This window comes from Arvicola amphibius, chromosome X (assembly GCF_903992535.2).
Source record: "Arvicola amphibius chromosome X, mArvAmp1.2, whole genome shotgun sequence".
In the NCBI taxonomy this organism is placed as follows: domain Eukaryota; kingdom Metazoa; phylum Chordata; class Mammalia; order Rodentia; family Cricetidae; genus Arvicola; species Arvicola amphibius.
The window spans coordinates 78,085,990-78,158,078 of NC_052065.1; positions in this window are offsets into that span (position 1 = coordinate 78,085,990).

Here is a 72,089-nt window from a genome sequence, read left to right on the forward strand (position 1 = left end):
CAAAATATTTAATATTACTGTAATATTTTTCTTGAAAATTAGTCCCTTTATAAGAATGATGACTCCTTTTGATGAGTTTTTGTTTGAATTATTTTTTCTCATAAAGTAGGATGTAAGCACGTGACTGCTTCCTGCTATCTTCTGGAATTTTTTTTTCCATGCTTTCACTCTAGGGTATTGCCTATCTCTAAAAAGTAGATGAGTTCCTTCTAGACAAAAGAAAGGTAGATTTTGTTTCCCAATTCATTCATCTATCCTGTATTTTTTGATTAGAAAGTTGAGGGCATTATTAAGACATATTATTGGAAGGTGTTTGTGGATTGCAGTCATTTCAAAATTTTTGCTAGTATGTGTTCTTAATTTGGGTTTGTTTTCAGTAACTTATAATTTCATTTGTTTTTCTTTCTAGAGTATCTTGTCTGTGCTTATTACTGTCATATTTTCAAAATATTGCTTCCAGTATTTGGGTTAATTTTTGTTGTTATTGTTGTTTGGTTTGGAGTGTGATTATTTTAGGTAGTTTGGATAATAAAAAAATTTTCTTTTTCCTTTTACTATGATCGATAATTATGCTGGCTACAATAGTCTACATTGGTAGTTGTGACTTTCTAGAACTTGAGAACATTGTTCCTGAATCATCTGGCTTTTAGAGTTTTCAGTGAGAAATCAGATATTATTGGTTTTTTTTTTAATATGTGATTTGTTTCTTTTTTCTTTCTTAGCACCCAACAATTTTATCCATTGTTCCATAGGTTTAGTATAATAATAATTATATGCCTTGGGGGAGTTTGTTTTCTGGTCTTGCCTGTTAATTGAATCTTGTATCTCTGTATGGAAATGTCTTTCTTTTGTTTGGGAAAGTTTTTATCTGTGATCTGTTTAGAGATCAAGTATGCCATTGATCTGGAATTCTTTTCTCTCATATAAGCTTGCAATTCAAAGTTTTTTTTCTTTGTGTCCCAAATTTCTTGCATTTTTATTTACTGTGGTTTTCAAAGTTCTTCAAGATATTTGCTTGCTTTTCTACCTCCTCTACATTAACTTCAAGTCCTGATATTATATCTTCTATTTGGTAATTTCTACTTGTAAGGATTCCTCTGAGTTTCTGAATTGGGATATTGAGTTTTTAATTATCATCACTTCAGCTTGTATAGTATATGGCAATTCTGTATTCTGTCAATTATGTTTCAAATAAATATTGGCTAGTCAGTAGCCAGGCAGGAAGTATAGGTGGGACAACCAGACAGGAAATAGAGGCAGGGAAATGAGAATGGAATTATTCTGGGAAGAAGGAAGTTTTTCCTGCAGTCCTGTCCAGACACCAAAGAAGCAGGATGTGACCTGCAGCACTGAAAAAGGTACCAAGCCATGTGGCTAATGTAGATAAGAATAATGGGCTAATGTTATAAGAGTTAACAAGAAGCCTGAGCTAATGGGCCAATCAGTTTATAATATAAACCTCTGTGTAATTTCTTTGGGGGTTACCCTCTGTGGAATCTGGGCAGGACAGAAACTCCAACAAGCAGGCCCTTCATGTTACACTTGTGTTTTTTTCAATGTTTCTCGTTATTGAACTAAGTTTCCAAAATCCCCAATTATATTTATCATATTATTAATCTACATACATACATTTTCTTGGATATTACTCGGACACTTTGTGTTATCTTCCTAGAGTTTAATGAACTGATGGAGGAGGGTCATCTGTCTATGTGTTACTTTCATTGGCTAATAAAGAAATTGCTTGGCCTGATAGGTCAGAACATAGGTAGGTGGGGAAGACAGAACAGAATACTGGGAGGAAGAAGGCAGTGAGGCAGTCGTCTTGATTCTTTGACTCAAGATGGATCTAGAGCTGGGTCTCTGGAAGCCAGAGAGAGCGAGCAGAAGAGCAGTTGCTGCTTTTTGAAAGAAAGAGAGATCACACCCCTATGGGCTGGTATCTCAGCAGCTATTGCCTGAAGGAGAGGAAGGTGCTCCTGCAACAATGAACTACATTTGTTTATATCTTTTTTATTAGACTTGGATTTTTTTTAATTTATTTTTTATTTATTTATTTATTTATTTATTTAAAATTTCTGCCTCCCCCTCCCCACCTCTACTTTCCCTCCCTCTCCTGTCTGAAGAGCAGTAAGGGTTCCTTGCCCTGTGGGAAGTCTAAGGTCCTCCCCCTCCAATCAGGTCTAGGAAAGTGAGCATCCAAACAGGCTAGGCCTCCCCAAAGCCAGTATATGTAGTAGGATCAAAATCCAGTGCCATTGTCCTTGGCTTCTCAGCTGCCCTCAATGTCTACCATGTTCAGGGAGTCCGGGTTTATCCCGTGTTTTTTCAGTCCCAGTCCAGCTGGCCTTGGTGAGCTCTGATTAGATAAGCCCCATCATCTCCGTGGGTGGATGCACCCCTCGTGGTCCTGACTTCCTTGCTCATGATCTCCCTCCTTTTGCTCCTCATTTGGACCTTGGGAGCTCAGTCTGGTGCTCCAATGTGGGGCTCTGTCTCCATCTCCATCCATTGCCAGATGAAGGTCCTATGGTGATTGTTTATGTCTTCTTTAAATATTTTAAACACTTTTATTTTTTTATTTATTTGTAATTAAAAATTTCCACCTCCTCCCATTTCCCTCTCCCTCTCCCCCTCCCCTCCCCCTCCCTCTACAGTCCAAAGAGCAGTCAAGGTTCCTGCCCTGTGGGAAGTCCAAGGTGCTCCCCCCTCCATCCAGGTCTAGGAAAGTGAGCATCCAAAGAGACTAGGCTCCCACAAAGCCAGTACATGCAGTAGGATCAAAACCCAGTGCCATTGCCCTTGGCTTCTCAGTCAGCCCTCCTTGTCAGCCACGTTCAGAGAGTCTGGTTTGATCACATGCTATATCAGTCTCAGTTTAGCTAGCCTTGGTGAGCTCCCAGAAAATCAGTCCCACTGTCTCAGTGGTGGGCGCACCCCTCACGGTCCTGACTTCCTTGCTCATGTTCTCGCTCCTTCTGCTCCTCATGCGGACCTTGGGAGCTCAGTCCAGTGCTCCATTATGGGTCTCTGTTTATAGTTTTATCCATCTCTAGATGAAGGTTTTATGGTGATATGCAAGATATTCATCAGTATGGCTATAGGATAGGGTCATTTCAGGCTCCCTTTCCTCAGCTGCCCAGGGATCTAGCTGGGGACATCTCCATGAACACCTGGGAACACCTCTAGAGTCAAGACTCTTGTCAACCCTAAAATGGTTCCCTTAATTAAGGTATATACTTCCCTGCTCCCATATCCACCATTTCTCCATACCAACCGTCCCATTGGGAATATACCCAAGAGATGCTCTATCGTACTACAAAAGCATTTGTTCAACTATGTTCATAGCAGCATTATTTGTAATAGCCACAACCTGGAAACAACCTAGATGCCCCTCAATGGAAGAATGGATAAAGAAAGTGTGGAATATGTACGTGTTAGAGTACTACTCAGTGGTGAAAAACAATGACATCTTGAATTTTGCATGCAAATGGATGGAAGTTGAAAACACTATTCTGAGTGAGGTAACCCAGACCCCAAAAGATGAATATGGTATGTACTCACTTATAAGTGGATTCTAGCCATAAATAAAGGAAATTGAGCCTATAAGTCCTGACCCAAGAGAAGCTAAATAAGAAGGTGAACCCAAAGAAAAACATATAGTTATCTTCCTGGATATTGGAAGGAGACAAGATTGCCAGGCAAAAATTGGAAACTGGGGGGTGGAGAAGGTGGGGAGATATTTAAACACTTTTATAAAGAAAATTTACGATTTTTGTTTAAAGTTTGTATCCTCAGATTCACCTCAATAGTTACTTTTAGACAACACTTTTACAGGGCCAGCATGTTTGATAGGAGCCACACTCTCTTTACAATTCATGTTATATATATATATATATATATATATATATATATATATATATATATATATACACACACACACATATGTGTGTGTGCGTGTGTGTGTGTGTGTTTATATTTTACTACTTAACCTGGGCATGTGTACTTCTTTTGTTGTATGTCTGATAAAAGAATCTAGCATCACTTAGATTGGGTGCATACAGGATCCATGAAAGCCAGGTAAAATGGCTTATTGCCACAGGTCTAGAGTTAGGCTTGTGTCTCTCTCTCTCTCTCTCTCTCTCTCTCTCTCTCTCTATATATATATATATATATATATATATATATATATATATATATATATATAAATTTTTGGAGTTAAAAATGAGACAGGTAAAAGGAAAAATGAGACTTACCAGGAAAATGTGATTATGGAACAAACCTGGTTCTTAGGCTATGGAGCTGAAACTAAGCCTATGATATAAAGCTGGCCACATATGACAGAAGTGGGGAAAAAAGGAAAAAGAAAGAAGATACTTACATTGCAAAGGTAAGTGTGGGTAGTGGATCTGAAACTATGCAGTGTTTGTCTAAGCTTTGTGTGTGTGTCTGTGTGTGTGTGTCTGTGTATTTGCATATGTGTTTGGGGTGTGCATGTGCCTAAGTATGCTACATGTGTGTGTAGCCACAGCAGCCAGAAGAGAGAGTAGAATTATGTAGAGCTGAAAGTACATGTGATTGTATGCTTGCTGAAATGGGTAAATGAACTCAGTTCTGATAGGTGATAACAAACTCTCTTAACCACTAACCCACTTGATCAGCTTCCAGTGGGCATTTCTAACATATATACAGTATAAGAGAAGACCTTAATTTTTATCAATTTACAAAAATTATTTAAACAAGAATAGGAACATATATACAATGTAACAAAATTAACTTTAACTTTGCATCATTATACCAAATTCATGCTAATGCAAAATATCTGAAATTAATAGTTGTCTTTTCCCTAAATTCCCATATTCCCCTAAAAAACCCAAACATCAACAAACCACCAAATAATAAAACACCATCCATATCCCCAACTCTTGGGAATGTAATGACATTTTCTCCAAATTGCTTCATTCTGTTTGTATGCCATGTATTTAGGTTCCATGAGAATATTTGAAATAATCACCAGGTCCTGGGAATTCAAAAGATCTATTTGTTTTAAAGTTAAGTTATTTTTAAAATATTTTGTTTTGTGTATTTTATTAGTCTCTCTTTCAACCCAATGTCTCTCAGTAGCTCTCTTTTGCCCATCAGCCATCAAAAAAACTCTAAATCAACACAGTAAAGTAGGGGATCCAGATGCTGTATGTATTGCCCATCTCCATGTGGCTTACTATTTCTTATTATCTTATTTCTATCTTAAAGACTTCAGTGTATTATTTTTTAAACTATTTATTTTTTATATAACTTCCAATACCCTTTTATTTATTTCTTTCTTTTTTTTTTTTTTTTGGTTTTTTGAGACAGGGTTTCCTTGTAGTTTCTAGAGCCTGTCCTGGAACTAGCTCTTGTAGATCAGGCTGGACTCGAACTCAGAGATCCTCCTGCCTCTGCCTCCCGAGTGTTGGGATTAAAGGCGTGCGCCACCACCGCCCGGCTCTTTTATTTCCTTCTTAATCTTTTGATATTGCAAAATACTTTGGATGCTGTTTAGAGGATTTTCTGTCTGGACCTCTTTTAACTGTGTATCTTTTAGCCTTTTTATGTCTGTATGAGCAAAAGCTAAATCATCCATATAGGATAAGGTTAATTATCCTGTCTGTAGCAAGGCCTGTGTGAAACTACAGGAACTCATCACACCACTTACCTCATGTGGCTGGTGGCTTGTTTCATCTTGCAGGCAGCTGTTGAAAGATATGTGCCTGTGCTGCTGCTGGCAAGAGACTGTGAGACCAGGAAGCCCCATGTGGCTCCATTTCTTTGGGTTTAGTAACATTTTAAGATTTCTCATGTCTTATGTGGATCTATGTCTGGCACCATTTATAACTGGAGGTTTCTTTCCTGCCCACCAGTTCCCAAATAACAACTCTGAGGCTTAATATCAATTACATTCTGTTTGGCTGATGGCTCAGGCTTCTTACTGGCTAGCTCTACATATTTAAATTAATCCATTTTTATTAGTCTATATGTTACTACAAGGTTTGTGATTTGTTTCCTCATATCTTGTCTCCCTGATACATGCTAGCATCTCCCTGTCTTCTTTTTCTCCAAATATCTGTTTGGAATTTCCATCTAGCTCTATTTCACCTGCCTATTGGCAAAAATCAGCTTCTTTATTAACCAAATGATAATAAAATATTTTCACAGCACACAAAGAGATGTCCCACATCAGTAATGATTTAATTTTTAGTTAATCTTATGTATATGTCTATATTTTCATCTTGGCAAATGTACATGTGAGTCCAGGTTTTATAAGCATCCAGAGGCTCCAAGTTTTAGTACCAGATCACAAAATGGATAGATTAAAAATGTCTATAACTCCAGCTTCAGCCTATCCATTTTGTGATCTGGTATTAAAATTCAGAGCCTCTGCAAGAGGAATACGGCAAGAGTAATAGTGCTCACTAACTTTTCAATCCAAATCCATAGCTTCATATAATATTTTTATAGATAATTGATTTACATATAATCAATTTAATTAATTTTTCAAAATTATGATCTATTAGGTATCAACAGCACTACAATTGTAGAACAAAATACTTAATGAAATATATAATATAATAAATCCTAAAACTTTTTTCATTAGATTTTGTGAAGATTATCAAATGTCAATAGATACCAATTCAGTAGGCATATCATATCCGCCAATAATATAAAAATAGAGACAATATCACTATATCAGTAAAAAAGTTGACTTATGGTCAAGAAATATGGTCAATTTATCACTAACATATTAGTATACTAAGATCATTTTTTGAAAGATAATATATCAATTCTATGCATACATGTATGTTGCCTTAATCTAATTTCTATTGCTGTGATGAAAAAGAGACCAAAAGCAACTTGGGGTAGAAAGGTTTTATTTGGTCATAGTCAATTGAGGAAATCCAAAGAAGTTCAAGGCAGGAAGTGAAGGAGAAGTCATGGAGGTATGTTGTGTCTTGGCTTGTTCCCCATAGCTTACTAAGTATACTTTCTTATTCCACTCAAGACTTTCAAGAGAAATCAACATGCATCTGCTTAAGAGGTATCAAGGATTTATTAAGAAATAAATGGGGGAAATACACTCATGAATACAGGATATGTTAAATTCAGTTGCAGAGTCCATGCAAAGCTGGAGACAGATCACATGTCATTTCACACCACCTGTCTCGTGTAAATGGAGACTGTGCTTTTGTTTCCTGGCCACCCATATCTGAATAATCACACAAACCTATATTAATTATAATACTGGCTGACTGCTCAGGCATATTTCTAACTAGCTCTTACATTTTAAATTAACCTATTTCTAATTTCAGTGTATCGCCATGAGTCTGTGACTTACTGGTAAGGTTCTGGCATCCTTCTCCTTCAGTAGTTATACAGTGTCTGCTTGACTTTGCCTTCTTTCTCTCTGCATTCAGTATAGTTTTTCCGTCTCACTATATTCTGCCCTGCCATATGCTAAAAAAGTTTCTTATTAACCAATGGAAAAATATATTCACTGTATACAGAGGAGAATCCCACATCAGTCTCAGTTTTCACCAGCCAAGAGAGAATGACCACACCCCTCCTTCCTTATAAGAGGTAACATAGGAAGACAAGAATACCATGTTTATCAGGCCAGATAGCCCAAAGTCATGGGTGGAGAGAATATCCACTACATAGAGTCACCTGTTCAAGAGTAGTATCATCAACAATGAGCTGGGCCCATCCACATCCATAATTAATTGAGAAATGTCCCATAGCCAGACTTTTCTATATTTAAATCTTATAGCAGCATTTTCTCAATTGAGGTTCCTCTTCTAAGAAGATGCTGAAATCTGTCAGGTTGGTAAAAAAAAGCAGAAATAGAACATACATCTAGTAATAGAGCTTCAAGAAATAAAACCAGTTGCATATACAAGAAATAATAAATATATACACAAATAAAGCTGAAGCATACATTATAAAGAAATCAATAGAACAAATAGAAAATAAGTCAACACAATTTGAACAAAGTTGATGTTAATAGAATACTTTTATAAGCATATTAGATACTATAGAACTTGTTCTAATTTACATGAATAATTATAAATTTAACAGCTAGAATAATATTTATGTATAAAATTCTGAATAATTCCTCCCTAAAATTTGATCTACAATATAGTTGATCTCTTTAACAACTATTCAGTGTAGTATTATATAATCTAGCTATGGCAATAAAGCATGAAAAGAAACAAAAGGAACAGAGATTCAAAAGAATGAAATAAAGCTGTCTACAGTCATAGAAATATTTGTCCATAAAACTAATGAAGAGTATGTGGTATCTGAGTGCTGAAAATAAAATCTTCATGAAATATATATATATATATATGCATATATATACACACACAGATACACATACATATACATATACATATACATATACATATACATATACATATATATATGAACTGAGACATATCATGCTCACTGCTAGGAAAAAAGAGAATCACTGTGATATCAGTGTCCCCAAATTTGATTTCTAAAATTGAATATTGCCTATACAGATTTTCTACAAAATTCTCAGATATAATGTCCACCAAAATTCTAGATTTTCTTTGTTCTATACAATCAAAACAGGTGTGTAATTTATATAGCAAGCAAACATTTTCAAATTACCAAAATACTCTTAAAAATGGAAAACAGTTATAGGGCTAATTTGACACAATTTCAACATTTACTGGAAAGTAGCACTAATCTTGGCAGTGTACGATTAGCACAATGATACATACATAGGTCAATACAAGACAATGAAGGAACTACTCAGGACAAAAATATACTGACATGATTTCTTTTTTACTAATTTCTAAGTTCAATGGAGAAAATATAGAGTTTTCAGTAAATAGCAATGAAACAACTAAAGGACCACAGGCAAAACTCAAATAAAAAAATTGATCCATGCCTTTCATCTTATAAAAGCATTAAGTCAGAATCAATTCACAGTTTAAGTTTAAAATGTGAAGCCATAAAACTGCTATTAAGGCAAGAGAATGGCTCAGAATTTGTTTGCTGTGCAAGCAAGAGGACCAAAGTTTTGATCTACAGAAACTATTTAAACATAAATTCTGAGAAGGTGTGGTGTCCATCCAGGAAATCCAGAGTGAAAAGCAACAACAGAAAAAGAGATACCTTCAAGGAAGTTGGGTCCAGAGACTAGTCATGTTGACAATAAACTGGGTTTAATTGAGAGACTGCAGAAAAAAGAATGAGGTGGAAAAGTGGCAAATACCTGCTCATACATTTATATTCATATATATGCAAGTGCACCCCACATACATGTGCACCTATGAACATGTGAATATATGTAAACACATATATTTTGCCAGAACCTACTAATTTTCCTAAAAAGAAAGAGAATATATATTGGAAAATGCTAGCAAAATGTTTGCCTTTGGAGCAGGACAATCTCTGAAAGCAAAGTATTTATAACTGAGATAAGTGAATAGTAAACATACTTTTGTAGTTAATTATTTCATTCATTGATAGCTGATAATCTGATATATTATTTCAATGAGAAAATTGGAGTATCCTAAATAGAAAGTTCACAATTTTATTCCACTAATTCCTGCTTCCAGATCCTTACATATTTTCATTTTTCCTGCTCATATCAATATTTGTTCCAATGTAAATTAAGGTCATTTCCTGAAATTGTGTGTGAGACCTACCTAATGCCTTTTTACCCTACTTTACTATAAACTTACATTACTATAAACTTACCCAGTTTATCTTGCATCACATAAGTCTTTTAATCAGTCACTCTATGATTGTCTTCAGCATAACAAATATCACTTTAAAAAAATTTTCGTAGAAGATTAAGTGGACATTTGTCCCTAGCCAAGAGAATATTTGCAGTAGATAGCTGTCAGGAGAAAGAAACATGAGTTTCTCCAATGTAGTAATACTGGGTATATCAACCACACTCCAGGGTAGGATGCCCAAGAGAATTTGACAAACACATAATGGATTCAATATATTTTTTTTTTATTTTAGTTTTCGTAAGAGATAGAAATATAGAGTTGGAGGATCAGGGAAGTAGATTTGTCAATAGGTATAGAGGGGGAAATAACATCATCAAAATATATTAAATGAAAATGTCAAAGAATAAGTAAAAACAGTTTTGTCATAGGACTAATCAAGTCTTATGATCCTGTAATAGGGAATGATCTTTTCTTCATATTTAGCCAGGACCAACATGACCAAAAAGAGTCCTCCTCCAAAAAGTTGGTGCCAATGTAGTAAACTAAAATCCATTTAAAAACTTGAAAGAGCTTAATTCCAGACACAAAAATACAGAGTTTAACAGAGTTTCTTGTTGTTTACTGGTGGTGTGCCACAGCTCCTTTAAGAGAGGTTTTTCTGACTCAGTTGTAGCAAAAAATAAAATCTATGCATTATTAAAATGAAGCTTTCTGGAGCATGCTGCCAGCATGAGCTCTGGCTCTTTTGGAAGACAGAGCTTTTGGATGGCATTTGTGAGCAGCATGCTGTAACTTGCTTGATGGCAATGTAGATGGGGTGTGTGCCTGAAAGAGTGGTGGTATGCAAGTCTCAGAGGCACAAGTGGCTTCATGATGTTTGCAAGCAAAAAGTATGGTATATACAATAGTAATGGTGCAGTTTAAGTTTTAAGAAGTGTGTAGCATTTTATAAAGTTCTCATGGACAATAAAAATTACAGATATGCAATAAAGACAAATCCAGATGAGTTATAGTGTTGGATAAATGCATGTAGGCTTGGAATAGAAAATAAAATGAGTATAGAGAATTAAATAAATGCTTTATAAAAATATAAAATAAGTGGAATATATATATTATTGAGTTATGTTTGAATTTTTGGACTGTAAAGGAACTAAGACCAGAGAGACATTTCATTCTATGGGCTGCAAAGATAAGCCAGCATATACAAATTTGGGTTTAAGGATACATTGCTTTTGGAAAGAGGTTCTTCTCTTTCTTCCACTGAGGATGAGAACCTGTGGATTGCTGCCAGACTGGTGTGGTTTGATGGAACAAAACTCCTAAAGGTCACCTTGAACAACACTCAAAATATTACATCACCCAATAAACAGCAGGATGCAGTTTGAAAAAAAAACTGTGCCCATATTCACAAATATTTTCTGTAAGTGTTTCTTTACATTTAAAGATTGATACGTTATAGATTTGGATACTTTGTATTGGTATGGATCTTGCTTTATTTATCCAAACTTAAGGTCAATTTTGTTATTTGTATATTTCTGCTCTTGATTAAGATATGGTGTTTGTGTAGCTCATTTAAAAATGTAATGTATAATTAAGAAATATAAGTTAAAAGATACTCATCTATAATAGTTAAGCTTATATTCATGTTAGTTAGATTTTCTAGATGTATAGAGACATATTTCAGTTAGGTATTTTTAAATCTTTCAGACACCTCCAGAATATGGCATTTAAAATGTTTTAGTAACATAGGACTTTTCATAACAATGAGACACATCTGCTCGTGGCAGTACAAACTACTTCAAGAGGAAGATGGGCATTGAAGAGGCTTCTTATGGAATGGTTAACCATTTGGGCAAGAAAATGCTCTTGCCTGGATTCTTTGACTGGACATGTAGGACCCACAGATAAATGACTACTGAAATTGACTAAAGGTGAGAAAGGGCCTTCAGGGTCCTGTTGACTGTGGTTTTTCTGCCCACCTGGTCTTGAAGCCTTTGAGTCCCAAAGAAATCAGACAGAGGTCAACATTAGTTATAAACTGATTGGCCCATTAGTGCAGGCTTCTTATTAACTCTTATAACTTGGTCACAACTGCAGAAAAAGCTTTCCTCTTCTCAGAAGTGTTTTGTTCTAATAATCCTGCTTGTACTTCCTGCCTCTGGCCAAAAAGCATTTTATTAAAATATAATTGACAAGATACAAACCATTGTCCCACACCAGGGTTCCTGCTTCATTAAGGTATCTGCCAGATACATTCCGGACACAGACAAAAGAGACTGATGAACTGACAATATAGGGAGAACTGTCTTTGAAATTTCCTGCTTTATAGACAAGTCTGCTGGATCCTATGGGCCTATTTGTAGAAGATTGAATACCCCAACAGTACAGAAGAACTTTGGATGACTGTCCAGGCATCAAGTTGTCTCTGTCAACTCTAAAGTTTTGGACATTGTTTACAATGTACCTTTTGTTTACTTAGGCAATATTATATCCTTCTGGAGACTTTGATGGAATTAAAGAATTTATAAGTATAATTACAGTTTTCCTTAGTTATAATAAATGATAAAATAGATATAAATATTGTAACTGTAATTCTTGATTGATAACTGTTTTTTTACATGTAATTTTTCTGTGTTAAAGTTAAAACCTACCTGTTTATTTAAACAGAAAAGGGGAAGTGATGTGGGAGTCAGTTCCATGTGCTGTGATTACCATTAATGAATAAAGAAACCGCTTTGGACCTATAGCAAGGCAGAAATTAGGTAGGCAGGGGAAGCTAGCCTAACTGCTGGGAGAAAGAAGGGCAGAGTCAGGGAGAAGCCATGGAGCAGCTGGAGACAGACACTGTGATCTTTAGCCTGTAAGCCTCAGGCACGTGGTGATACACAGATTAATATGAATGGGTTAAATTAATACAAGAGTTAGCCAATAAGAAGCTAGAGCTAATGGGCCAAGCAGTGATTTAATTAATAGAGTTCCTGTGTGATTATTTTGGGGCTAAGCAGCCAGGACCAACAAGTGGCCTCCGCCAACAAAACAGATTTGATCATTTTTTTCTTCTATCATATATTCCATTCTCACTATTGTTTCCCTTCCCTCCACTCATCCTAGTTTCCCCTCCATATTCCCTTAAACCTTGCCACAGCTCCACTCCTCCTCAGTTTCTCTGCAGAGAAAAGCTGACCTTTCAGGAATATTAACTCACCATGATATAACATGATACAATAAGACTATTCACAAATACTCATATCAAGGCTGGAAGATAAAACCCAGAAAAAGGCAAAGGATTCCAAACAGGAGGCAAAAGAGTGTGTGAAAGCCTTCTGCCATTGTCACAAGTTCTACAAACACCCCAAGCTAAACCACTGCAGCATATATGTAAAGGACCTAGTGCAGGTTCATGAAGGCTGCTCAGTAATTGGCTGTTACCATCAATGCATCTTAAACTTGCCTTTATTTATGATTATTTTTGTTCTGCAAAATTATAAAAGTTCATGAATCTGCTTCCATATTGGAACATGAAATTTGGAGTAGCCTAAATCCATGTTTTCAGGCTATGATCATTTAAAATGGCTCCAGAATGAATAAACTCTTATTCTCAAAGGGTGAAAAACTCTTCAAAGAAATCCTGAAAAAATTTGAAAAGTACCATGAAGTATATAGATTGTAGATATAAATAAAACCAAAACAATACATTAACCAACCTGAGTAGTAAGCTACACAAATATTTATAAGTAGTTACGTTTTATTTTATGAATATAAAATATTTTTTTACAAAATCTGGCTGTGGAAATACTCTTTTTGTAAATTAGAGAGTAAATATACATTGCTTAATCACTACATGTTAAAATAAACATTCAAATTAAATGCAATGTCAGAGAACAGATATTAGCAGGAGTAGGAAACAGAAAGTCTAATTGATGGAAACAGATGCAGAAATCTACAGCCAAATATTAGGATGAGCTCAGGGATTCTTGTGGAAAAGGGAGAGGAAGGTTTATAAGAGCCAGAGGGGCCAAGGACATCACAAGAAAACCAATAGTTTCAACAAACACAGGCTCCTAGGAGCACAATAGAAATATGTGCTTTCAAGCCGGGCGGTGGTGGCACACGCCTTTAATCCCAGCACTCGGAAGGCAGAGGCAGGCGGATCTCTGTGAGTTCAAGGCCAGCCTGGTCTACAAGAGCTAGTTCCAGGACAGGCTCTAAAAAAGCTGCAGAGAAACCCTGTCTCGAAAAAAAAACCAAAAAGAGAAAAAAGAGAAATATGTGCTTTCAATCACAGGCTTTTTTTTTTTTTTTTTTTTTTTTTTTTTTTTTTACCGGTATCTTTTTTGTTTATTTGTTTGTTTGTTGTTTTTTTTCTTTTTTTCCAGTTTATTTATTTTTTATTAAAAATTGCCATCTCCTCCCCTCCTCCTCCCCCTTCCCTCCCCTCCCCTCCACCCATACCCCCACTCCCTCCCTCTCCAGGTCAAAGAGCCATCAGGGTTCTCTACACTATGTTGAGTCCAAGGTCCTCCCAACTCCCTCCAGGTCCAGGAAGGTGAGCAACCAAACTGATGAGGAGCAGAAGGAGAGAGATCATGAGAAAGAAAGTCAGAACCATGAGGGATGCGTTCACCCACTGAGACGGCAGGACAGAACTAATGGGAGACCACCAAGTCCTCTTGGAATGGGACTGATGGAACATGCGACCAAATCGGACTTTCTGAAAGTGGCTGATGGTGGAGGCTGACCGAGGAGCCAAGGACAATGGCGATGGGCTTGGTCTCTACGACATGGATGGGCTCTGTGTGAGCCTTGTCAGTTTGGTTGCTCACAGGCATCTTTTAAGTGCCTTTTCAATTTTGTAACAGGATTTACGACATCATTACTGTTGCTCTTCAGGTCTTGCACTTTCTTTGTAAGACCTATCTGATGTCCTTAACTTCTGCACCTGTATCAATTTCTTTCTCTTCAGCACAGATGGAAGATGTGTGTTTTCATGAATGTATGAAACAACTTTACATTGAACATTGAATGTTCAACAGCTGCTAGCTGAGAAAATTCCTTGATCATGGCATCCCTATGTGATTATACGAAGCAGGGCACTTGTTGCATTTGGTTTTCTTATAATGAAGATGTTCTTAGGTTTTAAGAGGGTGATTCTAAGAACCTCTGTCCTGATTGGAACCTAGCCTGGTCTTCACCAACTTCAGTGATTGCTACTGTAATGTAAGCATAGTTTGCTTTTTATCAAGGAGTTCATTTTTGTTCATCCTGATATGCAGGGCACCTGTGTACTTTGTACATTCCTAATAGATAATCCTTCATTTCACAACGCTTTAGACTGTGATGGAGTGCAAAGGGGGCAACCAATCATGCCTCAAAGACTTAATTTGGACAGAAAGAATGTAGTACAAAATAGGAAATTTTAGGGTCGATCAGAGATCTGTTGAGGAATATTAAACTATGTAATGATGAATTAAATTTGTTTAACAGTGTAAAGATGTGTTAGTTTGCCTGCCTAGGGAACCTGTTTGATCTAATGACAAACAGATTGGCTAATACCTATGCAGAGGTGAGACAGGCAGAGCTGGCTATCAGAGAGAATAATGAGGAGAGGACTCTAGGCTATGTTGAGAAGATAATGTGGGAGAAAACGTCAGCCATCCAGCTGGTAAAATAAATAAACTGTCAATGAAGAGAAACAGGTTAAATATAAGAGCTAGTATAACAAACATAAGATAAGGCTAAACATTCATATTTAGTAATAAGTCTCTATGTCTTGATTTGGGAGCTTGTTTGCAATCCAGGAAAGTATACTGGAGGAACAATTTGGTTTTTTATCACTTTACTTATGGTTTGCCCTAAGTCCAATAACATCAAAGATAGTCATTACTTTCTTAAGAAAACTTAGGTGTCTCATGGGTTATGGAATCCATGTGAGTATGATTGTTATCTGAAAGGAGCTGATGACATGGGTTTGATTTTATGATCCAATGAAATAATAATTAACATTTGCCTATAAATAATAAAAATTGAGACCATAACATTTTTGGTCACTTTATTAAACCACTGTAAATATTTTAAGTTTCAACCACTAAAGTGCTACAGACACTTAGGGAACATGGATGCAAGCCTAGACTATTATACCCAGCAAAGCTTGCATTCACCATTGATGGAGAAAACAAGATATTCCAGGACAAAAACAGATTTAAACAATACGCAGCCACAAATCCAGCCTTGCAGAAAGTAATAGAAGGAAAATCACAAACCAAGGAGTCCAACAACGCCGACAATAACTCAAGCATCTAGCGACCCTTCACCAGCACAACTAGAAGAAGGGAAACACACAAACTCTACTACTAAAAATGACTGAAGTTAACAACCACTGGTCATTAATATCACTTAATATCAATGGACTCAATTCACCTATAAAAAGGCACAGGCTAAGAGACTGGATACGAAAACAGAATCCAACATTTTGCTGTTTACAAGAAACACACCTCAACCACAAAGACAGGAACCTACTCAGAGTAAAGGGTTGGGAAAAGGTTTATCAAGCAAATGGCCCTAAGAAACAAGCGGGTGTGGCCATACTAATTTCCAACAAAGTTGACTTCAAACTAAAATCAATCAGAAGAGATGGAAAGAGACACTTTATACTCATAACAGGAAAAATCCTTCAGAATGAAGTCTCAATCCTGAATATCTATGCCCCTAAAATAAAAGCTCCCACTTATGTAAAAGAAACACTTCTAGAACTCAAGGCAGCCATCAAACCACACACACTAATAGTTGGAGACTTCAACACTCCTCTCTCACCAATGGACAGGTCAATCAGACAGAAACCTAACAGAGAATTGAAAGACTTAATGGAGGTAATGAACCAAATGGACTTAACAGACATCTATAGAACATTCCACCCAAATAGGAAAGAATATACCTTCTTCTCTGCGGCTCATGGAACCTTTTCGAAAATTGACCATATACTTGGTAACAAAGCAAACTTCCACAGTTACAAAAAAATATTAGTAACCACCTGTGTCTTATCGGATCACCATGGATTAAAATTAGAATTCAACAACAATGCTACCCCCAGAAAGCCCACAAACTCATGGAAACTGAACAGTCAACTACTGACCCACACCTGGGTCAAGGAAGAAATAAAGAAAGAAATTAAAGTCTTTCTAGAATTTAATGAAAACAAAGACACAACATACTCAAACCTATGGGACACAATGAAAGCAGTGCTAAGAGGAAAGTTCATAGCACTAAGTGCCCACTTAAAGAAAACGGAGAAAGCACTCATTGGTGACTTAACAGCACACCTGAAAGCTCTGGAAAAAAAAGAAGCAGACTCACCTAGGAGAAGTAGAAGACTGGAAATAATCAAACTGAGGGCAGAAATCAACAAAATAGAAACACAGAAAACAATCCAAAGAATCAATGAAACAAGAAGCTGGTTCTTGGAGAAAATCAACAAGATTGAAAACCCTTAGCCAAAATAATCAAACGGCAGAGGGAGAACACGCAAATTGACAAGATCAGAAATGAAAAGGGGGACATAACCACAGACACAGAGGAAATTCAGAAAATCATTAGATCTTACTACAAAAGCCTGTATGCCACAAAATTGGAAAATGTAAAAGAAATGGACAGTTTTTTAGATAAATACCATATACCAAAGTTAAACCAGAAACAGGTAAATGCTCTAAATCGTCCTGTTAGTCGCGAAGAATTAGAAACTGTTATCAGAAACCTCCCTACCAAAAAGAGCCCAGGACCAGATGGTTTCAATGCGGAATTCTACCAGAACTTCCAAGAAGACCTAATACCTATACTCCTTAAGGTATTTCATAATATAGAAACACAAGAGTCACTGCCAAATTCCTTCTATGAAGCTACAGTTACCCTGATACCTAAACCACACAAAGACTCAACCAAGAAAGAGAATTACAGGCCAATCTCACTCATGAACATTGACGCAAAAATTCTCAATAAAATACTGGCAAACCGAATCCAAGAACACATTAGAAAAATTATCCATTACGATCAAGTAGGCTTCATCCCAGAGATGCAGGGCTGGTTCAACATACGAAAATCTATTAATGTAATCCATCATATAAACAAACTGAAGGAAAAAAACCATATGGTCATCTCATTAGATGCTGAAAAAGCATTTTACAAAATTCAGCACCCTTTTATGATAAAGGTCTTGGAGAGATTAGGGATACAAGGGTCATTCCTAAATATAATAAAAGCTATTTACAGCAAGCCGACAGCTAACATCAAATTAAACGGAGAGAAACTCAAGGCTATCCCACTAAATTCAGGAACACTACAAGGCTGTCCACTCTCTCCTTATCTCTTCAATATAGTGCTTGAAGTTCTAGCAATAGCAATAAGACAACATAAGGGAATCAAGGGGATTCAATTTGGAAAGGAAGAAGTTAAACTTTCATTATTTGCAGATGATATGATAGTATACATAAGCGACCCCAAAAACTCCACCAAAGAACTCCTACAGCTGATAAACTCCTTCAGTAACGTGGCAGGATACAAGATCAACTCCAAAAAATCAGTCGCCCTCCTATACACAAAGGATAAGGAAGCAGAGAGGGAAATCAGAGAAGTATCACCTTTCACAATAGCCACAAATAGCATAAGATATCTGGGAGTATCGCTAACCAAGGAAGTGAAGGATTTATTTGACAAGAACTTTAAGTCTTTGAAGAAAGAAATTGAAGAGGATACCAGAAAATGGAAGGATCTCCCCTGCTCGTGGATTGGGAGGATCAACATAGTAAAAATGGCAATTCTACCAAAAGCAATCTATAGATTCAATGCAATCCCAATCAAGGTCCCATTAAAATTCTTCACAGAGATTGAGAGGACAATAATCAACTTTATATGGAAAAACAAGAAACCCAGGATAGCCAAAAAAATCTTATACAATAAAGGTACTTCTGGAGGCATTACCATCCCTGACTTCAAACTCTATTACAAAGCTACAGTATTGAAAACGGCTTGGTATTGGCATAATAACAGAGAAGTTGACCAATGGAATCCTATAAAAGACCCGGATCTTAAACCACAAACCTATAAACACCTGATTTTTGATAAAGGAGCCAAAAGTACACAATGGAAGAAAGAGGGCATCTTCAACAAATGGTGCTGGCATAACTGGATGTCAACCTGTAGAAGAATGAAAGTAGATCCATATCTATCACCATGCACAAAACTCAAGTCCAAATGGATTAAAGACCTCAATATTAATTTGAACACATTGAGCTTGATAGAGGAGAAAGTGGGAAGTACTCTACAACAAATGGGCACAGGGAACCTTTTCCTATGCATAACCCCAGCTGCACAGACTTTAAGGGCAACATTGAATAAATAGGACCTCCTGAAGTTGAGCAGCTTCTGTAAAGCAAAGGACATTGTCACTAAGACACAACGGCAGCCTACTGACTGGGAAAAGATCTTCACCAACCCTGCAACTGACAAAGGTCTGATCTCTAAAATATATAAGGAACTCAAGAGACTAGACGGTAAAATGCCAATTAACCCAATTAAAATTGGGGCGCTGAACTGAACAGAGAATTCTCAACAGAAGAAGTTCGAATGGCCAAAAGACACTTAAGGTCATGCTCAACCTCCCTAGCTATCAGGGAAATGCAAATCAAAACAACTTTGAGATATCATCTTACACCTGTCAGATTGGCTAAAATCCAAAACACCAATAATAACCTTTGCTGGAGAGGTTGTGGGGTAAGGGGCACACTCATCCATTGCTGGTGGGAATGCAAACTTGTGCAACCACTTTGGAAAGCAGTGTGGCGGTTTCTCAGGAAATTCGGGATCAACCTACCCCAGGACCCAGCAATTCCACTATTGGGAATCTACCCAAGAGATGCCCAATCATACAACAAAAGCATATGCTCATCTATGTTCATAGCAGCATTATTTGTAATAGCCAGATCCTGGAGACAGCCTAGATGCCCTTCAGTGGAAGAATGGATGAAGAAACTGTGGAATATATACATGCTAGAATACTACTCAGCGGTAAAAAACAATGACATCTTGAATTTTGCAGGCAAATGGATGGAAATAGAAAACACTATTCTGAGTGAGGTAACCCAGACCCATAAAGATGAACATGGGATGTACTCACTCATATTCGGTTTCTAGCCATGATTAAAGGACATCGAGCCTATAAGTTTGGGATCCTTGAGAAGATAATAAGAAGGTGAACTCCCAAAAAAGATATAGTAATCCTCCTGGATATTGGAAGTAGACACGATCGCCAGGCAAAATTGGGAACTTGAGGGTTGGGCAAGACTGGGCCAAGGGAAGATGGGGAGAGAAAAGTGTGAAGGGGAGAGCGGGGGGAGCTCCGAGGAATGGGGTGCTTGGGATATAGGAAGGGTGGATATGAGAGCAGGGAAGCATATATCTTAATTTAAGGAGCTACCTGAGGGTTGTCAAGAGACTTGACCCTAGAGGGGTTCCCAGGTTTCCAGGGAGACGCCCCCTGTTAGTTCCTTGGGCAGCTGAGGAGAGGGAGCCTGAAAAGGCCAGTTCCTATAGCCATAATGATGAATTTCTTGCATATCACCATAGAATCTCCACCTGACGATAGATGAAGAAAATGACAGAGCCCCACCTTGGAGCACCGGACTGAGCTCCCAAGGTCCTGATGAGGAGCAGAAGGAGAGAGAACATGAGAAAGAAAGTCAGGACCGTGAGGGAACCTCCAGCTGGCGACAGATGGGGAAGATGACTGAGCCCCACATTGGAGCACTGGACTGAGCTCCCAAGGTCCCGATAAGGAGCAGAAGGAGCGAGAACATGAGGGAGAAAGTCAGGAACGAGAGGGGTGCATTCACTCATGGAAACGGTGGGACAGAACTAATGGGAGATCACCAACTCCAGTTGGAATGGGACTGATGGATCATGCGACCAAACCCGTCTCTCTGAGTGTGGCCAACAGCGGGGGCTGACTGAGAAGCAAAGGACAATGGCTCTGGGCTCTGATTGTTCTTCATGGACGGGCTCTGTGGGAGCCTTCTCAGCTTGGTCGATCACCTTCCTGGACCTGGGGGGAGTTGGGAGGACCTTGGTCTTAGCATAGAGTGGGGAACCCTGATGGCTCCTTGGCCTTGAGAGGGAGGGAGGGGAGGTATGGGTGGAGGGGAGGGGAGGGAAGGGGGAGAAGGAGGGGAGAGAAGGGGGAGAAGGAGGGGAGGGAGGGGGGAGGAGGAGGGAAGGAGATGGAAATTTTTAAATATAAAAAAAATAAAAAAAAATAAAAAAAAAAAAGAAAAAAGAAAAACCAAAAAGGAAAAAAAAAGAAAAACCAAAAAGGAAAAAAAAAAAAGAAAGAAATAATTGATGACTACATATTAGCTTTGCTTGTTATGTCTCTTGTGCAGTCCTGAGCCTTTTTCAGGGTGACATTTTAAGTCAAAATCCACATCCTGGGTTGACATACCTCAGAAAGAACAGTTATCTAGAATCAAAAATACAGAAACCTAAAGTCAAGGTTAGAATATTTATTAAATTTCTCAGAACTATGGATTTTGATATTATAGAATTTTGCTCTCAGTTTTTCAAGTGCTGCTGCCCACTTGCTAGGTTCCAAGGTTTGAATTATACTTTGATATTACCATTAATTATTATAAGTTCTGGGACCATGTCACATTATGAAAATGTTCTTCCTTAATCTAAACAAACTCAATAAAAAAGAGTAACACCAAATATGACATCTGAGACACTGCAAAAAGAAGCAAATTTTGTGTACAATTTCCAAGGTTGATGTACCACTTTGCTGGTTTTCCTTTTTTACTCATTTTTGGGGAGGTTCCTTTTCGGTTATCCTTCAAAATACTAAGAATAACCCCATGGGGACAAGAATTCTAACTCTGTGGCCTACTACCTAGAAAAATTTCTTTTAAATCTTCATGTATATTCCCATATAATCATTATTTCTTGCAGTTTACATTCTGTGTATTTGTAAGGTTATAAAAATGCAGAGGATACCAAATGTCTTCATGATACATAGGTGCATTTCAAATATTATATCTACTGAGTATTCAGTAGTAAGCTACAATTATGTTAGGTTTTCCTGGGAACACAACATGAGATGAAGTTTTTTCCTTAAATAATTCCACTCTGCAAGATTTTTGAGATGTCCTATTTTTCTGACACAAAACACTTGACTAAATTTAATTTTCTGCTAATCTTTTAACAAGAGGCCAATCTTCTTACACCTCAGGACACATTCTCACAAGACTTTTCTCTCTTTTACTAGTGAGTCTGTGGCTTTCCTTAATCTCCATGCTCTACTTTATTTTCCAAAATATTTTCAAAGTAAAAGTGACTATCATTGAATAATAATACAAAGGTTACACTCTCACTACTTCCTTGTTTAAATATATCTACCATTAATTATACAAGTTAATGACTTTTATTTTTTCCTTTCTGTAAAATGTCAAAGGGTTCAGATTCTTTGCCCTGTTTTATTAATGGTGTCCGTTTCTCCATTTTGCAATGGAATCTTAATAACTTTTTGATAGCATTTAGGATTTACAATTCTACCAGATATGTGGCCTTTTGAGTCCATGGCAATGCCAGCTGTAAAGATACATTAATACACTTTATTGAGATAGAATTTTAGGAATTGCCTCTCTTCTGGTACCAATATTTACTACTAGTTAGTCTTTTATAACTATCATTAAACATATGTTATTAATTAATTTACTTTATGAATATAATGATTAATGTAGTTCATAGTTTGTTCTGTAATAAGGGTAGCCACTTGGTTGTATCATTTCACAATAAGGTCAGAAATTCAGGTTCAAGCAAGCAAGAGATTAGAACTTGACCCATGCATGTGGTGGTAGAGTACAAAAGTAATATGTTATAAAATTTATTTCTAAATAAGAGGTTAAAAATATTTAATGGAATAAAATAGATGTTATAAATGACAAAATGTAAACTACCTGAATTGTCAGTACTACTTTTGATTTGTCTTTTATTATATGATGGTGCACATTAAACTAATGATATTGAATAATTACAAATATAATAAAATAATATATGTATAATGGCTAGTAATAGTAATAATAAATTATATAATTAATTCAAAAGGTGATATAGTCAAAATATTAGGATAAATTTAGGCTGAGAGGTGAATTTATTAAATCAGAAAGTGAGTTTGTGACATATTAATCCAAATATAGATATTCTTTAAAGACATCATAAGGAATACCAAGATATGAATACTATACTAAGGAAAAATATTGGAAAATAAAATGACTGCTAGACACTGAAGAAGAAAGCAACTAATGCAAGTAAAATAATATATTAGAATATAGTAAAACAGAATTTATACCTTATTGGAAGCTAGATCTATAAATTCATTCTATTTGTCTTACAAAATGCTTGTGTATTAAGCTTTAAAGTATGTTTGTACAAGGATGATTTTCAAAAATACTGAGAGTATAGTCAGAGATAGGAAGAGACAAGAAAATGATAGAGCTCTAATTTCTGGCTCATTTCTTTTCTTTCCTAGAGAAGCAGATCCTCCAGTAAGACACATCAATGATGTGAGATTCCTATCTGTATGCTATGAATTTGTTTTATTACCATTGGTTATGAAATAGCTCTTTTGGTCACTGGCATAGGAGAGTAAATCCAGGTGGAAAATTTGAACAAAGTTGTAGAGAGAAAGTAGCTGGAATCAAGGAGATATCATGAAGCTGCCAAATGAGAAAGACTCCAGCCACCAGTCAGAATCTTACAAATAGGCTACAGACTCCCAGTGATTTACAAATTAATAGAAATGGGTTAATTTAAGATGTAAGAGTTAATAGAAATATGTATACGCTATTGGTCATACAGTATTTTAATCGATAGAGATTTTGGTGTCATTATTTGGGTCTAGACAGCTGGGAAACAAATGAGCAGTCTCCATCTACAAAATGGCACATGAACATGAGGCAACTACATCCACATAAATCTTGAGAGAGCTTATGAATTAACTCTACACAAAAAACAGAGTTAAGTATGACTTCTTGGTAGCCATATTGTTTTTCAGATTTGTTCTGTTTACAAGGAACAAGCAATGGCATGCTTCCTTTAAGAGATGGCTTCCTGACTCAGCAGTAGCAACAAAAGCTGTGTGACTCTTTTAAGAAGGCTTCCTGGTTCATTTGTGCTAGTTTGAGAAACAGATTTGACAATTTCAAGAAACCAAGCACTTTACTTGACAACATGTTGCAAGTTACTTAAGGCTTGCATTCTGCATTTGTTAGGAAGATGATAAAGACATGGGCTTCTACCATTAAGGCAAGATCAGATGACTAGCTTAAATTTGTTTCAGCAGTCCTAGATGATGGGCCTCAATTGATGTTTAAGTATTATTTGAGGGAATAGACTTGAATTTTAGAACAGAGAAAAGCAAAACGACTTGAGACTTCCCAAGATCTTGGAGAGGGCACTTATGCTGACCCACAGGTTCAAAATCTTTACAATGAACAAATCTTGTTTCTATGCCACAGAGCAGCCTTAAATGCTTGGGACAGGATTCAAGAACTAGGAAAAAGAATTGAATCATGTACCAGGATTAAACAGGGCCAGAGAGAACACTTTAGTGACTTTTTTTTACAAAGATTAACTAAAGCTGTACAAATAGAAGTAACAGACACAGATGCTATATTCAAACATAAATCCTTTATAAAAATTTTAGAGGTAAAGAAAGTTTTGCCAAAATGCATATTACAAATTTCTCCTAAAAATACTGAGAGGAGACTCTGTCAATTATATAAGTTATAAAATAGGTTTACAGAAAATTAGAATACAAAAGGCACAGATAAAGATAGACCAGTTGTGGACTCTTGGATAACTTTCAAAGACTGTTAAGGGAAATTTCTAGTCTATGACCAGCTGTTGGGATAATACCTGATCTAATAATTCATTTAAATAAAATTTTGATGGTGATAAAGACTTGAATAGTCCTAGAGAATTAATAGCTGAAGCAGAAAATGAATTGACAATTGTTGAGGAGAAATCATAGGAAGCACATGTGGATGGGGTGAATCCAAATCTTAATTGTATTCTAGTCTTATTTTTTTCCAGAATTTCTCCTTCAGGATTTGAATGTAGATGGATGGTATTATATTAGAATGAATGTTATTACCACATAAACCAAGTAAAAAATTTAAAACCTATGTGGAAAAAGTCTCTGAATTAATTATAAAATGGTGCTGGAGAATTGTCTGTATTCTGTCAATCATGTTTTAAATAAATGCTGATTAGCCAGGCAGGAAGTATAGGTGGGAAAACCAGACAGGAAGTAGAAATTATGTAATAAAAACAGGGGAATTCTGGGAAGGAAGACATTGATTCTTCCCATTCCTGCCCAGACCACCGAGAAGCAAGATGTAATCTGCCCCACTAAAACAAGTACTGAGCCACATGGCTAAAATAGATAAGAACAATAAGTTAATATATAAGATACAAGAGCTAATATGTAGCCTGAGCTAATGGGCCAATCAGCTTTATAACTTATAAAGATCTATGTGTGATTTTGGGGGGGCTTGCCAGCTATGGTTTTCTGAGTGGGACAGAAACCCCAATAAGCAGGCCCCATGCATTTTACAATAAAAGTTAAATTGAGACTCAATCACTTAGCAGGTATGGTCTCAGCAGAGATTATAGTGCCTTTTAATACCAATAAAATAAAGAAGTTACAGGAAGACAATGAACCATGGCAAAGAGCTTGTGCTAATTTTTAGGGAGAATTGATAGCAATTATCCCAAAAGCAATAGACTTAACCTTATAAAGAGAACTTCTTGGATTCTTCCCCAAATTGTACATGATACTCCAATAAGTGGAGCCCATACATTTTATACTAATGCATATAAATCAGAGAAGACAGGTTATAAATAAGAAGACTTAAGTAAGTTGGAACAAATCCTTTATAATTCTGTCCAGAGGCACAATTATACACTATATTCATGGTGTAAGTGATATTTTAAAAAACCTCTTAATATAGTTACTGATTCATAATATGCAGAAAATGTTGTTTTGCATATTAAACCAAAGAATTTATACCAGATGATACAGAATTGACCTCATTATTCATACAGGTTCAAGATATAATCAGGAATAGGCTTTGTCCCATATACATAACACATCTGATCCCATACCTGTCTGCAAGGTCCTCTAGCACAAGGTAATGCAGAAATTGACCAATTACTGATTGGAAGTGTGTTGAAGACCTCAGAGAATTCCATAAGAAACATCTTGTCAATAACAAAGGTTTAAGGAAAGAGTTTTTTATTACATGGCAACATGCTAAAGGGATTATAAAGAGATGTTCTACTTGCTTTTTCTATAACCAAACACTGCTACCTGAAGGGACAAACACAAAGAGTACTCAAAGGAATGAAATCGGGTAGATGGAGGTGTTCCATTTTGCAGATTTTGGAACATTAAAACATGTACACCAAACCATTAACACTTATTCATGTTTTCAGTGGGCAATTGCTTTAAGCTCACAAAGGTTGATTCAGTAATCACACATTTATTAGAAGTTATGAATATCATGGGCATACCTGCACAAATAAACACAGATAATCGTCCAGCATATGTCTCTAAGAAAATGAAACAGTTTTTTGCTTATTATAATATAAAGCATATATCAGGTATAGCAAACAATCCTACAGGTCAGGCAGTTGTCAAAGATCAAAACAAACTATAAAAGATATGTTAAACAAACAAAAAGTGATGGAAAATACCTCCATAAATGGATTACATAATGATGTATTAACCTTGAGTTTTCTTAGTGCTAATGAGAAAGGGACAACAGCAGCAGAGTGACATTGGATAATAGAAATTCTTCTGAATTAAATCAGCCAGTATATTTCAAGGGTGTTTTGAAGTCATAATGGAGGCCAGGAGATTTGCTAGGTTGGGGAAGGGGTTTTGCCCTTGTTTCCACAGAAGAAAATAAACTATGGTTACCATCAAAATTAATAAATATTCAGCTTGAAAAGGAGAAACCTCTTGAGAAACAGAAATGTCAGCTCATCCACAGGAATGACAATCGTATAGATGGTAAGAAAACCTCATATGGGTTGGGGCAGGGTTCTGCTCTAGTCTTTACAGGACAATACACTTTTTTTGGTTTTTCGAGACAGGGTTTCTCTGTAGCTTTTTTTTAAAAGCCTGTCCTGGAACTAGCTCTTGTAGAGCACGCTGGCCTCGAACTCACAGAGATCCGCCTGCCTCTGCCTCCCAAGTGCTGGGATTAAAGGCGTGCGCCAACACTGCCCGGCTGACAATACACTTTTCCAAAAATTCAAGATATCCTGGGTGTTTGGATGCTGACAGATGGAAAAATAACTATGCAATAAGTATAATATATATGAATATATAGAGCTGGCTTTGGAGTTAGATAACATCTCTGCCCTTCTCTAAATGCAAACATGTTGTTAAAAGAAAAATTCAGAATTTCCATCTCCTGTAAAGAGCTGTCTGGTATCGGACAGAAAGAAGAAAGAATTTTTTAAAAAGTACTTTTCTTTATACCTATTTTTGTCTCTATCATGCATTTCATTGAATATGTATGTCTCTATATGTCTATATAAATAATGTTTAAGTTTTCTAGAATGAACAATGAATATTTCTGCATTAATCTTTGAAGTTACCAGGACAAAGGTGAGGCCCCACAAGAACAACTCCACCTGGTTGTTATAACATGAATATGCTGATAGTGTTACTATAAGACCTGTTTTGTGTACCAGCTGCTCAAGATGGTTTCAACTTGGTTAACTGAAATTGTGCACACTTTTACAATGTTCTGGCCATAACTCCAAATAGGAACCTCAGAAAAACACTATTGAATACTCAGAGATTATTTACAATTATACCAGACAGTAATCTTGGAACTTAGCTATCATTTTACTTTCATAGGATCCCATAGAATGAGCATTGCCCCCATGACAGATGGAAATAGTTCTAGAAGACAACATACCCTCTTCCAACAAAGTTTATCCTCATGGTTAGGGACATCATTTAGAGGTTGATTATAATTGGTATAAGGTTGAGGTTTGGGCAGAAATTAGGTAGGCTCAGGAATCTCTTTGGAAAAAAAAGGGAGGTGAAATTGGATGGGATAATTGATTAGTGTAAGCTTACTCACACTAATAATAATAGTGAATAATAGAGTGAATACTTTGAGCTATTATTTATAGGCAAGTTACATCGGTATAGATTCTTATACATTGATATAACCAAATTATATTGATTATGTTCCTATTTTTGTTGACAATATTTGTATATCTAGACAAAGTTATTTTGTCATATCATATACATGCATACTTCTACCTCTGTTTAAACATTTTTGCATGTTGATTCAATTTTAGGATATATTTATGATAATGTAATATATATTTCTAAATCTGATCAAAATCCTTATACTTTGTTTAGGTTTTGAGGTCATACTCCTCATTTGTTGTACAGTTATTTATTGTATAATATTCTAATATGAAGTCTTAGTCTTTAATTTATATAGGTATTAAGATTTATAGATCGATAGTCATCTATATTTGTCATACTTATAGTTGGAATAATCAGGTTCTTTAGATAAATAGAGATTAAATTCTGCATAGATGGGTAATCTTCAATCACTTCAAAGAGCTGTAGAATATGGCAGTTAAATAACTTAGGGTTCTGTTAAAGTGAAACACAATTGCTCCTGTAAGTACCAATCTATTACTGAGAGAATTTTGAGCACTGAAGCCACTCCACTTGTAGCTTGTTTGCTTTTGGCAAAATTGGCCTTTCAGCAAGGAATTGCCCATGCATCAACCACTGACAAAAATGCATGATGTCTCAACAGGCCAAGCAGGCTACAAGAAAAAAGACTGTCAAATCTTGCCAAGACAGTGTAAGTTGATTTTGAAAATTTTCTTGCCTCTGCAAATGGTCTGTCAGTTACTCTAGGCCTTGGTCAAAGTTGATTGCTACAACACTGAAAATGAGACTTTGGGTCACGTAGCCAGTTATCTCTGTCATTTGTTGCACATTTTGGAAGTTGCTTGATTACACTTCCTACTTACTCAAGTAATATTTTTTCCCTTCTTAGATCTTTGATGGGGTTGAAGACTAGATAGTTGTAGTTACTTTCCTCTCATGACTTGTCCAAGTTATTTATTTTAAAAGACTTAAACTCAAGAGGATATGATCATTATTGAAACATTTATTACATGTTTCTTGCTTGATATATTTTTTTCTTATTGTATATAATTTTGTATTAGGCTTAGAACTCTCTTATTTAAACAAAAGGTGGAAGTGCTTTAGGAATTCCTACTACCAGTAGCATTTAAGTTACCTTCCCACTTGGGCATGGCCTCTTATACTATTTATGCTGTTGTAAAGCACAAGTCTGGCCTCTTCCAGCTGTGGTATTCAGTTGATGTTCCCTGTTTCAGCAGAAGATTGTAAACTGTTTATCTACCCTTAAAAATAACTCTCTATTATAATCAATTCTGCACTAGTGTGGGATTTGTTTTGAGTGTCCTTCTTCTGAATAGTTATAATTTTTCTTAGTTATAATAAAAGTTAAAATAGACATAAATATTATAACTGTAATTTTTGTTTGATACCTGTTTTCTTTTAATTGTAATTTTACTATGTTAATGTTAAAACTTTCCTTTTATTTAGATAAAAATTAGGAGCTGATGTGGGATTCTCCTCTGTGGGCTATAAATACATTTTATTTACCATTGGTTATCAAAGAAGCTGTTTTCGTCAATGACTTAGTAGAGTAAATCCAGGTGGGAAATCCAAACAGAGATATATAGAGAAAATGGGCAGAGTCATGGAGATGCCATATAGCTGCCAAAGGAGAAAGACACCAGATGCCAACCAGAACCTTATCAGTAGGCCACATCCTCATGGTGATTCACAGATTAATAGAAATAGGTTAATTTATGATGGAAGAGTTATGTAGAAATATGCATAAGCTATTGGTTAGTAATGTAATTAATATGTTGGAGAAGGGCTGCTTGTTGGTTCCCAGCCACCTGGATAGTTTAGACCCAAAATAATCACACAGAAACTGTATTAAATAAATCACTGCTTGGCCTATTAGCTCTAGCTTCTTATTGACTAACTCTTATATTAATATAATTCATTTATATTAATTTGTCTATCTCCTCATGGTCGTGGCTTACTGAGTAAAGTTCCCAGTATCTATCTCTGGCATATCCATGGAGCTGCCTCCTTCTTACTCTGCATCATTTTCTCCAGCATTCAGCCTAGCTTTCCCTGCCTACATAAGTTCTGCTTTGCTAAAAGTCCAAAACAGTTTCTTTATTCATTAATGGTAATCATAGCACACAGAGGGAACTCCCACATCAGCTCCATTTTTCTGATTAAATAAAAAGAAAGGTTTTAACTTTAACATAATAAAATTACGTATAACAAAATAGGTATCAAACAAGAATTAGAGTTACAATATTAATATCTACTTTATCTTTTATCATAACTAATGAAAACTATAATTATAAATTTTTCAACCCCATCAAAAACTCCAGAAGGATATAATATTACCTAAATAAACAGAAAGTGCATTGTAAGCTACTTCCAGTACTCTAGAATTGACAGAAACAACTCGATTTATAGACAGTCACCCAAAGTTCTTCTGTACCATTGGAGCATCCATCTTCATCCTACAGCCTCATCGTATACAGCAGACTTTTCCATGAAGCGAGAAATTTCTAAAACAGTTCCACCTAAATTGGAAGTTTGTCAGTCACTTTCTTCTGTATCCTGCAGAATATCTAGCAGAACCTCTCATGAAGCAGGAACCCTGAAGGGTCATCTGATTTTTAGGCAAGTTTAGCAGTTATTTCTCTAGAGGTCCTGCATGTCCAGTTAAGCTGTCTAGGCAGGAGTAGTTTTTTGCCCAAATGGCTAACCAACTCCATAAGGAGCCTCTTTGACGCCCATCTTCCTTTTGAAGTAGCTTGTGCTGCCAGGAGCAGATGGGTCTCATTGTCATGAAAAGTCATAAGTTATTAAAACTTTTTAAATGCCATATTATAAAAATATCTGAAAGATTTGAAGAATACATATCTTACTGAATTATATCTCTAAACATCTAGAAAATCTAACATTACTACAAGCTTAACTACTATAGATGAGTATCTATTAACTTATATTTCTTAATTATTCATTATATTTTTACATATAACAAAGTTTACCTTAAGTTTGTATCAGTAAACCAAGATCCATAACAATTCAAAGTATACATCTCTGTAGCATTCCTCCTTTAATTGTAAAGAAGCATTTTACAAACAATATTTGTGAATATGGGTGTAGTTCTATTCATACTGCTTCCTGCTAACTGTTGGGCATAGTAATTTTTGGGATGTTCATTGCAACATTCATGGTGCCTACTTCCATCAATCCACACCAGTCTGGAAGCAATCCACAGGTTCTCATCCTCTGTGGAAACAAGAGAAGAACCTCTTTTTCCAAAATAACCTATGCTTACACCCAAATTTGGAAGTCATAATACCTTTATAATATACATGTTGGTTTAGATTAGCAACCCACATAATGAAATTTCTCTGTACTTAGCTATTTCACAGTTAAAAGTTTAAAGATAACACAATAATATATATAATCCAGACTCTCTGTGAATTTTTTATTTTTACATGGCTTATTTTTATTTACTCCTTTTAATCTATGACTGTATGTACTCCATATCTTTAAAGACTTTACCCCATTTTCTTAAAACATTAAATTTATTTTATGACTCTCTATAATCTTTTTCTTCTCTTTTCCAAGCCTGTGTACATTTATCCAACACTATAACTCACCTGAATTTATCTTTATTGCATATCTGTAATACTTTACTGTCCTGGAGTGCTTTTTAAAATGCTAAGTACTTCTTTCTTAAAACTTGAGTTGCACCATTACTATTGTAAATATGGTACTTTTGTTTGCTCAGCACAGTCCAGCATGCCAGAGCTGTTTGCTGCCTCTGATAGCCATGCCCACAGCCCCATTCTCAGGCACACAAGCCAGTCCATGTTCTTGTTAAGCAGGCTCCAACAATCTGCTCACAAACCCCATCCAAATGCTCCATCTTCTGAAAGAGCCAGAAGTTATCCTTCCAGCAAGGACAAGAAAGACTGCATTTCAAAACAGTTTGCACCTGAATCAGGGAAACCTCTCTTAAGGGACTTATACCACACAGCCAAGAAACTGTGTTAAACTCTGTATTTTGTGTCTCAAATTAAGCTCTCTCAGGTTTTTAAGTGGATTTTAGTTTGCCATGTTGGCGCCATTCTGTTGGAAAAGGGCCACTTTTTGATTCCCAGCTGCCCAGTTATCTTAGAACTGAAATAATCATACAAAACTTTATTATTTAAATCACTGATTGGCCCATTAGCTCTAGCTTCATATTGGATAATTCTTATATTAATTTAACCCATTTGTATTCATCTGTGTATTGCCATGTGACTGTGGCTTACTGGGTAAAGATCCCAGCTACTTTCGCTGATGGCTGCATGGCTTCTCTCTTACTCTGCTTCCTTTCTCCCAGCATTCAGCCTCGCTTTTCCTTCCTACCTAAGTTCTGCCTTGCTATAGGTCCAAAGCAGTTTCTTTTTTCATTAATGGTAATCAAAGCACACAGAGGGGGATTCCACAGGATCAATATTTTTTTTTGTGTTATTATTTGGGTCTGGGCAGCTGGGAAATGAATGAGCCGTCTCCATCTACACCTCCAAATATCACTTTTAAAGATAAAGGAGAGAGTCTTTGAACGACAAGTTGGAATTCACTTAATTAGATTATTTACACTCAGGCCAATATGAAATACATGGAGAAGGTGTGTACTGATTTATTAGAAGTTCAAAGAATAAATTACTTAAATGTAAAGAAAGCTTTTATGTCAACTCTGTCTTTCAATTACTGTTAGAAATATATCTAAACAATGCATTGACTGCATCTTCACTAAATTATTGTAAAAACCTTCTTAAAAGCTGTAAATTCTGTGGTGGATTCAGTGAAGGAAAATGACCTTTCCAGCATGTATATTTCATTTGATATTTTGATTTGAGAGTACTACTGGACACATTTGAAATATAATAGTCAGTGACTAAGTTCTCAACATTAGCATTAAAATAACTACTAAAGAGGTTGCTGTGATTTGAATGTATGTCCCCTAAAGCATTTGTTTGTTTATCTGTTTTTAAGGACCTATACTCTCCTATACCACAGTGTTAGAAAGTAAAATATTAATAGATTATGAAGAGTATAATTGTTTGAATTTTGGAATGCAGAAAAAGAGTTTCAAATTTATTTTCCTTTCATTCTCTCATCTATTTTTCCTTGGGATTACACAATTATAAGGTTCTTTTTTTTTTTTTTTTGGTTTTTCGAGACAGGGTGTCCCTGTAGTTTCTAGAGCCTGTCCTGGAACTAGCTCTTGTAGACCAGGCTGGCCTCGAACTCAGAGATCCGCCTGCCTCTGCCTCCTGAGTGCTGGGATTAAAGGCGTGCGCCACCACCGCCCGGCCCAATTATAAGGTTCTTACAAGGTGATATCCCCTTCATTTTGGAGTTTGCAGCCTTTAAACTATGACAAAACAAATTTCACTTGTTTTAAATCACTTAGCATGTGGTATTTTGCTATAGAAGCAGAAAACCAAGACTAAGTTTAACAATAGTCATAAAATTATCATCACTTGAGTATAACATTATTTCAAAGCAGTTATAATGTCACATTGTCATACCATTCTTTCATTTTTATGCTTTCTTCAATAAAGTAATCACATTGTTTCACTCAGCTTATTTTTACCCTTTTACATGTAGCCATAATGCAAATTTCTTCAGATTTATGAAACATTAGATTTTCTTTTAATAGCAACTAAATGATAAGTCTTTTTCATTCTTCAATGAAGTATTCCTTCTAACAGATAGAAGCTTGTTATATAACGTAGTTACAATGTAGTGGCATTTCTTGTGCCTTTTAATGAATAAAGCTTGCCTGAAGAAAAATAGTCAAATTGGGTAGCCTTACAGACCAGGCAATAATGACACACATCTTTAATCCCAGTAGCCAGACTAGCTTGCCATAGAAACCAGACAGTAATGATCCATGATCTCAATTCCAGAACTAGAGAGTTTTATAAAATGGGAGGAGACAGTTCTCAGTCTCATTCTCAGGTTTCCTGGAGGCAGGGTCACAATTTTTGGACTGAAGTTGATGTAAGAGACACTGGCTAACTACCTTGCTTTTCTGATATTTATGTTGAATCTTAATATCGTTCTTTGAGTTTTGATTAATTGTGCTTCAAATGGCACCTAACATGGGACTACTTTGCTTTTCTGACCTCACTCAAGCTTTATTCATTAAATTACAAAAAAAATGCCACTTTACATTTTAACAAATTTTGGCAACACATTGGGAAATGTTTGTGATATAGAACTGGTTGATACTCTGTATTTTATTTATGAAATTCATTATAATTATTTCATTTACAGATTCTAGTGGATATTTACTGGTCTAAATGTAGGAAGTGTGCCTCTTTCCATTTAATGCTTCAACTAAATAATCCAAGTATAGACATGTTAAAATGTTGGAAAGACAGAGTAATATTGGGAAACCACTTGAGAATATTAAGATAAACTGTAGATAAAAGGTATTGAATTAAATACAATTAATGACATAATTCTTAAGAAAACAATGCATTGTAAATTTCTATAATTGTATTACTTCATACAGCTGCAATATTCAGAACATTAATGGCCCTTTTCAAATTCACCAAGATTGTTCTTCTTGTCATGGTGTGGTACCTGGAATTAGTATCACTGGGATTTTGAGAATTACTTTTGCTGAATGTTTCCCACTGCTTTTCTAAAAGAAACAAGAGTGTGAGATGATAAATTATTAATGTGACATGTCATAAATTAAAACCTATTCTTGTGAACTTGATTCACTAATCAAGAATAAATGAATAAATGAATGCATTTGAATATTTCAATGAACCTAAAATAATAAAAATTGTACTCAAATAGAATATTTTGAATATTCTTTTCAAAAATTTAACAAAAGGAATCACTTTTCACATTAACCTGTACTTTTACAAGATATCAGTCAGGTTCTTACATAAAACATTTAACAGCATATCCTTTATGAATTAGAATAATAAGAATACCTTAAAATTTTTAAATTTTCATGAAATGTAGACTAAAATGTCACCTATCTTGACATATAAGGTTATTATACTGGAATGAATCTCAAGAGGTCAGATTCCAAACATCTGTTCCATACATTCAGGCAAATTTCAATTACGGTTGCCATGATAACAATATGATAGATTTCCATGTTAAGCAATGCTTATTTATTTATTTTTGGTGGTGCTCAGTTACTACATGAAAATTTGTTATCTGAGAATACAACACAAAAGAAATGTGATGTCTTTTTTAACCTCCATGCTTATGAAAGTGGAGTAAAGTTTATATGGTACTTCCATTGCACTGTTGGCATAAAGTATTAGAGCTAAGTTTCTATTGCAATATCTATGATTTATTTTGATTCACGATTAGACTATAAAATGAATATTTTGAATGTATCTCAACTGTATGTATATTATTATAACTGACTGATTCTGAAAATAAATTTTGTTGAAGACTAAATGAACAATGTAATTGTTAGGATTTTATGTTAAAGTAAAATGTAGTCTTATTGAAGAAGTTAAACTATTTGAAGTGTAAAAATTATAAAGCTTTACAAATATTAGTGTTAATTTGCTATTACAAGAATAATGTACTTATATGATGTGATGATTTGAATGTAATACTCCTCAAAATTTTTGGGCATTTTTAATACTTGGTACACAGTTGGTTGGTATTTGGAGAGGCTTAAGAAGTGTGTCCTTGCTGAAGGAAATACTTCACTGGGGTTTTAATTTTTGTTTTCAAAGATTTTTGACATACACAGTGTTCTCTGCCTTCTGCTTATGGTTGGAGATGTGAACTGTTAGCCTTTCTAGCTACCATACCTTTGCTCTACTATCATAGACTCTAATACCTTGGAACTGAAAGTTCAATTGAGTGGTGAAGTTGGTTTTTATTGCAGCAGTAGCAAATTAACAATTACACATATGCTTACACAAAATTATCTGCCATCCTTTTTAACTATCTACAATATGTTAATTACAGGACATGCTTATATGCTGCTTTCCATTATAGGAAATCTATCTCTTTGAAGGTTCTCTTATATTTTGTCAATTCTTCTACATTCTATTTCAAAACCCATAAAAATTCCACAGTGACAATTATAAATTTAATGAAAGTAAGATTATAAAAATGTTAATTATTTTCCTCTCTGTAAAAATATAAATATATCTTTTGGTGCATAGGTTACATATACTAGAAAAATTTCCAATAAAAGAAATGTGAGCTATACACCTATTAAACATTTGTGAATTCATGTGTTTTGTTATGTACTAACCTAATTAAAAGATTTCTTGCCAATTCATGTAAATACTCATTAAGCATACTGTAAGGAGCCATTATTTATGCAACAAATCTCTTAAGTAATATTTCATTTTTTATTTATGATTATGAACATAATCTTGGTTTTTTAAATAAACCTAGACATAAAATATCACTAAAATGACAATGACAGAAATAATACAATTATTCTTTTTCTGATAAAGTAAAATATACCACATTTACTTGCTTGTCAGAGGCAACACAAAATTGTATAACATACATGGATAGTTTTGAGAACATTAAAATACAAGCATGGTAGGATATTCATTTATGAGAAATGTAAAAAAATAAGTTTTCTAATTTCTATAACTTATTATCTGTTTAAAATTTCATGGATGTGGTTAGGAAGTTAAAAGCTAGAGGTATCCTTGGAAGATTTCTACACTTGAGACTTAGACAGAATCTAATCATAATGTGGTTATTGCAATCAATAAGTCAGCATAACAAAGAAATGTCTATACAGAGCAAGAGCATTACAGACTTCAGAATGTACTATAACACTGAGTGAGAATTAACAACTAAAATCAAAAAAAATCACAAATAACTGCACCTGGCAGAAGATGGAATATCAGCAGTTGAAGACAAGGAAAATAAATTAGAATATTTTAGAAGATACTGAAAAAATTAAGAAATCATAATTAGAACACATGAGACCTTTGGTATGCCATTAAAATAGCAAACTTCCAAATCATGTGCTTATAATAAGGGCTACAAGATAAAACCTAAAACATATAGACAGCACATTCAATAAAATAACTAACAATTTCAAAAATCTTAGTAAAAATTTGAGCATCTTAGTGCATAAATATTTTAGGAAACTAAATTTACATGAAAAAGAAAGATTGTACATACATCATCTAATAGTTCAAACATTGGCCATGCAGGAAAAAGGAAGAATAATTAAGTCATTGTAAAATTCTAATTATAAATCAGATAAATAAGCAGAATGACATATTTCTTATAATACCTTTTTTAAAATTGTGGGAAAGTTTCATATATTTACTCATAAAATATTGATAGGACCAAGCTTATACAAAACTTGTAAAGTTATGTACAGCTGCTTTGAGTCCATGAGTACCATGACCATGTGTCATGTGGTTTCTTGAAGATAATTTCTCAGCATTTCACCTCACCTTCTATGTTTTAAAATTTTCTTGATCCTCCTTCATCAACATTCTGTGAGTCTTGAGGTGTTATATAGATGTCACATTTAGATTGCAACAATCAACAGTCACTTATTCTTATCCTTTTGACAAGTTATAGTTTCTATATTACCTGCTGACTAATGCAAAGAGACATTTTGCTGACCCAAGGTGAGAGCAGTACTAGTTGATGAATATAAATTTAAGTATTACAAAGGTAGTTTTATAGCAGATCTTTTCTTTTTCAGTAGCATGGATAACAGTTTCTGACTAAGATTGCAATTTAACAAAATGATTACAATCCAGTTCCAGCAATTCTATTTTAGTTTGATGTTCATACATCTTGCATCAGCGTTTGTGAACATGAGGATATATAGTGCCAAGGGAAATACCAGTAGTCTACAGGGTTTTAGATTAATGTGGGGCTCTTTGCAGAACTCCATACAAAGTAACCTAAAACTGAACTAAAGTTTTTACCAAATGAAACTCATTAATAACTCATTACAGAAAAATATTTAATGCTTAAAATTCTGAGAGAAAACAATTGTCAATGTTTAGTAATGTATTGGCTAAAGCTGTCCCACATTCTTGATATTAAAAACATCAATATTAAACAAAATAAATAATCCATGATTACTAAGAGAACTTTGGTAATTTTTAAATGAACAATACATAGAGAAGGGAAAAATAAAGACAACCATATAATTGCTTGGATTCTTTGTCCATTAATATATTGATAGCAAAAAGTGACTATGTAAACAGATAATTAATTACCTTTATGTTGCTTCTCAATTTTCAAAAGAGAAAATTAAACTATTATTTCCTTGTATTAAAAATCAAATTCCATCAAAGCTTTTGAAGTAATTCTTTTAAATTTTTAGGAAATACCCATATTTAAGTTTCATTATCTAGATTTTTACCATATAAAGTGAATCTTATATAATTTGCCTTATTTTCAAAGATACAAAAATTACTCTGATGTAGAAATATTAAAGCAAACTGAGGTAGCCTTCTAAATGAAAATATGAAAATATTGTAAAATATTATAAAATATCCAAATAATCATGTAATACAGTTATTGTATATAGAGGAAACTTTATAATGATCATATATTTTATAGTCAGTTTTCACATTGGTGTACATTTATCATGTATGTTAGACATACTTTATTAACTTTTATAGATTAAAAAAGGGAATATTTTTGTTACTCAAATCTTTGGTACTTTCTTGGTTTTGTTTCTCCTTTTTTCAAAAACAACAACCACTTTTTGGAAAAGGCAAGTTTTCCTTGCAACTTGATATTCTTGTAGAAATGAGAAAAAGTATCAAATTATGACAGGGTTAGAAATAGTTAATCTGACCTCAATCCCTCCTGTTTCTTCCTTCACTTCCCTTTCCAGACACCTCTATATTTATGCTGGATATGCCTATTCTACTTCCCCTTCACAGTCAGATTTATGTACACACCTCCTCCCCTAAGCCCTCACTATGACTTAAAGTCTTTGGACCTGTGGGTTGTGGCATGGTTCTTCTTTATATTATAGCTAATATTCTCTTATGCTTGTGTACATACCATGTTTGTTTTTCTCTGCCTGGATCAGGGTGGTCTTTTCTAGTTCCATCTATTTTCCAGCAAATTTCCTGATGCTATTTTATTAAACAACTGTTAAAATTATGTAAATGTACCCACATGTCTTTATTCATTTTTCATCTGTATTACATTTTCTTTATCCATTCTTCAGTTGAGAAGCATCCATGCAGCTCAAAATTCTGAGTCTTATGAATAAAAATGCTATGAACATAGTTGTACAAGTGTCTTTGTGTTAAGGTGCAGCTCCTTTGAGTATATGCCTAGGAGTGGAATAGCTGGGTCTTGAGATATATTGATTTCCAACTTCCTGAGAAACCACCATATTGATTTCCAAAGTGGCTATACAAATTTTCACCCCCACAAGCAGTAGAGGAGTAATTCTCTTGTTTCAAATACTCACCAGCATGCTGTCACATGTGTTTTTCATCTTAGCCTTTCTGACATGTGTAAGATGGATTCTCAGTATATTTATATTTTCATTTCCCTGACAGCTTAAGATTTTGAACATTCCTTTAAGGAATTTACAGCCATTTGAAATTCATATGATGGAAATTTTCTGGTTTTGTGTATACCCCATTTTAATTGACTTATTTGACTCTCTGTCTTCTAATTTCTTGAGTAATTTGAGTGTATTGGGAGAAATCACTGGGATCTGAGGGCATATCTGAGATGATCTAGAAACTTAAAGCAATAGAAACTAAGAAATCTATAAGGGTGACCATAGCTAAGACTCCTCTCAATAGTGGATCTAGACCCTTCACCAGCCATTTCCTGTAATAATACAAAACTTTCAGGGGTGGGGATGTGTCAATGATATGGTCCCAAACACTTCAACCTATGATTTGTCCTGCATACAAAATGTGCTGGGATAAATATGACATAAAATTGTGGTAGTAAAGAACTATTGACTGGCACAACTGGAAACCATACCCTGATAGGGAGTTCCCCACTGAGGGCCAGGACCCAGAGGCATGATACCTCAGAGACCTAGGATGGAACCAAATAGAATGGCCAAATAAAAGTCAATAGAATGAGTCATAATGAATATATTGCTATATTCATTGATTAATACCTTGCCCAACTGTCACCAAAGAGACTTCACTCATCAACTGATAGAAACATATGTGTAGCACCACATGTAAACATTGGGGGGAGCTCTGGAAATCCTGTGGAAAAAGTGAGGAAGGAGTGAAAGACTCAGTGATATCAAGGGCAATACAAAATATTCCACATAGTCAACTACCCTAGTCACATAGGGGCTTACAGAGTCTGAATTATCAAACAGGGAGACTGCATAAAACTGACATAGGCTCTCTTCATATGTGTTAGAGTTGTGTAACTACATGTTCATGTGAGACTCTCAAAAGTAGAAGTAGAGGCTACATCTGATGTTTTCTGATTTTTGGGACCCTATTCCTCATATTAGATTGCCTCATCCATCGTTAACAGAAGATGAAGTGCCTAGTCTCAGTAAAATTTGATATACCATGGATACTTGATATCCATGAGAAGCTAGGCTGTATGGTAAAAGAAACAGTGCATAAAGAGTAAATATAGCATTGAGTGAGAGGAGGAGGAGGGACTGTAAAGATGGGAGAGAAAAGAAAAAAAATTGGGATACACAAACAATAATGCTGCCAGGTGCAGACATTTCTCATTGTCATAAAAAGACTTATATTGTTAAAACACCATGAATGTCATATTTTGGAGGTCTCTGAAGTGTTTGAAAACGATCATTTTATCTAATTATATCTGTGTGTGACCTTGAAGACATATTTAAAATGTCTATAAGTTTGACTATCATAGATGATTATCAATTTGTATTTCTTAACTATACATTACATTTTAGAATGAATTGTATAAACACAATACCTCAAACAAGAGATAAAATATAAGTAACTTTATATTTGTATAAATATACCAAAATCCATATCAATGTGAAATATTTAACAATAGTTGTTATTTTAGTGTTTAAAAAGAGATATATCAATCTGTAACATGAGGGCCTGCTCATTGGGGTTTCTGTCCTGCCTAGTTCCCATAGCGGGTAAATCCCAAAGCAAATCACACAGAGGTCTACATAATTTATCAACTGTTTGGCCCATTAGCTCAGGCTTTGTATTAGCTCTTATAACTTATATTAACCCATTATTCTTTTCTATGTTAGCCACATGGCTCAGTACCTTTTTCAGTGGGGTAGGTCACATCCTGCTTCTTTGGTGTCTGGAGAGGACTATAGAAGAAAGGGCTTACTTCTTCCCAGAATACTCCTGTTCTCATTGTCCTACCTCTATTTCCTGTCTTGTTTTCTTGCCTATACTTCCTGCCTGGCTACCAGCCAATCAGTGTTTATTTAAAATATAATTGATAGAAAATAGACAATTGTCCTGTACCATCAATCTACCCAGTGGTCCCATCATTTCTATATTAAATTTTTGTCTTTTCAGAATGAGATGCCTGATATATATACTCTTATTTGTATAGTGTTTTTTATCATTATCAATAACAACTTATATCCTATACCCCTTAAATAAAAACAAACATTTATAACACATGTTTTGGGAATGTGGCTACCATTTCTTGACTACTTCCTGGTTTTTGGTGGTGCTGATAATTTTTGGCCTGAGAAAATTTAGGATGATTCTTAATTCTTGACTTTCATAGTCTGTGAGGCTAGATCATCTTAGCCAGCATCCTTGAAGCTTTTTAGGATGCTGGATCACCTGCACCATCCATGTTTATTTGTGTATGATCCCCCTGCTCTGAAAACACAGAAAATTTTAAGAGTAACTTACATGTCTCTATTAATATAAGGATAGACTATGCACTGTACACAAGTCAGCCAAAGGTTATTTTTTTTTGTTTGAGCAGGTAAAATATGCTTTGCATATATTGTGATTTTTCTACATTTATTTTTTTATGTCCGTAGCCAGGATTTAATGGGTCTTCCTTAATCAAAACTGGTCAATTTGACCTTGAAGGAATCAACAAACTCTCATTTCTGGTAGAAATGAAATCATAACCCCACTTTCTCCTCTAACAGGTTCAGTGTATTCAGATTGATATTGAGGTCTTCAATCCATTTGGACTTGAGTTTTGTGCATGGAGATAGACACGGATCTACTGTCATTCTTCTACAGGTTGACATCCATTTATGCCAGCACCATTTGTTGAAGATGCTTTCTTTCTTCCATTGTGTGCTTTTAGCTCCTTTATCAAAAATCAGGTGTTCATAGATTTGTGGGTTAAGTTCTGGGTCTTCTATTCGATTCCATTGGTCGACTTCTCAATTTTCATTCCAATACCAAGCTGTTTTCAATACTGTAGCTCTGTAATAGAGTTTGAAGTCAGGGATGGTAATGCCTCCAGAAGTTCCTTTTTGTATAAGATTGTTTTGACTATCCTGGGTTTCTTGTTCTTCCATATAAAGTTGATTATTGTCCTCTCAAGATCTGTGAAGAATTTTGATGGGATCTTTAAGGGGATTGCATTAAATCTATAGATTGCCTTTGGTAGTATTGCCATTTTTACTATGTTGATCCTCCCAATCCAAGAGCAAGGGAGAGCCTTCCATTTTCTGGGGTCCTCTTTAATTTCTTTCTTCAAAGACTTAAAGTTCTTGTCAAATAGGTCTTTCACTTCCTTGGTTAGAGTTACCCGAAGATATTTTATGATATTTGTGGCTATCGTGAAAGGTGACACTTCTCTGATTTCTTTCTCTGCTTCCTTATCCTTTGTATATAGGAGGGCAAGTGATTTTTTGGAGTTGATCTTGTATCCTGCCACGATACTAAAGGAGTTTATCAGCTGTAGGAGTTCTTTGGTGGAGTTTTTCGGGTCGCTTATGTACACTATCATATCATCAGCAAATAAGGAAAGTTTAAATTCTTCCTTTCCAATTCAAATCCCCTTGATCCCCTTGTTTTGTCTTATTGCTATTGCTAGAACTCCAAGCACTATATTGAAGAGATAAGGAGAGAGTGGACAGCCTTGTCGCGTTCCTGAATTCAGTGGGATGGCCTTGAGTTTCTCTCCATTTAATTTGATGTTAGCTGTCGGCTTGCTGTAAATAGCTTTTATTTTATTTAGGAATGACCCCTGTATCTCTAATCTCTCCAAGACCTTTATCATAAAGGGGTGCTGAATTTTGTCAAATACTTTTTCTGCATCTAATGAGATGATCATATGGTTTTTATCCTTCAGTTTATTTATATGATGGATTACATTGACAGATTTTCGTATGTTGAACCAGCCCTGCATCTCTGGGATGAAGCCTACTTGATCATAGTGGATAATTTTTCTAATGTGTTCTTGGATTCTGATTGCCAGTATTTTATTGAGAATTTTTGCATCGATGTTCATAAGTGAGATTGGCCTGTAATTCTCTATCTTGGCTGAGTCTTTGTGTGGTTTAGGTATCAGGGTAATTGTAGCTTCATAAAAGGAATTTGGCAATGACTGTTCTGTTTCTATATTATGAAGTACCTTAAGGAGTATAGGTATTAGGTCTTCTTGGAAGTTCTGGTAGAATTCTGCATTGAACCCATCAGGTCCTGGGCTCTTTTTGGTAGGGAGGTTTCTGATAACAGTTTCTAATTCTTCGCAACTAACAGGACGATTTAGAGCATTTACCTGGTCCTGGTTTAACTTTGGTATATGGTACTTATCTAAAAAACTGTCCATTTCTTTTACATTTTCCAATTTTGTGGCATACAGGCTTTTGTAGTAAGTTCTAATGATTCTCTGAATTTCCTATGTGTCTGTGGTTATGTCCCGTTTTTCATTTCTGATCTTATTAATTTGTGTGTTCTCTCTCTGCCGTTTGATTATTTGGGCTAGGGGTTTGTCAATCTTGTTGATTTTCTCCAAGAACCAGCTTTTTGTTTCATTGATTCTTTGGATTGTTTTCTGTGTTTCTATTTTGTTGATTTCTGCCCTCAGTTTGATAATTTCCAGTCTTCTACTCCTCCTAGGTGAGTCTGCTTCTTACTTTTCTAAAGCTTTCAGGTGTGCTGTTAAGTCTCCAATGTGTGCTTTCTCCGTTCTTTTTAAGTGGGCACTTAGTGCTATGAATTTTCCTATTAGCACTGCTTTCATAGTTTCCCATAAGTTTGAGTATGTTGTGTCTTTATTTTCATTAAATTCAAGAAAGACTTCAATTTCTTTCTTTATTTCTTCCTTGACCCAGGTGTGGTTCAGTAGTTGACTGTTCAGTTTCCATGAGTTTGTAGGCTTTCTGGGGGTAGCATTGTTGTTGAATTCTAATTTTAATCCATGGTGATCCGATAAGATGCAGGTGGTTACTAATATATTTTTGTAACTGTGGAAGTTTGCTTTGTTACCGAGTATGTGGTCAATTTTCGAAAAGGTTCCATGAGCCGCAGAGAAGCAGGTATATTATTACCTGTTTGGGTGGAATGTTCTATAGATGTCTGTTAAGTCCATTTGGTTCATTACCTCTATTAAGTCTCTTAATTCTCTGTTAGGTTTCTGTCATATTGACCTGTCCATTGGTGAGAGAGGAGTGTTGAAGTCTCCCACTATCAGTGTGTTTGGTTTGATGGCTGCCTTGAGTTCTAGTAATGTTTCTTTTATATAAGTGGGTGCTTTTGTATTAGGGGCATAGATATTCAGGATTGGCACTTCATTCTGATAGATTTTTCCTGTAATGAGTATAAAGTGTCCCTTTCCATCTCTTCTGATTGATTTTAGTTTGAAGTCAACTTTGGTAGAAATTAGTATGGCCATACCTGCTTGTTTCTTAGGTCCATTTGCTTGATAAACCTTTTCCCAACCCTTTACTCTGAGTAGATGTCTGTCTTTGTGGTTGAGGTGTGTTTCTTGTAAACAGCAGAATGTTGGATCCTGTTTTTGTATCCAATCTCTTAGCCTGTGCCTTTTTATAGGTGAATTGAGTCCATTGATATTAAGTGATATTAATGACCAGTGGATGTTAACTCCGGTTGTCATTTTTTATTTGGTAGTAGAGATTGTGTGTTTCCTTTCTTTGAGATGTGCTGGTGAAGGGTCACTAGATGTCTGAGTTATTTTGGGCAATGCTGGACTCCTTTGTTTGTGAATTTCCTTCTATTACTTTCTGTAAGGCTGGATTTGTGGCTATGTATTGTTTAAATTTGTTTTTATCCTGGAATATTTTGTTTTCTCCACTTATAGTGAATGAAAGCTTGGCTGGGTATAGTAATCTGGGCTTGCATCCATGGTCTCTTAGTTTCTGCAAAACATCTATCCAGGACCTTCTGGCTTTCATGGTTTCCATAGAGAAGTCTGGTGTTAGTCTGATAGGTTTACCTTTATAAGTTACTTGACCTTTTTCCTTTGCAGCTCTTAATATTCTTTCTTTATTCTGTATGTTTTGTGTTTTGATTATAATATGGCAAGGGGATGGTTTTTTGATCCAGTCTATTTGGTGTTCTGTAAGCTTCTTGAACCTTAATAGAAATATCTTTCTTTAGGTTTGGGAAGTTTTCTTCTACAATTTTATTAAATATATTTTCTTGGCTATTGAGCTGTAATTCTTCTCCTTCTTCCACGCCTCTTATTCTTAGGTTTGGTCTTTTTATTGTGTCCCAGATTTCCTGAATGTTTTGTGATGAGAATTTGTTGGATTTGCTGTTTTCTTTGATCAGTGTGTTTATTTTCTCTATGGTATCTTCAGAATCTGAGATTCTTTCTTCTATCTCTTGTATTCTGTTGGTTATGCTTGCTTCTGTAGTCTCTGTTCGTTTTCATAGATTTTCCATATCCGGCTGGCCCTCAGGTTGTGTTCTCTTCCTTGCCTCCATTTCAGTTTTCAAGTCTTGTACTGTTTCCTTTATCTGTTTGATTGTTTCTTCTTGGTTTCCTAGGATATCATTTACGGATTTACTCAATTCTTCAAACTTTTTATTATTCTTCTCATCCATTTCCTTAAGGGAGTTTTTCACCTCCTGTTTAAGGGACTCTATTACTTTCATAAAGTCAATTTTTTCTACTTCTTCTTGATTAGTGTGTTCAAGTCCTCCTGTTATATGTTCGTTGGGTTGTGGTGCTTTCATGTTGTTTTTCAAATTGTTGGAGGAATTCTTGCATTGGTGCCTGCCCATTTCTTCCTCTGAATAATCCCCTTTAGGTCTTCTTTTAAAAGTTCAATTCCCCCCAATGAATTCAATTCACTCACCCCAATGAATGATGGATCCCCTGGCAGACTGTCAGGTCTCCTTGCAGGCCAAGCAGCTCACTGACAAAGGGCCTACCTTGCTACAGGCAGACTAATGAAGGAGGGGACTTCCCATAGGCCAGGGTGCACTCAATTCCAGGTCCCCGGCACCCAAACAGGCTGAGCTGAGGGATTTTGTGGCCCCAAAGACGGGAGGATGAGGCAGGGTAGGGGGTTCTGGGTGCAAGCTGGGAAGGGACAGGAAGAGAGAGGCAGTATCCAGGGAGAATAACCCCTGCAGCGGGTGTTTTTATCTTGATTTTTCATGGCCTGAACTAAGTATAGCGCCAAGGATGACTTCAAATTTATCAATTTATTCACTATTTCTCTAGAGTATTAAAATAACAGATGTGCATTGTCATCACAATTTATAAGTGTTACTTTTTTTTTTTTTTTGAGACAGGATTTCTTTGTAGCTTTGGAGCCTGTCCTGGAACTAGCTCTTGTAGACCATGCTAGCCTCAAACTCACAGAGATCCACCTGCCTCTGTCTCCCAGGTGCTTGGATTAAAGGCATACACCACCACCACCTGGCCAAGTGTTACATTTTTATTTTCAGTTACTGCTTTGCTTTCTTCCTTTTAAAGTCCTCTTGCTAGTTTTAAACATTATTTGTGAAATGAAAGTTATTCTGTCTTATTCAGTAAAGCATTTGTGTTGTTTTTTTTTATATTTATACAGTGGGTATAAGTGAAATCAGTGTACTAATAGCTAATTTTGTGTAATATAATTATTTATAGTCCAATGCTAATACACTGAGTTTGAATTATATTTTATGTTATTTTTGAGTAGCTTGATCAGCATAGACAATGTTTTGTCAACATAAGTGCATGTAAATGGGAGCTTCAAACCTAGGGTGGGGACCAGTGTGAAAACTTTGAAAGCATATGATAGCACCAGTATTACAAAGTCCTCTCGATTTTGAGAGATAATTTTATATCACATATTTCCACAGATGTCACTTTTCCAATAGAAGCTTGGGCATTCTATGATAATTTATTCTCTGCTTCATTTTGTTTATATGAACATGTAGAAAATTTCTCTGACTTCAGGGAAGCAGATGTCAAGTTTATGTAGACAGAATCTCAAGTAAGGTTAAAATAAATGTAATAGAGCTACATAAAAGCAATACAAGGAATTTAAGGTAGCAAAGAATATTATTTATTAAACTTTCTCAAAGAAAAATATATCCATAGATTATCCTGCTTAACCTTTAACAAAGTCATTCTTGTAATAACTTTTAGAAAGTAATAAATTTTGTCCCCTATTTAATAGAAAAATACATACAAAATATAATGAAATCATGGTATATAATCTTTGCAAATCATATTTTTATCATTTTCTCAATTGTTGTGAATGTTTACTACTCATGTTAATATGCTTTGATCCCATAGTATGATTTCAGCTGTACAATGTAATTTTTCTCATGTTTAATATTTTTGGTGTCATTGTGTGATTTCTCAGTCATATTTTGCTATTATTTGACTACATTTTAATCTTTCCACCTCTCTTTTTTATAGTCACATTTCCATATGAATAGTTTCTTTCTACTAGCATGTTTCTGGTATTTTATATCTAACAAAGACATCCCTTAATATCCTTTCTTTTAGTTTATATATCAGATTGCCTGTGTTGAGCAGAGCCATGAACAACTATTAATACCCATGCTGTAAGTCTTGCACCCACATTTATATGTATAGATATGTACAGTTCTATAAAATGAAAGTCTAGGTTGTATACATGAAAATATTGTAGTATTAGTCCTTCTAACACTGGGTGATAATAGCCAATTCAATATGTTTTTCATAGAAATATTTGAACAAATTTTTCTGTAAATGAATAAAGTCCAACTGCATATAGTATTTTTCATTCTTTCATCTGTTAATAAATTTCTAGACTATTTCACTTTCTTAGGTATTATGAAAAGAGCAAAATTAAGTTGCATGTACTAGTACCTCTTTCATTGGCATATGACCTTCTTTAGCTTTTTACCCAAGATTTATTTTTTTATGTGGATAAAAGTTCTAATCAGTTTTTGAAGAACTGATAAGTTTTAACATTTCACTTATTGGTACATATTAATGAAATTAAAGAATAATATGATCCTATCATTCAAATAGAATAAATTTAGGCAAATGTGTGCAATAAGCATAATAAAATTTTAATACACACTTAAATCATTGTTACAAATTGCTAATACAGGATTATTCAATGTAACAAAGGGCTATACCTGCTTGGAAGATAAACATCATTTTTTAGAATATTATACTACTAGTGATACACAGTTTATAATTCATTAAGTTTAGGAAATATAACTGAATCCAACCAATGAATTTTTCCTCATCTACAAAGGTAGGCAATGACTGCTAAATAGCTCTCTATTTAATAGCATAATAATTCATAAACATTTAAATATTGGCTCTGAAAATTTCTACAAAATTGTTGACCAAGCATGAATGGGAATTAGTCTTCAATTTTTATTGATCTAAAGAAAGGAGTAGTTTCTTAATTTTTACTACTATATAAAATAGAATAAAGAAAATAATTTCAGGCTCACAGCCCACTCTACCATGTTTTATCATGTACCTTGCTTTCTAACTTGTCCCAGCCAAGTCCTACACATTTTGCACCAGCTCCAAACAAGTGGGCCACCTGATTCCCTTCTTCATGATCCAGACCAAATCCTCATATCTAACATGTGTTCCAAACCTAGTGCCTTACTCTAGAATCATAGCACCATCAGGCTTTGTTCACTGATCTTATCTCACAATTTAAAGGCTCTAGACAAAAGACACATCCTGGGTACCAATTCAGACCCCTGTATTTGTCTCAATTCACCACACACTCACTATATGTAACTGTGGTATATATAAATATGTGTTACATTTGTTTATGGCACATTGTGGAATGCCATTTTAACTGTGTAAAGGTGTGTAATGGTTGGTTTTGTTGCTTGTTAATGATGTAAAGATGTTTTACATTTCTTTGTCCTACGTTTATTTAATTACATAAAGATGTACTAAGTTTGTTTCTCCTTGTCTGCATAAGGCACATATTTGGTTTAATAAAATTCTGAATGGCCAACAGCAGTGTAGGAAAGGGCTAACTTTGGTGCAGAGAAATTGAGTAGGAGGAGATAGAAGGAAGTAGAATAAAGAGAATGAGAGAAAAATAGAGAGACATTCCTGGTAGCCACCGGCAAGCCAGCCAAGGAGACAGCAGGAAAGAAAGAAAGAAAGAAAGAAAGAAAGAAAGAAAGAAAGAAGAAAGGAAGGAAGGAAGGAAGGAAAAAGCTCTCAGGCAAAAAAAAAAATACAGAAGAAAGAGCTATGATAATGCTGAATATCCATCACTAGAAATAGGTCTCCATGTCATGTTTTGGGGGCTGTTTGGTGGCCTAAAGCAAAGCCTGTTATATAGGACCTTCAAACCTAACTTGGCCTATACATACTATCTTAAATACCTTTCAAATCCCATGAAATAGCACCAAGCCAAGACGATTTTTAAAAGAAATCATTTGCTTTGGAACTCATGGTTCTAGAGGGTAGTAGGTATCTTGACCATCATGGAAGAGTACATGGTCCCAGATAGGTAGGTATTTTGCTAGATAGTAGATGAGAACACACATGTTAAGATGATAACCACAACACAGAAAGAGAGAATTTAAAAAATTAAGATAGACTTGTATAACCTCCAAAATCATCACCAGTAACAAATATCTACCAAAAAGGCCTCATCATCTAATAGTTCCAAAACAATTTTACCAACTCTAAACCAAGCATTCAAATATAAATTGATGGAAGCCACACTTATACAAACCACCATATTTCACTCCCTGGCTCCTATAATCTGGTAACCATACAATATTGTAAAATGAGGATAGGCTGAATTAAAAAGTCCCCACAGACATTCATAGTATCAATACAGTTCCAAAGTCCAAATCCCAAAGTATCTTTCAAAACTCAGGGCCATCTTTTAAAATGTAACCTGTATAATCAAGTTGCAAATCACATACTTCCAACATATGATGACAGAAAATATATATTACTATTTCAAATAGGAGGAATAGAGGAATAGTAAAAAAAATACTGGACCAAGGCAAGACCAAAACACAAAATCCTATAAAGTCACATTTCCTGTCAAAGGGCTTAGATGGTCATGATCTTTCTGATTGTTGGCTAGAAGATATTTGTGTCTACTGTGATAGTTCTGCTCTCTCTATATAGCACTAACTGACAAATGTCTTGTGGCTCTGGTATTACCACCATTTTGGGGTCCCTAGAATAATAAAAGATTCAGCTATATGGCCTTACATAATGACTTCTCTTGGCCTCCATGCATGGAGTCCCCTACTAGTACTTGGTCACAGAAACTGTACTGGACCAAGAAAAATTCCATAACTGACTTACTCCTGTATTCCTCATGACTCTAAAGAAGGGAACACATGTTGGGTATCACAAATTTCACCTGCCTTGGTTGGAACCTGACCCCTCCTTGAATAATATTTCTATAGACTTTGATTTGTTGATGTTTTCTTTTGTTTAAAATTTTCTTTATTTTAGGAGCAATAATTTTTTTAATCATTTCATATTCATGAGTTGGAAGATTAGATGGATAGAGTCTTGCCCTGGGGATAACACTCCTTTCCTTCCATATCATTTCAGGCATTCTTTAAACTACACATCTCTTTGATCACAAGAATTATCTGCACCTCTAAATTTTCTAGTGATCTTTTGCTCTTACAATCATGCATTTTGGTTTTTTTTAATGTGATACTTCATCTCTTGCTCTTTTTCATTGTAGATCTACACAAGAATGACCATTAGTAGCTATATGACACAGTCAATATGAAGCAGTATTGAATCTCCTCTGTAAAAGACATTAGACCAAAAATCTTCAACTTCGATGCAAGCAGATTCTTATGACAAGGGCAATAAAGTCACATTATTTGACAAAATAATGCAAGAATATCTCTAATACAGCTTCTTATATTGACTCTAAAAAAAACTCTCAAAAAATCTCTTGAGCTGGGCCACCAGAGTCTGCACATTTTTCAACATTCTCGTATTCTAATTACATACTAGGATGCCCTTTAAACCCTGCTTACAGCCTGCAATGCATTGCTACTTCAAATTTTAAAAGGTTTCCACATGTCTCCAAAACCCAGCATAGTCAGATTTGTAACATCAAAATGCCACATGCTGGTACCCATTTTTTTTCCTAGTTAGTTTTCTATTGCCATAATAAAATACCATGACCAAGGCAACTTAAAAAAGAAGGAATTTAGTTTGGGGATATGAGTTCCACAGTGTAGTTGACTCCATGACCATTGTGTAAGGGATCATGGTAACAGACAGTCTGGCATGGCACTGGATCAGTAGCTGTGAGCATTCATGCTATTACAATGACAATCGGGGGGGGGGGGGAGAGAAAGAGAGAGAGATAGAGATAGAAAGATTGGTAATGTTATGGGCTCTGGTAACTTCAAAGAATATCCCCCAATTATAGTCCTTTTACAGCAGGGCTTTAACCCTTAATCTTTCTCAAAAGGTTATAAATATATATGCATGCTTAGTACATGCAAACCTGATGTGTCTATGCAATGTTACTTGTATATATGCTTTAAGGGCTGAACATTTGGTATTGGATAGCTAATATTTCCATTCTTCAAAACTGTATATAAAGAACCATAAGCAACTAAGAATATTGGGAGTAAGACATAGAATTTAAAATAATAATCATAAAGTTCATGAAAGAATACAAAAATTTAAAAATAACAAAAGAAATAGTTCAATAAACTTAAAAAGAATGTACTTAAAGAGAATATTTTTCTTACTGATGTTCAAGAAGATTAAAACATAAGCCTTAATGAAAATAAAGGCAATACAGTATTTAAATTTTGAACTTAATAAAAAATAAAAAAAATATTTAATTCAATCTAAAGTAATGATAGAAAGAAACTCTCAACTCCTAAGCTAGAAAAAATTATGATTTAGTTTGAGCAATATAGTAAGACAAGGAAATTAAAGGGATATAAACAGGAAATGAATAAATGAAAGTACCCTACATGGAGATATTATAATGTTATACACGTGAAAAACACAGATTTATGTGATAAAACTTTTAGAAATTACCAACAATTTAAAAATGTGGTAGGATACAGAATCAACTTGAAAAAAATGCAAGAGCTTTCCTACTCACCAACAGCAAACATACCAAGAAAAAGGTTATGGACAGGGTCCCATTCACAATAGTCTGAATGAAAAATAAATCCTCTAGAAGTAAGTCTTACCGAGTAGGTGAAGTCCGTATACAAATAAATAGAAAACTTTAAATTTCTGGAGTAAAAGATAAAAGGACACTAGAAATTGGTTAGACATTTCATTCTTATTGATTGATAGAAATATTATTCAGAGAATGACTGTTGTATGATTGACAATTTAAGTATACAATGAAAGCATGAGAGTAAACATGTTATTCTTCACAGAAATAGAAACAAAACATATTCAGAAATTCATATTAAAACACAAAAGTTAGTAGATAGCTAAATCAGTGATTACTAAAATTAGCAATGATAGAGGGATTACCATTCCAAAACAATCTATATAATATACACTTTTGGTAATTAAAAAGCAAAACATATATGTAGATGAAAGGAATAAAGTAGAATATCTAAACAGATATACACATTACTAGAGAAAACATTTGGAGAAGAAACTCAAAACATGAACTGCATAAAATATAGCATCTTTATCTAATAGTACTAAGAAAATTGAAAGTTCAAAAGTAAAATAATAAAATTAGACACATAGTATTTATTCCTTGCACAAATTACAAATGGATCAAAATCTAAATTGTGACATGAATTTTTGAAACTGCTAGAATGAAATATATGGAGTATCCTATAACATACAAATGTAGAGAAATAATTTTATGAATATGTCTCCATTTGCCCAAGAATTAATATCATCAATTGAAAAGTGGAATATCAGAAAAAAAACTTCTATACAGCTAAGGCAATAATCAGATGAATAGAAACACTATACAAAGATATTCAATATTTTCCTGATATACACTAAAAATATGAAGAATAAAAAGCAGTTTTAGACAAATGACCTACTCAAAATGGGCTATAAATGTCTGAACAGATAGTTCTCAATAGAGGTAATAAAATAGCTAAGAAATATACCAAAAATATGTATGATATTTAGAAATTAGGGAAATGTAAATTAAACAACTTTCATATTTCATCTTCTAAGTCTGAAAGGCAAAGATAAAAGAAAAATAATAAACAGAACATGAGGATTCAAGATAAAGGAAACACTATTAACTGTTACTGGGAACATGAACCTTTACATCTATTAAGAAACTTTGAACCACCATAGAAAAACAAAACTAGATTTCATAGATACCTAGCCACAAACCCAGGTCTACACAAAATACTAGAAGGAAAATTCCAACCCAAGGAAGTTGGCTACATCAAAAAAAAAAAAAAAAGATAGACAATTTCCCAATGAAGGGAAAATCCACAAATTAACATTACCAAAAATGAAAACTAAATTAACAAGAGATAGCAATCATTGACCATTAATATCCCTTAATTTAAAAGAAAACAACTTACCTATAAAAAGGCAAAGGCTATCAGATTGGATACAAAAACAGAATCCATCCTCATGCTTCATACAAGAAATACATCTCAACCTCAAAGACAGACATTGTCTCAGAGTAAAGGGTTGAGAAAAAATATTCCAATAAAATGAACATAAGAAACAAACTGGTGTGGCTATCCTAACATCTAACAAAACAGACTTCTAACTAAATTCAATCAAAAAAAAAAACCCAAAAAGATAATATCATATTGGTAACAGAAAAAAAAATCAATCAAGAGGAAATCTTAATACTGCACATCTATTCCACAAAGAGAAGGGTACTCTCGTATGTAAAAGAAACACTTCTAAAATTTAAATCATATATTAAACTCCACACACTAATAGTGGGAGACTTCAACACTATCCTCTCACCACTGGATATGTCAGTCAGACAAAAAATGAACAGAGAAATAAGAGAACTAACAGATGTTATGACTCAAATTGACTTAACAGATATCTATAGAATATTGCATCCAAACAGAAAAGAATATACCTTCTTCTCAGCACCTTCTCAGAAACTGGCCACATACTCGGTAACAAAACAAACCTAAAAATACAAAAAATTGGATTAACCCAATGAACCTTATCAGATCATCATGGTTTAAAACTAGAGATCAACAGCAATATTAATTCCAGAAAACCTACAAACACATGGAAATTAAACAATGCTCACCTGAATCATCAATGGGCCAAGGAAGAAATAAAGCAAGAAATTAAAGAATTCCTAAAATTCAATAAAAATGACCACACAACATACCCAAATTTATGGGACACAATGAAAGCAGTATTACTAAGAAAGTTCATAGCACTAACTGCATGCATAAAGAAGCTGAAAAATTCCTACAGTAGTGAATTAACAGAACATTTGAAAACTTTAGAACAAAAGAAGCAAACTTACCTAAGAGAACTAGAAGGCAGGAAATAATCCAACTGAGAGCTGAAATCAACAAAATATAAACAAAGAAAACATTAGAAAGAAATCAATGAGATAAAGAATTTGTTCTTTATCCAAACTAATTAAAAGACAGAGAGAGAATATTCAAATTACCAAAATCAGAAATAAAAAGGGGGACATAACAACAGAGCTGGAGGATCATCAGGTCATATTTTGAAAACCTGGACTCCACAAAATTGGAAAACTTAAAGGAAATGGACAACTTTCTGGATAAATATTATTTACCAGAATTATATCAAAACCAGATAAGCAAATTAAACAGACCTATAACTGCTGTAGAAATAGAAAGAGTCATCAAAGGTCTCCCAACCAACAAAGCCCAGGACAAGATGGTTTCAGATCAGAATTCTAGAAGACATTCAAAGCAGAAATAATCCCAATACTCCTCAAATTATTCCACACAATAAAAAGAGAAAGAACAATGCCAAACTCTTTTTATGAGGCTACAATTACCCTGATACCCAAACCACAGAAAGACATTACTATGAAGAATTACAGACCAATCTTACTCATGAACATTGATGCAAAAATACTAAATAAAATACTGGCAAATCGAACCCAAGAACACATCAGAACCATCATCCACCATGATCAAGTTGGCTTCATCCCAGAGATGCAGGGATGGTTCAACATATGGAAATCTGTCAATATAATCCACCATATAAACAAACTGAAATAAAAACCATATGATCATCTCATTAGATGCTGAAAAAGCTTTCGACACAATACAACATCCCTTCATGGTAAAGGTCCTGGAGAGAGCAGGGATAAAATAAACATACCTAAACATGATAAAGGTAATATACAGCAAGCCAACAGCCAACATCAAGCTAAATGGAGAGAAACCCACAGTGATCTCATTGAAATCAGGAACAAGACAAGGTGGCCCACTCTCTCCATATCTCTTCCATATAGTTCTTGACATCCTAGCTATTGCAATAAGACACCAAAAGGAGATCAACAGGATTCAAATAAAACAGAAGTCAAATACTACTGTTTGCTGATGATATGAAAGTTTACATTAGTGATCCAAAAATTCTACCAAAGAACTTCTATGACTCATAAACACTTTCAGTAATGTAGCAGGATACAAGATCAACTCAAAAAAACATCAGTAGCCCTCCTGTACACAGATGATAAAAGGCCTGGGGAAGAAATCAGAGAAACAATACCCTTCACAATAGCCATAAATATCCTAAATATCTTGGAGTAACTCTAACCAAACAAGTGTAAGACTTGTATGACAAGAACTTTATATCTCTGAAGAAAGAAATTGAAGAAGAAACCAGAAAGTGGTTCCTTCTCCCACAATTCTGTTCTATCTACTCCGCCTACCTAATTTTCTGTCCTCTTAAAGGGCCAAGGCTGTTCCTTTATTAATTAACCAATAAAAGTCCTCCATCAGTGGTTGCTCAGTGCAATTGCCAGAATTTTCTCAGAGATTTTGATTAATGACCAGAAAAGAAATTATGGGTTCCTGATAGTTAAAAGAGTCCTTTGATATATTATTGGCCATTCAAGCCTCACAAATCATTTTCTCTTGGAGTTAAGAAACTCTTTAAATGGTAACTGTCTCATACCAACCTGTAATTGTTTTTAAAATTACAATGCATTCCAATTGATGCTTGTATAATAACGAAATAAATTTCTGCTCATGTACACATTAACCATTAAAAGAATTTTTTAAATCTCTCAACCACACATTTTATTTCACAAAAGAGGAAAATACATGTACATTTTAGCCCACTTTAACTTTTAATTATTAAACTTGATATAAAGATATAAATTTCAAAGCAACAAAGACAAATCTTGTTCTAGTATTACATTTAAAAGTGTCTATATGTGATTATTATATCTATAATGTTACTATTCAATAAAAAAGCTCTATTTTAATGTGTAACTGGATAACTAAATGCTTACATTAAAATTATTCCCTCAAAATAATATTAACATAGATATTTTTAAGTTCACATTATTTTAGTAATTTTAATAATATTAACCAGTTAAATAGACACAACTCTAAGAATCATAAATATAAGAAAAAAAGAGGTTTCTTTTCTTTTGTATTTTGAGACAGGGTTTCTCTGTAGCTTTGGTGCCTGTCCTGGAACTAGCTCTTGTAGACCAGGTTGGCCTCAAACTCACAAAGTTCTGCCTCCCTCTTCCTCCTGAGTGCTGGGATTAAAGGCATGAGCCACCACAGCCTGGCTGATAAAAAATTTCTTCATTAGACATTTTATCATAAAATGTGAATTTGATATAAAAATAGAGTAAGTCAAATTTATATAAGTGGGGTAAGTATTTATAAATTATTCAGTATTTATGCCATATTTGGGGGCATTAAATGTTTCTCTAATTTTTGGAGACTACAAATTTAAAATAAATTATGATATTTACTGAACATCTATGTCATTTCTAAGGAACGTAAAGGACTAAAATTCATTCATTAAGCATGAGTTAAAATTTTAAATGATATAAAAGTTAAAAGTTCTTATTTCTGTTCATAAGTACCCTACTTGAATTTAAATATTATTTTATAACAACATATTTTCAAAAATATGTAAATAAAAATGATGCTACTTTGTTATTACTAAAAATTACAACTGTTTTAATACAAGATGACTAAAAGTTAAGAGGAAATTATATTACCTTATGAAAATTTATCATTGTTTTGACAGGACATCATTATCTATAAAACCATTACAACCTGCAAATCAGTCAGGCTGCAAGTTTCTCTACCCTTAGCTTTACTTTCCAGGAGATTTTTGAAGTATTCTGATGCAAATTTCCTTTGTTTCCTGTGTTGAAATTATATATATATATATCGACATTGGTATATTTTTAAGAGAAATGCTTAAATTGTTTCTTTACAGTTTTATTGCTGTTCCTAAAACAATGTCGTATAATTTTTTTACTTTTTTGATTAAAAATCTCTTATCAGTTTGGTTTTCTTAATGATACAACATAATTTAATGTTTTAATCTTTTTGACATGTTGAAAACTTTCCCAGAATCAAACTCTAAGTATTTATTTTACTTTGTTGTGTGCAAAATACAAGATTACAAGAGGGCTTTTGAAAGCCTAAAAGAGACACATTAGGTTTATTAAAAGTGAAGTAACCAAATAATTATCATTTAACCATTTTACGCTATTCATAAATAAATGTGTTATTTCTGTTTTAGTATTGTTTTACCACATTTTTCATTGGAAAAATGCCATTCTCTACCATGGAGCTACAGTTGTAGCAACTAATGAAGACTTATTAAAAATAATACCCCTTCTTGAGAAACACACTTTGATCTGTATAATGACCAATGACTTTGTTTATGGGAAAAATAATTAAATCTTTCACAAAATTTGGATTTTTGTCAAGTACATCTTTTGTATGTATGATTAAAAAAATCTCATGATTATTGGTTTATCTCATAGCATTTTAAAAGCTCAGCAAACTATCAATCTAAAGGAAAATATACTATTTGCCAATACACTTATATTCCCAGCATTTGGGCAAAAGGTTCGTGGAGAAGAAAGAACATACATCCCAAAACAGCTTGATTTGTCACCTCTTAGTATCAATGACTGGATTATGGTTTGTGTTTGTATTTCTTTGTCTGGGTTACCTCACTAAGAATGATTTTTCAGGTTCCATCCATTTGTCTACATATTTCACCCCGTAATTGTTTTTACTGTTGAGTAATAATCCATTATGTAAATATGTCACATTTTCTTTATACATCTTCAGGTGGAGGGACATCTAGGTTGTTTCCAAGTTCTGGCTATTATGAATAATGCTGTTATGAATGTAATTGAACAAGTGAACTTGTGGTATGATAGAACATACTTTAGATAAATGCCTAAGAGTTGTGTTTCCTGGTCTTGAGGTAGATTGATTCCCAGTTTTCTGAAAAAGTGCCATATCGATTCCAAAGTGACTATAAAAGTTTTCACTACCATGAGCAGTTAAGGAGTACTAATTTTCCTTACAACACATCCTCTCCAAGGTAAGGTGTTATTAGTGTTTTTGATCTTAGCCCTCTGATAGGTGTAATATGATGTCTCAGAGTCATTTTGAGTTGAATTTCTCTGATGATTGAGTATTTTGAGCAATTTCTTTATTGTCTTTCTGTGATTTGTAATTCTTCTGCTGAGAATTCTCTAAATAGATATCTACCCTATTTTTTAATTAAATTATTTGGTATTTTGATATCTTGAGTTCTTTATATATTTTGGAGATCAGCCTTCTGTCATATATAGGGCTGGGGAAGATCTTTTCCCATTCTGGAGGCTGTCATTTTGACTTATTTACTGTGTCCCTTGCCGTACAGATGTTTATCATTTTCAGAAAGTTTGATTTATTAACTGTTGTGCTCAGTGTCTTCTAAAATGTTATATTTAGGAAGCAGTCTCCTGTGACAATATACTCAAGGCTACTTTCAACTTTCTCTTCCCTCATGCTCAGGGTAACTGAATGTATGTTGAGGTCTTTGATCCAATTGGACTTGAGTTTTCTGCAAGGAAATAGATATGGATTTATGTGCATTCTTCAACACGCCAAATGCCAAACATGTTGAAGATGCTTTCTTATTTTTCCATTCTAAAATTTTGATTTTCTTCTCAAAATTAGGTGATCATGAGTGTATGGTTTACTTTCAGGGACTTTGATTCTATTTCATTGATCCATGTGTCTGTTTTTGTGCCAATACCAAGCTACTTTTATTACTGTAGTTCTAGAGTAGAGAGTCAAGGATGGTGATACACCTGGAAGTTCCTTTATTGTACAAGGTTGTTTTGGCTACCCAAAGTTTTTTGTTTGTCCACATAAAGTTCAGTATTGTACTTTCAAGTTTTGTGTAGAATTGTTTTGGGATTTTGATGGGGACTGAATTGAATTTGTAGATTGCTTTTGGAAAGTTTCCTAAGTTTACTGTTGATACGACCTATCCAAGAGCACAAGAGATTTTTTTATATTTTCTGATATCTACTTCAATTTCTTTCTTTAGAGACTTAAAGACTTTTTTCATACAGGGCTTTCACTTGTTTGGTTACCCAAGATAATTTTATTATTTCTGGCTATTGTGATGGATGATTTCTTTCTCAGCCTGTTTTATCATTTTTATATTGAAGGGCTACAAATTTTTTGAGTTGGTCTTGTAACATGCCATATTACTAAAGGTGTTATCAGCTGTAGGAGTTCCCTGGTAGAATTTTTGTGGTCACTTATTTATACTATCATATCATCTACAAAGATCAACAGTTTAACTACTTCCTTTCCAATTTGTATCCCCTTGAACTCTTTTTTTTTTTCTCAAATTGGTCTGGTTAGAAATTCAAGTACTATTTTGAATCAATATGAAGAGAATTTGTCACTTAATATTATTACTAATTTTTGTGCAATTGCTTTATGCTTTTTTCCATTTAGAGATTGTCTGTCATCTTGCTGTACATTTCCGTTACTATATTTAGGCATAGTATCCCTATTCACTCCAAGACCTTTACAATGAAGTGTTGGATTTTTCAGAGATATTTTATGCATCTAATGAAATTATTATGTGTTTTTTCCTTTCATTTTGTTTAGATGGTAGATTGTATTGACATACTTTAAAAAATTTAACCATCACTGCATCTCTGGGATGATTTTTAAATGTGTTCTTATTTTGTTTTGCCAGTATTTTCTTGAGTATTTTTTTCATCATAGTTCATGTGGGAGAATAGTCTATAATTCACTTTCTATGTTTCATTCATAGTTATGTGGTTTGCATATCAAGGTAACTATAGCCTCATAAAACAATTTTGATAATGTCCCTTGTGTTTTTATTTTGCTGAACAATTTAAAGAGTATTGATATTACATCTTCTTTAAAATTCTGTTAGAATTCTTTTGTGAAACATCTGGCCCTGGGCTTTGGTTAGGAGACTTTTAATTACTGCCTCTATTTCCTTAGTGGTTCTATGTCTATTTAAATTGTGTATCTTATCTTGATTTAATTTTGGTATGTGGTACCTATCCAGAAAGTTATCCATTTATTTTATATTTTCCAATTTGGGTTTTGGAAGAATGACTTAATGACTCTCTGGAATTTTTCTGTGTCTGATATATCCTTTATTTCATTTCTGATTTTTTTAATTTGGATATTCTTTCTTTGCTTTTTGTTTAGCTTAGATAAGTGTTTGTTTATCTTGTAGGCTTTCTCTAAGAACCAATACTTTCTTTCATTGATTCTTTGTATTGCTCTCTTTGCTTATATTTTATTTATTTTACTTCTCAATTTAATTATTTACTGTCATCTTCTCATCCTGAGTATGTTTGCTTATTTTTGCTTTACACCTTTCAGTTGTGCTGGTAAGTCTCTTATGTGAGATTTCTCCAAATTCTTTATGTGGGTACTCAGTGCTATGAACTTTCATTTTAGCACAGGTTTCATAGTGTCCCATGGGTTTACTTTGTGCTTTTTTTTGTATTGTAAAAAGTTTTAATTTCTTTCTTATTTCTTCCTTGACCCAGTGGTGATTTACATGAATGTTATTCACTTTCCATTAGTTTGTAGATTGTTGTTATTGTCTAATTTTAAGCCATATTGATTGGATAAAAATACAGGGGATTATCCCATATTTTGTGTCTATTGAGATTTGTTTTGTGACCAAGTATAAGGTCAATTTTATAGAAGGTTTCATGTGATGATGAGAAGGTGTATTAGTTTATATTTGATTGACTGTTCTATAACAATCTGTTTAGCATATTTGTGTCATAACATCTGTCAGTTCCCTGATTTCTCTGCTAAGCTTCTGTCTGGAAGACCTGTCTATTGGTGAGAATGGAGGGTTGTGTAGTCTTCCATTACTATAATTTCTTTTGTATTTGTTTTTCAAGACAGGATTTCTCTATTCCTTTGGAGCATGTCCTGGAACTAGCTCTTATAGACTAGGCTGGTTTCAAATTTACAGGCATCTGCCTGCTCCTGAGAGGAGGATTAAAGGCATGAACCACCACCTGACAGAAGTCTTCTATTATTAATGTGTGGTATGTAATATGTGATTTAAGATTTAGTATTTTTTTTACATATGTGGGTATACTTGTACTGGGGCATAAATGTTCAGAATTGAGATTTCATCTTGATAAAATTTTCCTGTGATGAATATGAAATATCCTTTTTCATCTTTTCTGATTAATTTTAGTTTGAAGTCTATTTTGTTAGATATTAGGAAATCTACACCAGCTTGTTTCATAGGTTCATTGTTTTTTGATAAATCTCATCCAAACCTTTTTACTCTGAGACAATATTTGTCTTTGAACTTGAGGTATGTTTCTTGTATGCAACAGAAGGATTGATCCTATATTTGTAACCATTCTTCTAGCCTGTGTCTCTTTTATAGGTGAATTGAGTCTCTTGATATTAAAGGACATTAATGACCAGTAATTACTAATTCCTGCTTATTTTATGGTGTCATTGTTGGTGATTGTAGTGTGTTTGTGTTTTCCCTACTTTGGAAAATCCCTACTTTGGGATTTGCTGGTGTGAGGTTATCTGTTGCCTGTGTTTTCATAGGTGCAGCTAACTTCCTTGGTTTGGAGTTTTTCTTCTAGTACTTTTTGTATGCCTGAATTTGTGGTTATGTTTTGTTTAAATCTGGTTTTGTCATAGAATGTCTTGTTTTCTTCAACTATGCTCATTTAAAGAGCCCCACATTGGAGCACCGGACTGAGCTCCCAAGGTCCTGATGAGGAGCAGAAGGAGAGAGAACATGAGAAAGAAAGTCAGGACCGGGAGCGAACCTCCAGCTGGCGACAGATGGGGAAGGTGACTGAGCCCCACATTGGAGCACTGGACTGAGCTCCCAACATCCTGATGAGGAGCAGAAGGAGCGAGAACATGAGGGAGAAAGTCAGGAACGAGAGGGGTGCGTTCACTCATGGTGACGGTGGGACAGAACTAATGGGAGATCACCAACTCCAGTTAGAATGGGACTGATGGATCATGCGACCAAACCCGTCTCTCTGAATGTGGCCAACAGCGGGGGCTGACTGAGAAGCAAAGGACAATGGCTCTGGGCTCTGAGTCTTCTGCATGGACGGGCTCTGTGGGAGCCTTCTCAGCTTGGTCGATCACCATCCTGGTCCAGGGGGGAGTTGGGAGGACCCTGATCTTAGCATAGAGTGGGGAACCCTGATGGCTCCTTGGCCTTGAGAGGGAGGGAGGGGAGGTTTGGGTGGAGGGGAGGGGAGGGAAGGGGGAGAAGGAGGGGAGGGAAGGGGGAGGAGGAGGGAAGGAGATGGAAATTTTTTAAATATAAAAAAAAATAAACCATGAGGAAAAAAAAAATAAAGTTTAGCTGGGTATATCAGTCTGAATGGGCATCCACAAAATATCTGTCCAGACCTTTTAGCGTTCAAATTCTCCATTGAGAAGTCAGACATAATTCTGATAGGTCTGCATTTATATGTTACTTGTACTTTTTTGCAGCTAATAATATTCTTTGTTTTTTCTGAATGTCTAGTGTTTTTATTCTTGTGTGGCTAGAGGGATTTTTTTTGTGCCATTCTCTTTGGTGTCTTTAAGCTTCTTCTATCTTCATAGGCATGCCTTTCTTCAGGTAGGGAAAATTTTCTTCTATGATCTTGTTTAATATATTTTCAGTGACTTTGAGGTGGTATTTTACTCCTTCTATCCCTATTTTTCTTAGATTTGGCCTTTCGTGTCCCAGATTTCATGGATGTTTTATGTAAAAGATAATTTTGGATTTAGCATTTTCTTTGATCAATGAGTCTATTTCATCTATCATATTTTCAATGACAGAGATTCTCTCTTCCATCCTCTTCAATCTGTATATTATGCTTGCATTCTTACTCCCTGATTAATTACTAAGATTTTACATTTCCAGAATTCTATTTGTGTATACTGTATTACCTCTATTTCACTTTTTAAGTCTTGAACTTTTCCTTTCCCTGTTTGAGTGCCTTTTTTCAATTTTTAAAAGAGATTTATTGATTTCCTTGCAAATTTATCTTTTGCTCAATTTCTTTAAGGGAATTTTCATTTCGTTTTTAAGAGCTTCTATCTTCTTCATAAAGTTATTTTAAGGTCTTTATCTTTGCTCCATCTTCGTTGATATGTTCAGGTCTTTGTCTTGTTGAATCACTAGGTTTTGGTGGTGACATATTGGGATATATGTTGTTTAATGTATTCTTATACTGCTATCTTCCCTTTTGGGCCTCATGTAATCATAGATACAGGTGTTGATTCTTCCACCTATAGATAACCTATGCCTCAGGAGAACTCTGCTGACCTGCTTCTAGCTTTTTCCCTACAATACTTGAATGTGGAGCCTGTTCCTCTGAGGGGCCTCTATTCATTTGTGGCCAGAGCTCGACCTCCAATCAGTGAAGTTGGAAGCTCGGTCTCCAGGGGGACCTCTGCTAACCAGCTGCTATTGTTGTGATGGTGTTGGATACAACTGATTCTTTTTTTTTCTCATTTTTTTATTAAAAATTTCCATCTCCTCCCCTCCTCGTCCCCCTTCCCTCCCCTCCTTTCCACCCATACCCCCACTCCGCCCCTCTCCAAGCCAAAGAGCCATCAGGGTTCCCTTCACTATGTTAAGTCCAAGGTCCTCCAAGCTCCCGCTAAAACCAGGAAGGTGAGCAACCAAACTGACAAGGCTCACAGTGAGCCTGTCCATGCTGTAGAGTTCATGCTCATCGCCGTTGTCCTTGGTTTCTCAGTCCTCCTCCGCCATCAGCCACATTCAGAGAGTCCGGTTTGGTCCCTTGTTCCATCAGTCCCATTCCAACTGGACTTGGTGGTCTCCCGTTAGATCTGTCCCACTGTATCAATGGGTAAACGCACTCCTCACGGTCCTGACTTCCTTGCTCATGATCTCCCTCCTTTTGCTCCTCATCAGGACCTTGGGAGCTCAATCTGGTGCTTCTATGTGGGGCTCTGTCATTTTCTCCATCCAATGCAAGGTGAAGGTTCTAGGGTGATATGCAAGATATTCATGAGTATGGCAATAGGATCTGGACATTTCTGGCACCCTCTCCTCAGCTGCCCAAGGACCTAGCTGGGGGTGTCTTCCTGGACACCTGGGAACCCCTCTAGAGTCAAGTCTCTGCCAACCCTAGAATGGCTCCCTTAAGTAAGATACATAATTCCTTGTTCCCATATCCACCCTTCCTATATCCCAACCATCCTATTCCCCCAAGCTCTTCCCATCCTCCACTTCACACTTTCCTCTCTCCATCCCTCCATCCCCCCATTCCACCCCACCCCCAAGTTCCCATTTTTTGTCCGGCAATCTTGTCTACTTCCAATATCCAGGAGGATAACTATATGTTTTTCTTTGGGTTCACCTTCTTATATAGCTTCTCTAGGATTTATTTTTTACTAATTATAGGCTCGATGTCCTTTATTTATGGCTAGAACCCAATTATGAGTGAGTATATCCCATGTTCATCTTTTTGGGCCTGGGTTATCTCAGTCAGGATGGTGTTTTCTATTTCCATCCATTTGCATGCAAAATTCAAGATGTCATTGTTTTTTACCGCAGAGTAGTACTCTAATATGTATATATTCCACACTTTCTTCATCCATTCTTCCACTGAAGGGCATCTAGGTTGTTTCCAGGTTCTGGCTATTACAAATAATGCTGCTATAAATATAGTTGAACAAATGCTTTTGTAATATGACTGGGCATCTCTTGGGTAAATTCTCAAGAGTGGTATTGATGGGTCCTGGGGTAGGTTGATCCCAAATTTCCTGAGAAACCTCCACACTGCTTTCCAAAGTGGTTGCACAAGTTTGCATTCCCACCAGCAATGGATGAGTGTACCCCTTACTCCACATCCTCTCCAGCAAAGGCTATCATTGGTGTTTTTGATTTTAGCCAATCTGACAGGTGTAAGATGGTATCTCAATGTTGTTTTGATTTGCATTTCCCTGATTGCTAAGGAGGTTGAGCATGCCCTTAAGTGTCTTTTGGCCATTCAAACTTCTTCTGTTGAGAATTCTCTGTTCAGTTCAGTGCCCCATTTTTTAATTGGGTTAATTAGCACTTTAAAGTCTAGTCTCTTGAGTTCCTTATATATTTTGGAGATCAGACCTTTACAACTGATTCTTTAAATCTTACTTGAATGTACTAGTAATTTTTTTTAAGTTTTGAACTTCATTGATATAAAGATTATTTATTTGGTTTATCATAATATTTTCTTAAGTATTTTAATATTTCTTTCTCTTTTAAATTTACATAAGCTTTAGAAGACACTTTTTCTACTCTGATATCAACCTTTGAAATGTTCTATTAATGTGTAAGATGATGGGGTGATTGTCTTTTTGGCTGTTTGTTTTTTTTCTTTTTTAATTTTATATTTACATTCTTCCTACATTTTGTAACAAAGGAAATTTTATATCCTTTTATGTCTACATATCAATCTGTTCTACATCCATTCACTATATTATATTTTCTTATTTATACATACAAAGATGGTCAGTCTTTGTCTTCTCTTTATGAATAGTCTGACAAAAATCAAAGATGTGGAGGTCATTCTTTGACATTCTTACTTAATTTCTTTTGATAATTTTGCCTAGTGGAAGTTTTAGGTCTAATGGTTTGAATATTCTCTATAGTGGTTTCTAAAAGGGCTATTGTGAAGTACATTTTCATCATCAGAATGTGATAGTTTTTTTCTATATCCCTGCCAATATTTATTATTCAAGGTTATTGTTTAAGAAAAGCTATTCTAGTATTATTGTGATATGGCCAGATATATTGAAAATATTCTTATTCAAAATATGAATATATTTTTCTATTTTTTCATGTATCTTGAGAAAATTGTATTTCAACTTCAATACAGCTGTTTATAGATACTATATTAGCTTTATCTATTGAAAATAGTCTAAATACTATGCTATAGTAATAGTTTGAATCTCATTATTTATAGTTCCAGACTTCAATTCTTACATGAACATGAATCAGTGTACAAATACAACCTGCTAAATCCATTCTTGTGTGTGTGTGTGAGTGTTTCTGTATCTTGTGTTGATCACTTGGTAATGGATAACCATTCATAGTGCTAATCAGTCAAAAATACTAATCTTATCCCTCTTGTTTATTGTTTATTTTCTATAGATCTTCATTGGGGACAATAAGCTTAACATAAAATATCTGGTTGTACAAAAACAAAAGCAAACAAAACTGAAGAATCTGAGCTACAGCAATATAGGATGTATTTTCTAAATCTGGCTGAATCATCACAAACTCTAAGAACCTCCAAACATGCAAATATCACAGTACTTTATTGAAAAGGCTTCACATAATAGGGATTTACTTCATTATTTATTTTTCACACATTTGTTAAGTATAGTAGCTTGTCTTTTCCAATTCAATGGTTGTACATATTATACTATTTATCTTTAAATAAAAGAATAATCACACAATGGCAGAGCCTTTAATAATATTTCTGTAATAAAATAGAATATGAGAATTATAATGTAAATACAGGTCAAGAAGGCAGTATGAATGTATGATGCCAGGTATTTTTGACAAAGCCTTAAGCAATCATATTATTCTATATCTTCCTAAAGTTACACATAATACATAAATATGTATGTGTTTGCATATGTATATTGTTTATATAAATTTATGTCACTTAGGATGAAGACACACCTGAGAACAATAGACTATCTAATCATGTTAGAACAAAGTATAAGGAATACCTATAGAGTTGTTGGTCAGTAGGGTTAAATACACTGGCAAAACACTATAGACTGAGGAGGTTATCTTTTTATGAATATGAGAAATTGATATTAAGTTTTTTTAAGATTCCATGCACTTTAGACACAGGATTTAGACACAAGCTTTATCAGGACTAAAAACCTCTTCCTTTAGTATATAATTTCATAGTACTGGAAAGTACTATGCATGCTGATAAGAAAAGGAAGCAATCAAAATTACAAAGCTGACCCACAATAATGACCAGAACAGAAAAATATTGCTTAATTTTCAATATTAGCACTTGTATGTTGGGGACAAACTGTAGATAGCTAACTGGACTTTAGTTCTACTCAGAAATGGTGTATGGTGGGTACTTGAAAACTTGTTAACTACTCATAACTAGTGAAGTCATGGATATTAGAGGAGAACCTACTATTTTAACGTTCCTATACCATTACAACACCTGACTGGATTTAAAATGTCCTTATAACCACAATTATGTGTAGCTATTAACCCTAAAAAAGAAACTTTATTTTACAGCAAGTACAGATAATTGCAGAAATCTACAACATGTAAAAATGAAGAGAACAACTGAACATAGAATGTTCAACTCTAATTGATACATCTCTCACTAACTTCTATATCTGAGGCTCAGAGAAATTCATAGGGGACAGCATATAATGACAATAAGAACCAGAGAAAAATGTCTACTATGAGAGTATGTCTTCTAGATATGACAAGGGAGCTACACCTGTGGAAGTACAATTATAAGGATTGAGCAGCCTAATGTTCAGATATATATATATATATATATATATATATATATATATATATATGTGTGTGTGTGTGTGTGTGTGTGTGTGTGTGTGTGTGTGTGAACAGTTAAATACATTAATTTTAATATTATATTTATTAAAAGTGAAAGGACCCATTTATTGTAAAATTAAGTGGTAAGATTCTAAAGAATATCCACAATGCATAGGTTAATAATTTATTGCAAATGCATTTAATGAGTTGATTATGTGTACTATGACTGAGTTCAGGGAAATCCACTGACAAGAGACAGAGCATGTTTGTGTTATATATGTAAAAAAATCACCATGATTATATTTTTAATAGTTTACCACATATAAATTTTTAATAGCTAGAGTATTCTAAATTAATTATTTAACAAAATTGCACTTGGTGGAATATATTATTGATATCAGCTTGTACTAATTAAGCTCACTATTCCAACAAAGTCCTGAGTGCAGAAATTCAGTGAATCAGACCTGAGCATATGAAATAATAACCATAGAAACAGAAATCACAAGTCTCAGATATGTATGATGTCATCTGACCAGAGACACAAACCTTAGCTTTGGAATGATTGAGTGCCTTTACTTTGCTCCTCCCTACATATTCTGATGGCTAGGAATAGAGCGGAGGTGTTTTTAATGGTGTTTCCTTTTTTGCCATTCAAGATCAATAACCCTGTATAAAACACAACTTAAAGATTCAATCCTTGTGTCTGCTTACTGGTATTTGTTGTAACAGGCATATCAACCATCACTATTAGAGTTATATCATCAATATAATTGGTATCAATCTTTAAACAAGTTCCCGGGATGTGGGACAATGTAACACAGAGGAAAAGTTTTTATTTTCATATAGCTATTACTATTCCTGTCACCAAGAACACAGATTATTCTCTATATGTACATGTATATGAATATATAATTTTGGGTTGACTGAGATCCACATATACGAACAGGATAGTAGATAGCTATCCAAGCAGAGGAAAAGAAATGAAACTCTTTTAGCAGGAGTGTTAAAATTTTAATTTTGCTTCTTAAAGATAACCTTAAATTACTCAGGACAGAAGAGAATAGAACAAAAAATATAAAGCATGAGTCAAAAGATTGCAATTATTGGCCAAAACATTAAAATTATTGAATAAGAAATAAAAATTCAATTTCCATCCAAGAATGAGATGAAGATATTTATACAGAGGACGTAGATCTATTTTAAATCATGTATAGTTATAGAGTGAGGAGAAATAAATACAGATTTATGCCTTCAGAGAACTTGAAATCTTGAAGGACTGATATAAGCCATAGCTGTAAAGAGCATGAAGAAATTTCTGTAGAAAATAAATTTTCACTATTAAAATACAGGAGAGCAAACAAATTAGGTGGGCAATTTGCTTCAAACTGTCAATAAAGGGAACATTTAAAAAGCTTGATTATTCCTGAGCTCTTACTACATAAACTGAACAAGATGTGACTTTGGTTGAATATTTAAACAGAAATAATAGAAAGAAAATACTCTGAGTAGGACACATCCTTGGATAAAAGGAAGGAAGATTCATAGATAAGAAAAAGCAGTTCAGAGAATTTAGGTGTTTTATCAAATATTATACAGCTATTAAATGTCACAGAAATAGCACATACTGGTGTCATTATCTATATATAATTGATACATCTATACCAAAGAAAATTTTAAAGTTTTCAAAATAACCCATGTATTAGCATTTCATTAAGTTAAATATCACAAAGAGTGGAGAGAAAAAATATTCAAAGAATCTTTTCAAGACATTTGTAGAAAGATGGCATATATGTGAGGTGCTTTAGAGTCAAAAGAAATATTGTTATGCTCCTTTTACCAGTCTCTGTTCTGCAATCAAAATCATAGGTCTTGTAGAGTCTTCAAATCTTACTTTTATTTTTGGTGGTTTTGCCAACAAAAAGATTTATTTTTGACTTGGAAATGTTCATAAGATCCATTCTCCAGTGAAGATTCAGCTTAGAGGACCTGAAAGAACTAGAAATTTGAACATATCACAGAAAGATATTGTTTTGTATATAATCATTGAATGATCTCAAAAATAAATTGAGAAAACAGTATGATTTTAATGCAATTTCCAATAAAAATAAAAATACACAAGTAAATTGCAGATCAACAGTTAATGAGTATGAATAATAAAACTTGTAAGCACATTCATAAGATAAATTTATGAAAGATAAAAATACATTAGTATATATTTCATAGCCACAGGTTAGAATTATTGCCATTATTTGGAAGACAAACACTACCTAAAGCAATTTACATATCCAGAATATCAACAGGCAGAACTGTCATTATTTCTGACAGCCCCAAATTGGCATGAAAATAATACAAGTTAACATAAATGTCAGCAAAATATTTTCATGAAAAATAATATAATAGGGAGACCAATACATTCCAAAGCTATAGTAGTCATAGTTGCACAGGGTTGACATAATGATACACACATATTCCAAGGGAATAAGATTGAGAGTATATTTTTTAAAAATCATATATGTATATATATGAACTTAATTTTCTAGAGATATGTAAAGACCATTGGTGGTTTGAATATATATGTTCCCCATAGATTTATGTGTTTGAATGATTGAACCATTGTCAGGTGTTACCCAGTGGCCCTGTACATTCCAGAAGATGTGAATGAGGATTTAGGTAAAAAATAAATAAGAGGTAACAGAGAGAATTGGAAAAACATTCAATAAACATTGTGATCTGCCTCAAATTTATTATTTAATATTCTTCTATACAACAATCCAAAAGGGGGAAAACAAAAGAGTTCTTTGCCATAATCCAAAGAACAAAAACAGTACTTTCCTCCACACATCTCCAAACATCAAGCAATCACACCCTAGAACAAGATATTCTTTTTCTAGGTCGAACGTCATGTAACTATACATTAGGTCAAACATCATGTTGTGTAACTTTAAATGGAACAAGAATATTTCTGAACTCTCTGACCTTTAGTCAAGATGGAATGGATTCATTATGTGATCCACAACAGACCATAGAGAGTAGCACTATTAAGAGGTGTTGTTTTCATAAAGTATTTATGGTCTTGCTGGAGGAAGTATGTCACTGTGGGAATAAGCTTTGGGTTTTAATATGCTCAAGCTATGCCCAGTGTACTATAGAATTTCCTTCTGCTTCCTTCTGATAAAGTTGTAAAACTATCAGCTTTTTATGGAGCACCATGTCTGCCTGAACACCACCATGTCCCACTATGATGATTATGAACTGAAACTCTCAAAAGTAATTCTGTCCCAATTAAATGTTTTCTTTATAACTTTTGCCATCATCATGGTATATCATCAAAGCACTACAAAGGTAAGTGAGACCACTTTGTTGATAAAAGTCTGTTTCTTCACCTCTTACCTTGAGAAAGTTTAATTTGTAGTTTTAGCATTAAGTAACATTATAACAATTTCATAATTTATTTTCATCTCAATTTCCCTGAATTTTCTGCTAAATACTAGCTTTCTTCTATCCTTGATTTAATTACTTTTCCCTGTTAATGCTATTTTTTCATTTACTCTCACTCTTTGGAGGAAATAAATTTAATTAGGATTACTTATAGGAATAAGGGCAACTTGCCAGTGGCAATATAATTGAAGAAAACATCTCTATTTTAAAATATTTTAAAATTTAATTATTTTTTACTTAATATTCTAATATATTGATGAGCA